The 72089-nt window shown below is 37.3% G+C and overlaps 2 protein-coding genes across 5 annotated transcripts; one reads left to right on the top strand and one right to left on the bottom strand.

Annotated features, from left to right (window-relative positions):
* Positions 1-14859: 14859 nt before the first annotated feature.
* Positions 14860-21266, top strand: LOC147502931 (methyltetrahydroprotoberberine 14-monooxygenase-like). The gene is made up of 2 exons (XM_086607749.1): positions 14860-15932; positions 20554-21266. Exons 1-2 carry the CDS (start codon positions 14952-14954, stop codon positions 21175-21177), a joined length of 1605 nt encoding a protein of 534 aa, XP_086463875.1. The 5' UTR covers positions 14860-14951; the 3' UTR covers positions 21178-21266.
* A 38077-nt stretch (positions 21267-59343) lies between these two features.
* LOC147502930 (DNA (cytosine-5)-methyltransferase DRM2-like) lies at positions 59344-62559 on the bottom strand. Of its 4 annotated transcripts, none has more exons than XR_015220080.1 (4): positions 61159-61375; positions 60934-61046; positions 59966-60754; positions 59344-59610 (listed from the first exon to the last, which is right to left on the bottom strand). XR_015220080.1 is itself a non-coding variant. In XM_086603926.1 (4 exons), exons 1-4 carry the CDS (start codon positions 61426-61428, stop codon positions 59543-59545), a joined length of 609 nt encoding a protein of 202 aa, XP_086460052.1. In that variant the 5' UTR covers positions 61429-62559; the 3' UTR covers positions 59344-59542. The 4 variants fall into 4 exon arrangements, 2 of the variants coding, with proteins under 2 accessions (XP_086460052.1, XP_086460051.1); XR_015220079.1 differs by having other exon boundaries at positions 59980-60754; XM_086603926.1 differs by lacking the exon at positions 61159-61375 and adding an exon at positions 61383-62559 and having other exon boundaries at positions 60373-60754.
* Between the last annotated feature and the right edge of the window lie 9530 nt (positions 62560-72089).

Here is a 72089-nt window from a genome sequence, read left to right as displayed (position 1 = left end):
AAAAATGGATGGTTATGGAAGATATGGTGAATATGGATGAGTTTTAGAAGTAAGGAATGGAAAATTTGAGAATGTGGGTTTAGCATAAAACTCACTTGTGGTATGGGTTGGTATTATCACACATCTGAAAATGAAAATATCGGGTGGCACTTTAGGTAATAGTTTTTTTACTATGAGAGTTTAGAAAATCATGAAGCACAGGAGAAACAAGAGGGTCAAGTGCAAACTCGAGGTTTCTTTGAAAAGATGGAGTGCAGGGAACATTGATGGAAGGTGAATGAGTGACAGGATAATGTGAGGTGGGTGAATGGTGCTCAACTAGAGCTCTAAGGTCTATATCATCAGAAGCTTTTAGATATGCAAGACATTCTTCAATAGGTGGGTTAGAAGAATCACTGGGATATTGGGTGAAAAATTTTTCTTCTGTCATGGAGTCAATGTTGGAACTTTCGAAGGAAAGAAATTAGGGCATCTGATTATCAGGAATTGTGTTGTCGAAATAATCTTGAGCTAAACTCTCGATCATGCTAACCTCTCCATTGACAGTCGTATTTGGGAAATGTTGCATCGGTATAAAAACATTTACCTCAATAGAAAGATGGCCAAAGGACAAGGACATCGAACCATCGTGGCAGTTTATGAGCGCGTTGGTTGTAGCCAAGAAGGGATGCCCTAGAATGATAGGAACAGAGTCGTTAGCGACTTCTGTGTCGAGGATAACAAAATAAGCCGGATAGTAGAAATCCTGAACCTTAACAAGCACGTTTTCAACCACACCCTTAGGATGCTTAATAGACCGATCAGCTAATTGCAACGTTATTTTAGTAGGTTGCATCTCCTGTAGACCTATTTGTTTATATAAATAATAAGGGAGTAAGTTAACACTCGCCCCCAGGTCTAATAGCGCGGTCGTCATATGGGTATCCCTTAAGGTGCATTATACAGTAGGACGACCAGGGTCCTTGTACTTAACAATTCCATTATGTTCGAATAAAGTTGGAAACTGTTCAGTTAAAAAGGCGTCTTTAGGAATATTTGTTTTATGCCTAGTAGTGCACAACTCTTTTATAAACTTAGCATGTTGTGGTAACTTTTTAATAGCTTCCAGAAAAGGTAGGTTTATCGTTAGATTTTTAAAAACTTCCCTAATCTCATCAAAATTTGTATCTTTGTTTAACATGGCTAATTTATGGGGAAACGGTGGTTTCTTTCAATATTTAGCATATGGATCAACATGATGTTTAACCTTGGCCTTTTGTTTCTTAGGTTGTTGTTTAACTGGTACCTCTATAGGGGTAGGATCTTCAGTTTCTAATTCAGTATCTCGTAAGTTTTCATTTGTTATGACCACTGGTGGTGTAACAACGGGCATAATTACGGCGTTTTCAACCACTTTGCCATAATGGAGAGTGGTGATGGCATTTAACTCACCTACGTTTTCCATTTTCATTACTAGTATTACCGTTTACCTCAAAGGCTGTGTTTGGTATTTTAGGATTAGGTATCGCTTGACCTGGAAACACACCTTTTGGTTGTACTTTCTCTTGGGTTAACTGCTGTAAGAAATGTTGGATGGACTGTAAAATATGTTATTGGGTTTGCATGAAAGCGTCGAAACGATCCGGTTGTGGATGTGTAGTTGTTACAGGTGGTGTGACAGGAACTATCTCACGTTGATTATTAACAGGTAGGTTGTGATAATTATTATTTACCGGAACGATACCTCTATTAGCATTATAATTATTATTGTTATAATTATTATAATTACCTTGTCTTTGTCCTTGTCGTGGTGGAGCTTGGTTGTAATTGTTTGCTGGCCTAACATTTTGATTATTATAACCTGGAAGTGTAACTTGTTGATTATTTCTCCAACTGAAGTTGGGATTTTTGTCTCCTAGGGGCATTAGGTTTGCTATTAATGGAACAAACATTGTCTGGCTGTGCGGATGGATTTTCATAGACAAGAGGACAATAGGAATCGGGATGCGCAGGACTCAAACAGAAATTACATGGAATAGAGTTAACATTCATGATAGGGGTAGGCTTTTGTTGAACAGAAATAGCTTCTACCTTTTTAGTGAGAGATTCAATTAGAGTTTTAAGCTCAGGAACAGATTTAACCTCAAACATATTGGTAGCTTTAACTGTTGAAGAAGAACTAGTAGAACGGGGATATCATCACTACCCCATTATTATTATTACGCTTTGTTTGATCTTCTAAAAACCTATAAGTGATAACAATGATTTTACGTATTCTAACTATCTATGCGTAAACACAAATAATCAATTTACGTAAATACGTGTTTATATCAATATTCCTACTCTCAATAACGGCAATATATTAGAGTCGATTTAGCTCCACTCTTAAACCCTCAAGACTTAATTAGAATTCAACTACTCACACAAGGAACAATGGTGAGAGTAATGGGTGATGTGAAATTTCTAATATCATTATACTATCATTTCTATATGAAATTGAATACAACATAATCTAAAGATTCTAACTTTATGAAATTTAACTAAACAATATAATCCAACCCAACATCAATAACTACGAAATGACTAACAACCAAGAAATGAAATTAGATCTAAGCAATAGATAAATGACAAAATCAAATTTGATCAATAATAAACTACTTAATTTATCTAATGAAGCAATAACAATATTTTAATACTTTAAATTAAAACAAGGGAAATGAAAACTAATTAAAATGGAGATTTAATTCTAGATCTAAAAATTATTCTAACCCTAAACTCCATTAACATTAGCTTCCTACCCTAACTTATTTTCTAACCTAACTATCTACCATTAACAAAGAGCTAAACTTTTGTTTTTATATTTTCAGATCCAAAAATCGTGCATGGGCTTGGAGCCATGTTTTGGGCCAGAGAATCAGGCCCAAAACCCAATTCTTTTAGTCCAAAAAGGCCTCTTCAACTGCAGTTGACTTCGACAGACTTTTTGTCCACTTCTGCTCTTCTGATTGGGCCAAGGCTTGGACCATTTGAAAGCTCTTTCCAAGCCGGTCGTTTTGACATAAGGTAGGCCCAATTCCGAGGTCTGAGTCCAAAGATATGGTGTTCGAAAGTTCTGTTGACTTTGTGCACTGTTTCTGCCCGTGTGGACTTTGAATTTTCATCTTTTGACCGAGCTTTACAGAGGCTTTGTCTTCTTGAAAATTGGCCTTTAATCACAGAACTCCTTAGCAACCGACCTTTGCTCCTTTATCTTGCTAAACTGGCACATTTCTGCACATAATGGACTTTGAAGCCCGAAATGCATAAAACACGTGTCGATATTAACTCTTACTTATTATTCACATAATTGGTCTAAAAGTACGATTGTTAAGGGGTTAAAACTACAGTTTTGGGCTCTTATCAAACCACCCCCAAACAGTATTTTGCTTGTTCTCAAGCAAATATGAGAAATTAGAATAAGTGACCAAAAATGGAGTTCTAACTACTCGATTCATCGAAAGTAATGCGATTGCATTGACCATATGCAACAAGGCCTTAAACCACTAGGAATTCCCTAGTGGACAAGTTATAGCCTCGTGAGAGTTTTCCAGTGAAGGTACTCACAAACTTCATCTATACTACAACGACTAAGAAATAAAACTATTGTTTCCTCATTCATGTCTCAACTATCTATACATCTCACTAGCAATTGAATAAGAATAACCAAGTCAAAAACCTAAACTAATATATGCATAATAATCAATCATCTATGATACAAATATATATACTATGAGTAATACTATGAAATGCCTAGCAGGTTCGTTTCTGAAAACTCGGAATAGCGTCCTTAAGTAGGTCCTCACATAAATGTCAAGACGAAAACCACTCTGATTTTTCCGCTCAAGTTTCGCTACTCCAGTGTGCAGTGGGTACACTTTAACTTACAATCTCAATGACAAACAAGGAAGCCAGAGTCAATCAAACACATCTGCCACTTACTATCACACTAACTTATTCCTAATTGAGCTAGAGGTCTTTATTAGGTGTTGTGGGGATTAGGAGATGGTTTAAAAAAGAAGGAAATGGATATTCAAAAGGACAAGTCTGAGATAATAGAGTCTTCATATTATGTAACTTAGAGAAAACCTTGTTATTTTCTTTTGCTTCTATACTTTGTTTCCATCCTTAGCCATATTTTTCTTTTTCTTTTCTTTGGCTTTTGACTCCCTTTTATTCTATTTTTGGAGTTTTTATTTATTTCTATTTTTTTTTTCTTTTCCTTGGATGGAAACTTCTTTTCTTTTCCTCAAGCAACCAACTAATTTTTGTTTACCATGGGTTTTCTCTTCTTCTTTCTTCACTCATTCTATTCTATTCGGACTTATTCTAGATTCGTAAGTTGAATTTTTATTTTGTTTTGTTTTTGTAACAGGTAAAAGAATTGTGGTTTATGGAAGGCTCAAGAAAGGCTCGGAGGGGCTTACTAGCGGAAAATAATTCATAGGTTTGAATTTAAGCTATATCGATCCAAAGAGGGCCTAAATTCTCGCTTAGGATATGGCATAGTGATCAAGCAAGTGGACGTGTGATTTCTCTATCCGGATTTTACTTCTCCCTTGTGTCATTTCTCAAATGTTTCGCTCATATAAGGCTTTAGGCTATATTCTCACAGGATTTGTAGAATAAGTACTCTAGCCTAGATTTCATAAACTTACTGCTAACAATCATAGATACTCATGTAATATATTTATAGATAGATGCAAAGATTATTACCTACATATTAACCTAAGTTTCTAACAATTATTCTGATGCAAAAGCTACGTGAGACTTCTAGATTGTTAAGAGCATAGAGAAAGAAAACAATACCAATATTCCTAAGTGTATAGCATAAACTTATTTATTTATATTTTTGAAATTTTTAACTTGGGGCATATTATACATATCTATATCCTAACAGATGCCTTAATTACACGTGTTTCTATGCCCCCCCCCCCAAACAAGAAGCATGCTTTGTCCTCAAAGCATTTAAATAAAGAGGGTAGAAAAATACCATGGAAACGCGTGAAATTCTGGAACATCTGCAAAACAAGGTTAGAACATACTAATATAGGAAATAAAAAAACTGACGTAACTCTATAAGAGTTCCACCCATTATGGGGTAACAGAATTAAATTGCTTGGGACATAAGCAGACACTAACTGAAACTAAAAACTTACCTCCACTCCAGCGTTTACTCGTCATCTTCCTCTTCTATAAAGAAGTGAGGTTCCTTCGCATCCTGCCATGCCATTATAATTTGCCAAGCTTGCCGCCATTTATCATCTATGGATGCTAACCTGTTAAGCGCTACTTGGTCGGATGGGGTGTAAGGTGCAACCTGATGAGGTTGTATCCTCTACCCTTGCCAAGTCATTGCACGGAAAGATCGGATAATACAATTGGTAGGTCTCACAATTTCGACCCCAACCCAATCCGTGAAACGGGCACAAAAAATAGGGAAGAAACATAGCATAATACGGCAAACTAAAACAGGCATAAGAAGATATTTATGCCTCATGCTATGGGCTCATGCTAAACTAGACATCAAGGTTCTGGGAAGGTCATGGCACATACGCCTCGTGGCTAAAGCAAGGAAGGAAACGGCTGCAAGTGGCATCATTCACGAAGAAAAACGCCATTCCCCAAAATGTTTAGCATGATCCAAAACATAACAGTTCCTATGTTCATGGACAAAGCTACCAAGGAGACGTTATATTAGCGCCTTTGGTCCTCAATACAGAAAATGCCCCCCTAAGCCTCATGCAAAAGTCATAAGTGTAGACATGCCTATTATCTACCCAATAGCATCATGGGTCTTGTATTTCATTGGGCATGGCAAGTCCAAGAACAAATGCTAGCAAGAACCATAAAAGCGTTCCCGGCCTACGTGTGTGATCACCTCAAAACCAAGCACCATAAGTAGTGCTTTGAACAAATCTTCGAAAAGACTGTTCGGTATTATTGTAGGAGATGTCATCTCAAAACTACGCTCTAGAACAGTTGCAAATCACCCGGAACAACCCACGAGAAACCGGAATTTTCCGTGTTCACGAAGGCAGAGCGAAAAGCGCTTCACTTGCGCTGGTCGCCTTTGAGGTTTTGGAGTTACAGTGTTTGTTTGCGAAGTCGCGTTCAACTTGGCGAAAAGTGCCTCTGTACAAAATTTCGATAAATGTGTAAAGCGCTGAGTCGCTCCTCAAAGCGCAGGCCCCTCGAGGTGCTGATTTGTGAAAATGGTGAATAACAACGGGAAACGTGGGAGTGAAAGATGAGAGATGGAAGTTAGGTGTAGTGTGGGTTGTGAGTGTAGAATGAATGAAGTTTTTATAGGTTTTGAATTGTTAAAACGAATCGGTAGGTTGCCAAAAAGCTTTAAGGCAATTTCCGGAAACAATAAAATTTCCGAACCCGAAAATAGAAACAACTCATATTTTTTATTTTATAACAACCCTGGTATCTTTTATACTGGATTTAGAATAATAACTTCTAAACTCTCTTAGATTTCATCCTACCACCACATCTAATCATAGGTATGCCAATTACGACAATATTCTCAACCTTCACTCCAAAACAAACTCTAAAATGGAGGATCTTCCACAAATCATGATAGAATAAATAATACCACCCCCAAACAATTTGAGAATGTGGGATTAACAATAAAATCCATGCACAATTTGAAAAGAACAACATTATATTAAAATTGAAATTCAAACAACATTTAACTACCAAATTCAAAGTTAACTACGAAATTTAAGAACGTAACATCCTATCTACTAAAAATAATAAAAAAAAAACATCAAAACAACAAACAAGGAGAAATCTAGCTACTCTTAAAGGGAGCGAGGTGGGGATAAGAATAGGAAGTTTAGTGATCAAGCATGGAAAAACCAAACACCCCATTCCCCAAACAAATTTTTGAAAACAGGTTTGTAAAAATTTGTTTTAAAACGTGGTCTTTTAAAGTCGGATTCCTAGACTTAAAGTGATATATATGTATTTACATGCAGTTTCCCATATATCAATAATCTAAACAATTGTGGATCTTTCCATAAATAGTTAACATGGAATGCACCACCAAACAGAATCAAGCTCCAAAACTTTCTACGACGCAACTTAGTTGAATAAGAAGGTGTCCAAGTGAATGATCGTGAGTAAATGAATGGTTTTGGAAAATACTTGGAATGTGGATAAGTGTTAGAAGAAAAGGGTGGGAAGAATGATTGGATTTTATGAGGGATTAACTCAGGTGGATGTTGGTAGGGTGGTGCTCTAGGTAGTGCTTGAGAAGGTGGATCATCACAGGATCTTAGAAACTCGTCGAATTCCTCATCTAGGTTGTTCGCATCCATATAATTATGGTATTCATCTCCATCTTTGAGGAATTCATCTATCTCGTCTATTGTGAGGTTTAGTCCATCTCTTCTATGGTCGAAAGGCGGGGTTGAAAATTCTTTCTCTAGTTCAGTTATGTTCAAAGAGTCAAAATTGTGATCTTTGTCTTCTTCCATAAGAGGGATATGTACTAGTGTAGGGACGACATCGTCGGAAGCACTAATGTGATATACAAAACTCTCAATAGACTTAACTTCACCTTCTACAGAAAATCTAGTTGTTCATGCAGTGTTTTATCCTTATACCTAATATGAGGGGAACATATTTGTTAACCGTTGCTTTATCTTTTATCACTTTCCAACTAGGTTTCCATATTGGAACCTCTACAGTGTAAGTCTTCAATTTCTATGACAAGATTTGGTATGGTATCATTTATAGTTTCTTGGGTGATCTTTAGGCATAGTCACTTGGTTATCAACTACTCTCCCTGAACGAAAGGTAGTGACTGCCTGCAGGTCCCCTTGGTTTATATTACCATTACACTGAATACTTTTTATTTCGAAGGCGGTATTTGTTAACTTAGGATTAGGCACTGCTTGACTTGGAAACACGCCGGTTTGGTTATTATTTTGGTTAGAAGACATGTCAATAACCTTTTGGCACAAATATTGCATCATTTGCATCGTTTGTTTCATCATATTAGAGTTTTGATCATGCTGATCTTTCATCAAGTTGGAGTTTTGTTGCATAATTTGATTTTGTTTCTCTAACAAGGTCACTACTACTTTGTCTGTAGATGGTTGTATTGGAATTAAAGCTTGTTGAGCGTTCATGTCTTAATGTTGATAGTTCTGGGTTATGGGTACTAAACCTCTATTCTGGTCACCTAAGTTCCCTTGTCCTTGATGTTGAGTTAATTGGTTGAAGTGTGATGGTTGTGGTGGTGTTTGTGCATAGACAAGAGGACAATAGAAGTCGGAATGCTCAAGACTACAACAAACATTACAACGAGTAGAGTTAATGTTCATGACTGGAGTGGGTTGTTGTTTAATAGAGATGGGATCTACCTTTTTAGTGAGGGCATCGATAAGAGTTTTAAGCTCGGGATCATGTTTAACCTCAAGAGAAGAAGGAGAGGAGTGGGAGGAATCCTTTCCTCCCCAATTGTTATTCTTCTTAGATTGATCTTCTAAGAATTTATAAGCCTCCAAGGCTCCTTTACTAAGAAAACTACCCCCAGTCATGATATCTAGAACCTCCTTATGATAATGTGAAAGCCCCTTGAAGAAAGCACGAACAAGCGTGTCTTTCGCAAGATTATGATGCGGGCATTCAATGAGAAGATCAGTGAAATGATTCCAGGCCTCTGAAAAGGATTCATGAAGATTCTGGCTGAAGAAATGAATTTTGTGAAGCATTTCATCTGTTTTTAGTGGTGGGTAAAATTGTTCCATGAACAATTGAACAAGTTGAGCCCATGAGTCCACAGAGTTTGGCGTTTGGGCAGTTAACCAAGACGCCGCCTTGTCGGCTAGGGTGAAAGGAAACACCCTAAGTTTAACTTGATCTAGACTTACGCTAGGATGATGGAATGTAGTGAGAACTTGGTCTATCCTACGCATGTGCTGGTAAGGCTTCTCGTGGTCTAAACCATGAAAAACCGGTAACAAGTTAAATATATTAGGGGATTCAAAATCCCCACTAGGTCGCAAAAGAACGATGCACGACTTAGGGCCATCGTTTAGGGGGGCTATAAAAAAATCGAGAGAGGGAGTCTCTTGTTCTTTAGCCATTGATGCAAGTGTAGTGTGTGAAATTCTAGATAGGCGTGTTGTATTTATTTCTACAAAAAACAAGCCTGATTATACTAGAATTAAAACTCCTCTGACAGAAGAGGAGAGGAGTGGAAGAAGGAGTACCTGAATGCCTCCTTGCTATGCGTTTGAATAGCGTCTTGTATACGCAATCTCAGTGTATTTAACAAGTTAGAAACACTGAATAACTTGAAGAAATAAAAATTTGCATTTACCTATGAAAATTGGGCTGTTCACGCTGAATTTTCCTTCGAGGGCGCGGGTGCCCTCTGTTTTGTCGAATGTCCAGGGTTTTGGGCGCGGTCGCGCTCGGTTTGGGCGCGGGTCGCGCTCCAAGGTTTTCAAGTTTTAGGCCTTTTATCGTACTCCAAAAAATTTGAAATTTTTACAGTAATTTGCTAAGACGTCTATCAAGTAGCCTGTAAAATTTCAGATCAATCGGACTTATGAAAGTCCCTCTACTGCCCTGAAAAGTTTGCGAAACGGTTTTCGGACACAATACAAACAACCGAATGGTTAACCCATCAAAACAAATCCAAAAATTGCCAAATTTTTACTGGAGACTCCTGACAGATTCTACTTGTTCTTGTAAAAAATTTAGAGCAATTGAAGTTCTACAACCTCTCCTTATTGGCTGGTGTTCCAGATATTAAGTGTTTGCAACACTGCAGAAATACACTAGAAACACTCTACTATTTAGGAGGTCAAAACAAATCAAAAACTCGTCAAATTTTTACTACAAACTCCTGACTTAGGATAGATACTGCTGTAAAAATTATAGAATTTTTAGAACTCCCTAAGTAACCTTACTTGTCTGTTTTTCAAGAACATACGGTGTGGAAACTGAAATGCAGCACTGTAAAGATCGTATTTTTTTCACAAGGTAAACCAACTTTGAAAAATCTGAAAATATTCCAGTAAATCAACAACACATTAAATATTATGTATGGAAATTTTCAGAATTTTCGAAAATTTAGAAATACCTTCACCGCAGTGTTTTTCTCTGTGAATCCGCAGCCCTTATGCCTGAAACAGTGAACAGTTCCGAAAATTCAAGAAATAAGAATGAAAAATTAAAAGGGTGGGTGGGTAGAGAATGGGGGATTGCCCCTTGGATTTAAGTAATTGAATTCTTATCTTGAACGAAATTAAGATGGCAGCGGTGCCATTTGATAACAATGATTTTACGTATTCTAACTATCTATGCGGAAACACAAATAATCAATTTACGTAAATACGTGTTTATATCAATATTCCTACTCTCAATAACGAAGTAATATATTAGAGTCAGGATTCGTTCCACTCTTAAACCCTCAAGACTTAATTAGAATTCAACTGCTCGACACAAGGAACAATGGTGAGAGTAATGAGTGATGTGAAATTTCTAATATCATTTCTATATGAAATTGAATACAACATAATCTAAAGATTCTAACTTTATGAAATTTAACTAAACAATAATCCAACCCAACATCAATAACTACGAAATGACTAACAACCAAGAAATGAAATTAGATCTAAGCAATAGATAAATGACAAAATCGAATTTGATCAATAATAAACTAATTAATTTATCTAATAAAGCAATAACAATATTTTAATACTTTAAATTAAAACAAGGGAAATGAAAACTAATTAAAATGGAGATTTAATTCTAGATCTAAAAATTATTCTAACCCTAAACTCCATTAACATTAGCTTCCTAACCTAACTTATTTTCTAACCTAACTATCTACCATTAACAAAGAGCTAGCTTTTTGCTTTTATATTTTCAGATCCAAAAATCGTGCATGGGCTTGGAGCCATGTTTTGGGCCAGAGAATCAGGCCCAAAACCCAATTCTTCGAAATCAAAAAGGCCTCTTCAACTGCAGTTGACTTCGACAGACTTTTTGTCCACTTCTGCTCTTCTGATTGGGCCAAGGCTTGGACCATTTGAAAGCTCTTTCCGAGCCGGTCGTTTTGACGTAAGGTAGGCCCAATTCCGAGGTCTGAGTCCAAAGATATGGTCTTCGGAAGTTCTGTTGACTTTGTGCACTGTTTCTGCCTACGTGGACTTTGATTTTTCATCTTTTGACCGGGCTTTACAGAGGCTTTGTCTTCTTGAAAATTGGCCTTTAATCACAGAACTCCTTAGCAACCGACCTTTGCTCCTTTATCTCGCTAAAGTGGCACATTTCTACACATAATGGACTTTGAAGCCTGAAATGCATAAAAACACGTAATCAGTATTAACTCTTACTTATTATTCACATAATTGGTCTAAAAGTACGATTGTTAAGGGGTTAAAACTATAATTTTGGGCTCTTATCAATAAGCCTCTGAGGCTCCTTTACTGAGGAAACTACCCCATTCATTATGTCAAGAACCTCTTTATGATAGTGTACAACCCCCTTGAAAAAGGCACGAACTAACGTGTCTTTCGCAAGGTTATGGTGTGGACACTCTATAAGAAGATCAGTGAAACATTTCAAGGCCTCTGAAAAGAATTCATGAGGATTCTGGCAAAAAAAATGAATCTTGTAAAGCATTTCATCTGTCTTCAGTGGTGGGTAAAACTGTTCCATAAACAATTGAACAAGTTTGGCCCATGAGTTCACAGAATTAGGCGCTTGGGCAGTTAACCAAGATGCCGCTTTATCAGCTAGGGTGAAAGGAAACACCCTCAGTTTAATTTGTTCCACACCTACCGTAGGATGATACAATGTGGTAAGAACTTGTTCAATCTTACGCATATACTGATAAGGCTTCTCATGGTCTAACTCATGAAAAAATGGTAACAAATTAAATATATTCAGGGGGATTCGGAAATCCCCCATTGGGTCTATAAGAACGATGCAAGATTTTAGGCTACCGTTCAGGGCTTTGTAAAAGTCAAAGAGAGTCTCTCTTTCTTCAGCCATTGATTCAGGTGTAATGTGTGGTATACTAGATAGGTGTGTGCATTGACGTTCACGATAGATCACGTTAGTTGTTTTTTCCTTACTTAACCTTAATCTCATGCAAGGCTAAGTCCAAAGTTAAAGAAAACGCGACAACAGTCAAAACAACCTTGATATGCTAGAATAAATCCTCTAATAGAAGAGGTGAGGAGTGGAAGAAGGAGTACATGAATGTCTCCTTGCTACGCGTTTGAATAGCGTCTTGTATATGTGATTTCAGTGTATTCAAGCAGATAGCAACACAGAATAACTTAAACAAATGAAAGTTTGAACTAACCTGTGAAATCAGGCTTATTCAGAAGAGGGCGCGGGACTCGCTTGGAATTAGCCTAAACAGGGTGCGGGGCGTGCTCTTGCGTTGGATGATGTCCAGGCACTTTAGCACAGGGCGCGCTTAGAATTTGGCTAAGAAAGGCGCGTGGTGCACTCTTTGTATTCCTGCAAAAAAAATAGTTTCTGAGCCAAACAAACATAGTTAGAACCAAACAAGGGTGGGTGGGTTTAATGGGATTATGGTAGGATTGACAATACTAAAGGAAATGAATTTAAACAAAACTAAGATGGCAGGAACGCCATTTGATAAACGTAAAAAGTATAGTTTTACCTAGACTTAACTAATTAAACTCAAGAATAAGTAAAACGATTTAATTTTACTCTAATGTGTCAAATTTCTACTCTTGTTATCAATGCAATATGTGGAGTAGAGAATTCATTCCACTCCTAGTTCATTTAAACGTAAGATTTCCTAGTTCATTAATTCTAACAAAAACGATGAGAGTAATGGATTGAAATTATACTAATGCGGTGATTGAATACTAATATAAATGATGTAAATTATACTATGACAATTCAAAACTACGATGTGAATATGGGAAGGAAATAGGGGAATTTGATTCCACCTTGATTCGACTTAATAAACTAGCATGGAATTTGTTGTAATCCTAATCTTTACGTTTTCACGTAAAGATTGGGTATTTCTAATCCCTAATTATTCATGACAATCTCTACCAACTAATAATTAGCATGTGAAGCAATTAAACCCATTCTCATGGTGAACTAATTACTTTATAGAGTGGAATAGATTATCACAACTATATCTACACTAACACAATCAAGTCTTCATCAAAGCTTCCTCAAAACCCTCTAATGGAGGTTTTAGCTTTGATTCATCAAACTGTCATTCATAGAATAAGAACAATAAGAACAAGATATTATTGAAAGAATAATAATTGCTTTATTAATCTAATTGAAAGAGTCTAAGAATTCGAAGTGTATTAAAACTGAATTAAAACTAACTTAAACCTAAGTTTATGAATAACTAACTATATTATGGATCTAGTCTATATTATCTATCTAATCTAGGATTTCCTAAGAGTTTGGCCTTAGTCCTTTTTATATAGAAGAGGCTAGGTTTACAAAATCATGCATGGGCTTTGGAGCCATGTTTTGGGCCATAAAATCGAGCCCAAAACCTCATTACTTCAGTCCACAAAGGGGTTTTCTGCTGGAAATGGCTTCAACAGCCTTTTCGTCCAGTTCTACTCGTCTGATCAGATTAAGGCTTAGACCATTCGAAAGCTTGTTTCGAGCCGGTCGTTTTGACATATGGTAGACCTAATTCCAAGGTCTGAGTCCAAAGATACGGCCTGCGAAAGTTCTATTGACTTTTGTGCATTATTTATGCTCGCGTTGACTTTGACTTTTCAGCTTTGATCGGGCTTTAAAAAGACTTTTTCTCCTTGAATTTTGGCCTTTACTCATAGAACTTTTTAGCAACCAACCTTTGCTCCTTTATCTCGCAAAAGGGACACATTTCTTCACATATTCGACTCCAATGCCTGAAATACACCAGAGCACGATAACAGTACTAACTCTTATTTATTAATCACACAATTGGTCTAAAAGTAATATTGTGAAAGGGTTAAAACTACAGTTTTTTGCTCTTATGGAACAGGGTAAGAGAGCACTATGGAGGTCACTTTAGGACGAGATCGTCCATTCGACTCGAGTCACTTGGAAGTGAGGTTGTATGGTGAGTGTATGAGGTCGTTAGGTGAAGTGAGTTTGCTGGTTATGTGAAGCGATTTGTCATGAGTTCGTGGGGGGTGGGTTGTCTTCTGATAGTATCAGTTCGTGATGGAGAGAGTTTGGTTCGCTATAAAACGAGCTGTTATAAGAGAGAGTACTCTCTTGATGAATTGTGATGGACACGTGTATAATATACATTAATTGTGTATATTAGCCCCTCACATTAAGGTTAGACTTTGGCTAGCCCCAACGAGACGCAACCCGCCCAATTTATGCATTTATAATTCTCAGACTTGAGCTGGCTCGTCCGGCACTAAGTTGTAATGCAAAACTTAGAATTCTCAACTTCACACAGTCCAAACCCAATTTACAGCCCAAATATAGCCGTCTTTCAAATTAAAAGAGCGTACCCCACATGATTCTCGTGTTCCACGCCTTGGTCAGTAAGGTCATAGCCTTTAGTCATGATTCCTGAGCAAATTCGTAAAAGAGTTAGTGGGTATGCATGGCCTATATTCTAGTTTCTAGTGCTACTTAATAATTAAGGTGCATATACGGTAAAAGAGTTAGTGGGTATGCCTGGGCCTCCAATGGGCCTACATTCTAATTTCTAGTGCTATTTTATAATAAGGTGCATGCATATGCATGGATACGAAAAAATATCTGCAGATAAAGAATTAGTACGTGAACATCATGTGGACCAAGAGACCTCTATAATTGAGTTTTTCTAGATTACTTACGCAGAAACAGTATATATAATCTTTCACTCTGACTCACTCATTGATTCCTTTTCATTCCCCACTCTAAGTCACGTATATGCAAAATCCCAATCCTCACCAATGCACAATCCCACTCTTAAGCAATGGATACGAACTTCAACACTTCCGGCGCCTATCATTGTTAGTTTCATCGTTATCCTTCTCTTCTATTTCTTTAAGAAGAGAAGCAGTAACATGATCAGGACCAAGAAGGCGCCTGAGGTAGTGGGTGCATGGCCTGTAATTGGACATCTCAATTTATTTAGTGTTCCTAAACCTGCTTATATAGTGTTGGGCGAACTAGCTGATCAATATGGTCCCGCATTTAGTATCCAATTTGGTTATCATCCAACACTGGTGGTAAGTAGTTGGGAGCTGGTGAAGGCCTGTTTGACTACAAATGACAAATTCTTTTCCAGCCGTCTAGTTAACAAAGCCATCAAATACATGTTCTATGATCAGAAGACTATTTCATTTGCACCACACGGGCCCTACTGGCGTGAGCTTCGTAAGATGATAACTCTTAATCTTTTATCCAATGAACGCCTCAAAATGCTCAAGCACCAAAGGATTTCAGAGATGGGTGCTTGTTTAAAAAAGCTGTACGAATTGTCAACGAAAAGAAAAAACGAGAACGCAGGGGTATTGGTGGATATGAGTAAATGGTTTGGCGATATTTCCTTTAATGTGGTTACCAGAATTGTAGCGGGAAAGCATATTTTTGGGCCCAAAACTGAAAGGTACAAGAACGTGATGGAAGAGGCGCGCCGTCTTATGGACGTCATGGTTTTTTCCGATGTAATACCATATTTAGGATGGTTGGATAGGTTGCGAGGAGTGGACAGCGAAATAAAGCGGACGGCCAAAGAATTGGATTCTGTTCTTGAGAGCTGGGTGGACGAACATCGTCAAAAGAGGGTGTCAATCTCAGCTGGAATCGGAGGCATTGTAAACATAACAGAAGAGGAGGAAATAGATTTTATAGACATTATGTTGTCAATTATAGCGAAGAACAAACTACTAGGTGACGATCCTGGTACTTTAATAAAGGCTATTGTCCAGGTATGTGAATCAAACTCTGATCGATCAGATTACTCAAAATTTTAGTGATGTACAAGCCGTGCACACACCAATTAACACACATAATTTCCTATCTTCCAAAAAGAAGTACCATGGACAGATAAAGTATCTATGTCGCGGTCCCGTCTCACTACTGTGTTAACTAAATTAAATGCAAGTGATCTAAGAGGAGAAGTATATATATATATATATATATAGCCGATCTTAGAAGTACATATTTATTTTAAGTTAAAATAAGTACGTAAGTAAAACTTCACTTAGACAATGAATTCAAATGTAATATTTTGTAGATATGATATATTCACCATAAAGATCATCACTACAAAATTTCAGGTTTTGCAATCATATTTTATCGAGGTTAGAAATTTCCAAATGAGCTAAAATTTTGTGGAGATAATCTTTATAGCGAGTATATCATATTCACAAAAAATTACGTTCAAATTCATTGTCTAAGTAAAGTTTTACTTGCGCACTTACTTTTAACTTAAAATAAATATGCACTTCTAAAATTGGTATATATATATATGTGTGTGTGTGTGTGTGTGTGTGTGTGTGTGTGTGTGTGTGTCAAGAGCTGCCCACCATGTCTATTGGCTCGAACACCCCTGTTATTATCGGTCATTTAGTTTTCTTTCCTTATTTTATAAAAGTTACGGGTTTAGGCTAACTGGAACTTCTATTAATCTACTAAAAGATTACATCTCCTCATAAAGGTTCACAAAATAAAAGTGTTGAACGACAACCTAGAACCTAAAATCGAAACAAGAAAATTACAACCACCACATACCGTGGCGGGGTGAGGAATTTGGATGAGGGTTAGCCACACCAAAAATAAAATAAAAATAAAAATAATTAAATAATAATTAAATTTGCTGAAGTGTTGTTTTCATTAGTATTATGAATCTTATTGTATGTAAATCTTCAAATCACAAAAAAAACATATAGACTAGCTAGATTACTTAAGTGAAGAGAAATCACATGGACACACAAGCTAAATGCTTTAGGAACATTGTAAAATTTCCAAATAAATAATAAAAAATGAGAAACTTTGGACATGCAAGCTAAATGCTTTAGGAACACTGTAAATTTTCCAAATAAATAATAAAAAATGAGAAACTTTAGACAACAAGTCATGGGGTATTTGGAAAAGGGTACCCTTGGAAAAAGAAAATTAAATTAATTTTTGTCACCATTCAATTGAAAATAAAAATTTTACAATGCCCAAAATTTAGCTTTTTTTTTTTTTTTTTTTTTTTTTTTTTTTTTTCCATTGAATCCATTCTACAATTCAAAAGCTAAATTCATTAATAAACATTCCAAAACAAAAAACTAGAAAAAAAGAAATTAAAAACCAATTAATCTAATATTATCATGGATTCAATAGATCAATAGAATTAATACGCAACATAATTTTTAAGGGTATTGTATAAAATGTACGTTGGATTAATTAGACTGAACCCCCTAAAGTATATACCAGTTTAGATTAAACTCTCTATTGTTTGTAAAAATACATTTACATATAGTCGGGAAATTTTCAATCCCAAAAGGGTAAAAAAGAAAATAAGATAAAATGGGAAATAAAAACAGACCAGATTTTATCTCTTTTTTGGAAAATAGGAATGTTATTTAACGAGACCAAAATAATAGGGAGGTTATGTGATATGGGTCGATGGGAGGGAGTTTATACTCAACCGAGTTAGAACCAAGGGGCTGAGCCTCATTTCTTGGTCTTTAAAGTCATTGCTAGAAATGGGTTTAAAGAAGCTGGAAATGGGGTTAAGAGTGAGAAAGAATAATTGGTGGGGTGGGGAGGAATTCAAAATGTGTGATTATTGAGTAAGTATTTTGAATGGAGAATCTATTCAAAAAGTTGGTGGGAAGATTTTAAGGAACAAAAATAGAAGTGGGCTATCTTGAAAGGGAAGACTTTAATTTTTAATCAAAACTCACTCAATCCAATTTGTTTTGGACTAATAATAAGAGGAATTGAGTATTTGGAGGCAGAATTTGAGTATCATATCATTGGGTTTACTTTAGGTTGGGTTGGGGTTATGGGATTTGGGTTGTAATTGATTATATTATGGAATCAAGTTGGGGAGGATGAGTGATCAGGCAAAAAGATGGAAGGGTCAGATATAATAGGGGTACGTAGTTATGGATTTAAGTGAAATAACAACTGGGTATGTATTTAAGTCTAATGATTTAAACAATATGAGGTTTAATCTAAACACGTACATACTTTGGGGGGTTTAGTCTAATTAACCCCAAAATGTTATATAAAAAGTTTTTTAAATAGAACCTACCCCTATCGAGGGATTGGAAAGTTATTAACAATTTAGAAAACTTGCCAACGAAAAGTGGAAAAACTTCTCTAATAAATTAGATTGGAAACTTGCCAATAAGTATTGATAGAGTTATGAAAATAAATGTAGAATATGTTTTTAAATAAAAAGATTTCAAATATTAGAATATGTCTCTAAATACATCAAGAAGAATATGTTGGACACTAAAAAAATTGGAACTTTAAGTAAGGGGCGAGGGTTTTTGTTTTTGGATTTTGGTAAGATAAGTTACCAACTAGGTCACAAAATCATCTTTTGTGTATACATAAAGGGTTTTCATAAAGACACCACTTATTTTACCAAGGGCTGCCTACACCCAAAACAAAACCAAACATATCGTAAGACCAAATGGGCACCATTTGAAAATTGAATAGACATTACTTAAGATATATATATATATATATATATATATATACGACCACACTTTTTATACCATAATTTATACCACACCACTCAACGAGATGAGTCAAGTGCTAATAATTTGTATATATGATCTACTAACCATAGATAACATCTCCACAAAAATTCATCTCATTTGGAAATCTCTAACCTAGTTAAAAATCGTTCTCAATTTTTTATTTTTTTTTAAATGGCTAAGATTTTTTGATTTTGTAATCATCTTTTGTCATAGTTAAACATTATCAAATGAGTTGAAATTTAGTAGAGGTGATCTTCATGGTTAGTTGAACACATCCACAAAAAATTAGATTATAATTTACGTTGTACGTAAAGTTGTAGGGCATGGTATAAACTATGGTATAAAAAGTGTGATAAACGGAACCTGCTCGTTTAATTTTGTTTAATTGTTTAATTTTGATTAGTTTGGTTTAATTTTATGTTCCATTGAATCAATGTGCCTTTTATTTTCAATGTTAACAAAATTTAAAATTTTAATCATCTTCCGTAAAATTGAACGAATGGGTATATTCAAATGCGTGATTGAATAATCTCATTAAAAGTTTTGCTTTAATTTCGATTGTAATAATGTAGAGAAAAGAATATGGATTTGATTCGAAAATTATTATGAGACAACTTATTTGTTTTCGTGTTGGGGTTCTTTCAAACTTTGATAAATTTTATAATTCAATCATTTTGTTTTAAATAAAATAAATAAATCAATGAGTATCTTCAATTAGCGATAAATTTTATAAATAATTATTGTTTGATTTTGAATATTAGAAAATTTCATAAAAGAAAATTTGTGTTTTGATTATTAATAAACTATTTTAAAATATTATTCTTTTCAGTCCTAATTCTATGACCCGTTTGTTTTGTAGTTAGTGTGTGGTGCCTTTGGTAAAATCAGTGGTGTCTATATGAAAACCTATATATAACTTGGAGGTCCTGCAAATCCCAATGAAGTGGTGCAACTCCTGGCGAATCCTAGTGATCTACAGTCCAATACCAAAATAAACAAGCCCATGGTTTGCTTCATAGTTTAATTTTCGTACTCTATGATCTTTTAAAAGAATTTTTAAAAATTGTGCAGTTATTGCAAAATGAATGCTAATTAGTAGTTTTATCTACCATAATAATAGGGTCGCGGTATTGACACCCCACTTTATTGAATTGACACCCCTTTGACCAATTAAAAAGTACTTGCACCCCTCCATTAATCACATAAAAAACACTCACGGCAAGAAGCTGTCGCAAGATTGCACAATCCACGACATCGGGTTGCCACGGGATCCCATATCCCTTGAAAGGTGGTTGCCGTGGATCTTTTTTTCTTTTAAATGTTTTTTTAATGGCCATCGTAAAAAAAAGTTAGTTACCACGAGATTATTGTGTTTACTAAAATGTAGTCTTTGCTTGTGTTAATTATTAAAATTCTTTTTCATTAATTTGATCACAAGTTTTTCTTATAACATATGAAAATATTTGCCGCGAGATAGTAAAATTATGTCTCGATTGTACATTTTTTTTGTCATGATTTTAGTGTTGTTCTTGGAGTGTATAAAGAAGCTTTAAAGAAGAAAATGAAGTATTCATATGTCGTGTGTGTTCAATATGCAAAATTTGAAGTGAAAAAAAACAAAAAAAAATATTCCGCGGCAACTGCCTGCCGTGGGATATGGGATCTCGCGGCAACCCGATACCGTTGAACTATTAGGCATGTGGGGTGTAAAAGGACATATAAGAAATAACCATTATTGTTTTACTTTTTCCCATAAAGTGAGGTGCCAATACCGCGCCCCTAATAATAAACAATCTTAGACATGTATGGATCTCAAAAATTTCCTATATGTGTATGGTGGTAGGAAATGTATCTTGCTGCGTGGGACAACACAACGGTGACTCTTACATGGGCCTTGTGTTTGCTACTAAACAATAAGCAGGTGCTGAAAAGAGCTCAATGTGAATTAGACGCACAAGTTGGGAAGGAGAGACAAGTAGAAGATTCGGACATTAATACTCTTCCCTATATCCAAGCCATTGTTAAAGAATCAATGAGATTATACCCACCAGGACCAATAATCGAACGGGAGACTACTGAGGATTGTGACGTTGGTGACTTCCGCATCCCAGCAGGTACACGACTATGGATCAACTTATGGAAGTTACAACGAGACCCAAATGTATGGCCTAACGACCCCCAAGAATTTCAACCGGAAAGATTTCTCAATGGCCATGCAGACATTGATATGAAGGGTCAGCATTTTGAATTAATTCCATTTGGATCGGGTAGGCGTATGTGTCCCGGTGTCTCATTTTCTCTTCAAGTCATGCATTTGGTGCTTGCTCGAATTATTCATGGATTTGAGTTGAAGACCCCAACAGATGCAGATATCGATATGTCTACAACACTAGGAATGATAAGCTGGAAAGCAACACCACTCGAAGTACTCCTGACTCCACGCTTCCCACCTGTGTTTTATATGTGAAGTGCCCCAAATTAGCAGATATATAATCTCAGTGGAAAGTACTTGGGGTTAGGTGGTTAACCACAAAATAAAAGTATTTTCCCCTCTTCTACCACAGTCCCTTACCAATGTCTTCTTCATCCTCTCCACTACCACCATTAGCCATGCTAACTAAAATGGCGCTCCTGTCATAATCTTCTCTCTCTCTCTTCTACCTTTTTCTTCATTTTTTTTTTAATTTTCTCTTCCTACCTTTTTTTTTTGTTTTTTTTAAGTGGAAATTTTATTGATACTAATAACGAATTTTACAAATAATTAGGACAAACGTGCAACAAGCTGCGCCACAAGTCATTTCTGAATAGCAAATCCTATCCTTCTAAAAACAAACTCGTTAGAACCAGCTGTCATAACGTTACTGTCCATAACTTTCTGAAGTCTCTTGAGGAGCTCAACAGACTGTTGTTCCAAGAAATCGAAAGTGTTGAAATTAAACGGAATGAAACAATGCCAGTTAGCCTTGCAAGCTTTCTCATGCTTCTCCATCTTTCTTGTCGCTGCTCTCTTAGTTGCTTCTCCCAGGCCATCTCAAAGTCACTATTCCCCAACCCTACCAACGGAGAGACTCCAGTTACATCAACACATGCATGTTTTCCCTCAGACCAACTGTAAATCAAGACATCTGCAGGCCGAAGTGTCGATCTGCCCTAATTCGGATCAGTGAGAAAGTTAACAGGAGCTTCTTTCTTCACTTGTACTCCAGCCCTCCAAAATGCATCAAACAAAATGTCTCTAACATGATCATGTCGGTATTTAAAACCCGAAAAATATCTACAATGTGCTGCATGGTCCCCATAAGCATCTAATCTACTCTTTTTGCATACAGGGCAAAGACCACCATCAGAGTACAGAGGAATCATAAGACGGTACTGGAGAATGACACGATACTCCACATGTGATATACGCTGTCCAAGTCCCTCCATCGGAATAGCAAGTAGAAATTTTTTGCATGTTCCGACTACAAGCATCCCATGACTGCTTTCTGACGAGCAGATAACTCGAACTCCCTCTTAAGACTAATAACAATCTTACAGTAGAAAGCTTCAGCCAAAACTTTTTGTGGTTTTGAGGGGACAGTAGCATTCACAGTAAGAGAATCAAGGTCAAAATCGAGAAGACAGAGACGCAATGCACTGGTAGCATCATCAAAGATCTCACCCATAGGCATTGAACCAAAACTCGTAAGAATGTAGTTTTGAAACTTTTTGTGGTTTTGAGGGGATAGTAGCATTCACAGTAAGAAAATCAAGGTCAAAATCGAGAAGACAGAGACGCAATGCACTGGTAGCATCATCAAAGATCTCACCCATAGGCATTGAACCAAAACTCCTAAGAATGTAGTTTTGAAGCTCTAAAGTCTGAAAACGGGAGGCCACAAAAGCAAAAGCAGAGACATCAAATGCATAATAGATACCTAACCCGCCAAGGCGTAATGGAAGAGTCACTAAACGCCACTGCAAATCTCCGAAGCCAGGACCATCAGAAACTATAATACCCTACAGAACCATGCGAAGGTGCTGATCAAAAAGTCTTAGCTACATCCCTAAAAAATGATGGTGGAGAAGTACTAATAGCAAATACCAACTTGGAGAGCCCAACACAAGCTCGTAAGAGTGCTAACTCACACTGTGGATCCTCCAATACAGCTAAACGGTCTATCAAAGTGATAACCTTTTCAACAAGCTTGTGAGCAAGGCTCATGACAGAAGAAGAATCAGTGTTGACTGCCCCTCTAAGCAACCTGACCCCCATCTGAGGACGGGATAAACCTAAAGGAAAGAGACCGGGAGTAGAACGACGTGGATCTAGTGATGGCCAAAATATCTCAGTCTTAGCCACATTAAAAACCAACCCATAAGAAGGTCTTTCTTCTTGAATCATACGCAGAGCTGTCGCCACCTATTCTGTATCTCCAATCAGAGTCCCATCATCTAAGTACCAAACCTGAAGCAATAACTAACATCTGTATTAGATCCATAGGATCAGAGGATGCAACACAAGTGCAAAGAGAAGGGGACCCAAAGGGTCACCTTGCTGAACCCCAGAAGCAGACCATATGTAATCATCCCCTAAGTATAATCTCGCAGGCTGACAATACAAATACTTGACACAAGGAGCAATAGCGGGGCAACGAATGCGAACTCCTCTCAACATAGTAGTCCGATCAACCATGTTAAAGGCATTATGAAAATCTACTAGCAATATAGAAAGAGATGTACTGTCACTGTTAGCATATACCATGCGATTGACAGCATGTAAAATCGCCTCTGTTCCACCAGGGACACCGACCCCATACTGAAAATCCTGCAAGTACCCCACCACATCTTTGGAAACTCTTTTCATTGCAATCTTGGAAATAAGACGTCGCCAAACCATACCCACGGCTATCGGACGAATGTTATTATCCGGCTTAAGGAGTGGGGTAAGCGAAGCACTCGCTACAAATTCTGCTAACGGCTGTGGACATCGTCCTTGTAACCAAAGATTCATCACATGAGTCAAGGCATCTAACAGGTCAGACGATATAGGTGCTGCAGCACCACTCATGACATCTAACAAGTGCTGAGCCCGAAGACCATCACGACCACAAGAAGTGCCTTTTGGAAACGACTTAATGCATGACAATAATGTGTCTCTCTCTACCAATAAAGGGGGCTCAACAAGAGGAACAGTTGGTCTCACAGGTAGTTGTCGCATCGGGTGTTTCTCCTTTAATGCATCTACAGTTTCCGCAGTATTGGAGGCAACCCCTGATGATGAAAACACTTTTACGCTACAGCAAAATGTCCATCAACAACTTTTTGTAAGCATCGACGCACATTCTGAGTGGGGACGGATTTCCTGGTTGACTGGATTGAAGGAGGCTCTATTACAGATTCTAAGAGACGAAACACCCCACACTTTTTTTTTTCTCTTTCATAATCATATGGTCTCTTGACACCCACCGCTCTCCTTACCACCACTACCCAAAAGTTTGGGTTTTGGGTCTTAAAGGAAGAATGTTAATTACATGGGGGCCTTCAATTATGGGGCATTTGATAACAATGAAAAAATGTTTAAATTTTGATTTCGGTGTAAATTTGTTTTAATTTGTTTTAGTTTTGGGTATTAAAATTATTATTTTGGTTGTATTCTGGGTTAGGATGGGGAAAACAAATAAAAAAGCTAAGAGAAAGAGAGATAAGTCATAAGAGTGTGATGGTGGCTGAAACACGAAGAAGAAGGTGGTTCTTTCACTTTTTTTTTAAAATATTTTGTTTGGTATCCGCTACGGGCACCTTCCATTTTGTGTTGGGCAGACCCCTATATATATATATATATATCGGGCAGGCTACATTGACATACATAAATGACATACGGAATTGACATACACAATCCTACCTACCTACACAATGAATTAAAAACAGATTTTATGGGGATGTGATCTCCACAAAAAATCAGCTCCTTTGAACATATTTAACCCTACCAAAAGTTGAGTTCAAATTAGAAATTTATCTGACGATCTAGAATTTTAACACTCTTTTGACAAGAGTAGACACATCCGATTGAGTTGATTTTCTGTAGAGATACTATCCATGGTAGGGAGAAAATATCTACCAAAAATCAGCCCTTAGAGCAATGTCTAAGTCCGCTTTTGGATTGCGTATGTCAATTCTATGTCATTTTTGTATGTCGACTTAGCCAGCCCGTATACATATATGTGAGGGACATATATTATCATCAATATATTTGCGACATGGGTCATTTCCATTAATCATATCTTGAGACTAACTTATTGGATCATTTCAATTGGTCATCTCAAGAGTCATGAGTTACCAAATGGTTAGAAAATAAACATGAATACATGGATAGCTATCAATACAATACTAAAAATCATTAATGAATGGAGCACCAAAAGTGGATCTCATTCAATTGATATGAATGGAGCACCAAGGGGGGAGAGAATTGTATATATTTCCTCTCCACTCTCTAACAAAGAGAGGAGGATTCTATGCTTCTTCTCCACTCTCAATCTTCTTCATGTGAGATGCTCCATCTCTAATTCAATCACTCAATATGAACTACAAACTGACTAGATTCCAGTTCTCTGGAGAACTGGATATGTAGGCAGTTCGATCATTCAAACTCAGTCACAACATCATTCTCCCTAAATTTCCTACACATGTAAGGTACGCCCAACTATTACCTTTACATTGGCGCCGTCTGCGGGTCGAAAATCTTGAGAAAAACTACATTTTTCACTCGTCTTTCTCAAGCCCACGGCTGGTTGAAAGCATGCAAATGAGCTACTCAATTTTTGATGTGTTGCTGGAAATAACAAGTTCATTATCAAATTACACTGAACTTCATGAGTTTTCATCTTTCCGATCTAACATGCTAGTCTGATAAGTTTCTTCAACTCTTTTTATTTTCTATTTCATATTTGTTCAAAATGTATTAAGGACTAAACTGGACCAATCTGTATAAAGAAAAGTTATGGGCCCTTGATATAAGAGATTAGAACATGTCGATAGTAGGAACTCAGGATCTGTGTTTTCCCGACCTGGGATTAAAGGACAAATTTTGTTCTTCTTTGATACCAATATATATCTATCATGGCAACCTGATCAACAGACCTTGAGGTTGTTTAATATACTATATCTGGAAAAGTTGAAGTTGTCATTAAACTTATGATACGGTGTAGTTACAAATCTAAATGGTGGTATGCATAGATATGATGAATGCTTTGACATCTATTTTTAACAAACAAGCTTCGTGGTTATGTATACATGAACGATATTTCCATTTGAAGCACCAGATCTTTCATATATAATATTTCTATGTTACTTTCTGCTACTTTCTTTGACTTGACATTTAATTGGCGACTTGACAGAAACCACATTCATTTCCCTCTATCTGCCATTACACTAGTCAAAACTCTTATCTACAATTCTTAGTTTCTTTTTTGAAATAAGAATTGATACTACATGATGTTATTAGCCATCCTGGGACTACACACCACAGGAAAGGCTTGATCCATCTTGATCAGATTTCAATCATTAGTTCAATCAACCTCAACATGTCGTCATATATGCTCGATCAATCTCAATTGGCTATGCACCTTTTTCTGGACCACTATCGATTTCAACACAACAGTTAAATCTAACATCATGAAGACTCACATACACTACCACACATTACCAAGTTATTCAGACTCTTATTAAAGTCAGCTCAAACACTTTGGTATGCATCATGGACATTTAATTATTTTATTAATCCAGACACTAACATTTTTGAAAGTGTTTCCACGCTACCAGCAACCTTAACCGAAGGTAGACATGCACTTATAACATTTTAGTTTATAGAAGCAACATACCACTGAGGGTTGCTACCAAATTGATTAAAGAATTGATCGATCTGGTCGATTCTCCATCCAGTGTGAACTTGAAAATTCGTGATAGTTACTGTCTTTTTGTCTTGTGTAGCTTGTTACAGGTTTATTACACTCCAAATTGGAGGTTATTATGCACTGACGGCCTAACTCCATACGTATACCATTGCAAATATTATATTGAACTATCAATTTTGAGAAACAACCTCTTCAGCGCGCGCATTGATCACATTCTGACAGGGGCTACCAAACGTGTGTTTCACAAATTCTTACGGGGTAGGTTAAAATGTAACAACAAGTTATAGTAAGGGAACCACCAATTCCAGAGGAGCACCTATTTGCGTGTTACTTACACTACGTACTATGCAAAAGCCAATTGATTTCTTATTTTAAATGTGCAAGTGTTTGGTTAAATTATCGACCTTGATTCGATTGTACTACTAATTTCTATGTCTATAGCTCGATCTATAATAGGTCAATTACACTCCAAACTGGAATTAGCTACAACCAACTTACAGTTCGCAACAATAAAAAAGGTAGTGTCCTAAAGAGAGTCACTTTGGGCAGGTCGCCTGTACTAGGAATTGTGAACTACCGAATTAAGAGGTTACTCAAATTACAAACCAGGAGCTCACAACAGCCATATGCGTAATTTGATCTAGTGCAGGTCGATCAAGCTCTAAACTATGGGCTAGCCACAACCATCTCCGGACTGAGGCTTATTGTTGCCATCTAAACATGTTCAGTTCTGTTCATATGCTCTATGCATCTCCAGAATTACTACTATTAGTTCGTACTAATTCTTTGGTGCTAGCTCGCATTTTTTACAGGTCAATCAAGCTCCAAAATTGGGGCTAGCTACAATCACGCCAATTCAAGGCTAACTGTCAACCATAGTAACGGATCAAGTTTGGTTCAACTATAGTCACGCCAATTCAAGGCTAACTATCAATGGTGATCTCCAAATCACACTCTCCATTGAGCTCAAATGCTACATAGCACCACCACTTCTCACTAGTTAGGGACCTATACTTCTAGGACCGACTAAGTGCAGAACGCTCTCTAAGGGCAAAACATTCAAACGAACTTAAATGCTCTCCAAAGCTCAAATGTTTTGAAAGACAAAATGTGCACTCGAGCTCAAAGCTATATAGCTTACAGGCTACTTAGCCTTCACATTGCTCGTTAGTTGGAGACCTATACTTCTAGGGTCAACTAAGTGCAGAATGCTTTCTAAGGGCAAAACATTCAAACGAACTTAAACGTTTTCCAAAACTCAAATGTTATGAATGACAAAATGCTCACTCGAGCTCAGAGCTACATAGCTCATAGGCTGCTTAGCCTTCACACTGCTCATTAGTTGGAGACTTATACTTCTAGGGTTAACTAGGTGTAGAATACCCTCTAAGAGTAAAACATTCAAACGAACATAAATGCTCTCCAAAGCTCAAATGTTCTGAATGACAAAATGCTCACTTGAGCTCAGGGCTACATAGCTCACAACCTACTTAGCCTTCACACTGCTCGTTAGTTAGAGACCTATACTTCTAGGGTTAACTAAGTGTAGAATGCTCTCTAAGTGCAAAACATTCAAACAAATTTAAATGCTCTCCAAAGGTCAACGTTCTGAATGACAAAACGCTCACTCGAAGCTTAGGGCTACATAGCTCACAAGCTACTTAGGCTTCACACTGCTCGTTAGTTGGGGATCTATACTTCTAAGGTTAACTACGTGCAGAATGCTCTCTAAGAGCAAAACATTCAAACGAACTTAAACGCTCTCCAAAGCTCAAACGTTCTAACTGACTAAACTTAACGCTCACTCGAGCTCAAGGCCATATAGCTCACACACCTCTAACTAGTTTAAAACCTACATTACTGGGATTAACTTAGTGAAGATTTCTCTCTAAGCGCAACACACTTACTTGAGCAAAACGCTCACCCGAGCTTGAATGCTACTAGAGTAGAACGCTTACATAAGCGCTAAAAGGTCCCTTGACCTACTGGAGCAAAACACTTACATAGGCGCTAAAAGGTCCCTTGACCTACTAGAGCAAAACACTTACATAAGGGCTAAATGGTCCATTGACCTACACTCACTCGAGCAGAATGCTTACTTAAGTACTAATGGTCCTAGACCTACGCTCACTAGAGCAGAACGTTCACACGAGCTCAAACACGCTCACTGTTCCACTTGGACACGTGTCAAATTATTTCTCTCGTCAGATTGGTCTTATGAAAGCACGACCTAACGAGAAGGGGCTGTGTGAGGGACATATATTGTCATCAATATATTTGTGACACGTGTCATTGCCTTTAATCATATCTGGAGACTAACTTATTGGATCATTTCAATTGGTCATCTCAAGAGTCATGAGTTACCAAATGATTAGAAAATGAACATGAATACATGCATAGCTATCAATGCAATACTAAAGATCATCAATGAATGGAGCACAAAAAGTGGATCTCATTCAATTGATATGAATGAAGCACCAAAGGGGGGAAGGAATTCTATATATTTCCTCTCCACTCTCTAACAAAGAGAGGAGGATTCTATGCTTCTTCTTCACTCTCAATCTTCTCCATGTGAGATGCTCCATCTCTAATTCAATCACTCAATATAAACTACGAACTAACTTGATTCCAGTTCTCTAGAGAACTGGATACGTAGGCAGTTCGATCAATCGAACTCAGTCACAACATCATTCTCCCTAAATTTCCTACACATGTAAGGTACGCCCAATTATTACCTTTACTATATATATATATATAGGGCTGGCTACCTTGACAGCTTATCTTGACATCCACAACTTACACAATGAACTAAGAGTTGATTTTTTTGGAATATGTTCTCCATACAATAGAGATCATCTCCATAATTTATCAAGACATTTGAACATGTCTAACCTTGTCAAAAGTTGTGTTTAAGTTCAATATTTATCTAACGGTCCACAATTTTAGCACTCTTTTTAATAAAGCTAGACATATCCAATTCAGACGAGTTTTGGTGGAGATTCTATCCAAGATAGGAAGATCTTCTCTACCAAAAATCACCCCTTAGTTTAATGTACAAATTCATTTTTAGGTTTTGGATGTCAAGATAAGCTGTCAACGTAGCCTGACCATATATATATACAAATGTTTTATTACCCTAAAAATATTGTTTTGTGTTGGGCACCCCCCATCTACATCAATGGTAACCTATTGCAACTTCCTATTGCCCTTACCTTTAAAGACCTCATTTCTTTGTCTTTTATTTTTTTTTCCGCTAAAAGGTAATTGATTAAAAGAATAAAAGGTTATAAGGAAAAAGAATAAGAAGTGTTAAGAACTGTATAGTATGGGTATCATCAGTTGTGTACCCACCTATTACATCATACATTTAGCTTATGAAACGGAAGTAACTAGTAAAGTGGAACTCCAGATTTCTCACAAAAGGAGGTTTGTTGTCTCACCATTTACTTTCTCCATTTTGCAATGCTACTCCATGTCTCGCATAGCTATCCGTACCTGAGTTTGTCTCCCTCCATGTAGTTGTAACATTGATCCATGCTGCTTTCTCCCTGAGTTGCTTCCATTTTGTTCTAACCCTCCAATGCACTGTGTCTTCCTGAAAGGCTTTGACTACCGATGGAGAGTCGGATTCCATCCAAATATATCTCCAGTCTCGATCCAGTGCCTTCTAAATCCCTTCTATAATAGCATAAGTTTCTGTTATATAGTTGGTAGCTACCCCAATGCCTCTTGCTGCTGCCCCCAAAATGTTACCCGTGTCATCCCTGAGAATCACTCCCCAACCAGCCCTACCTGGGTTCCCACGAGAACTTCCATCCACATTAATTTTTATGATGCCAGGAGGAGGTAGAAGCCAAGAACATTCCAGAATTTTGGGTGCTCTTCTTAGTTTGTGTTGGAGATTAAAGATGTGAAGAATTTTCATATCGATCACTGTGTTGTTCATGGTACCTGTTGATTTCTGGTATGCTCTGATGACGGCTCTTCTAGTCAGAAAGAAAATGTTAGAAAAAATGGAGATTTTCTGATCATAGAGCACCTGATTTCTATTCTTCCATATGCTTACCAAACTTGTCAGCAAGCAAGCTTTCCACATATCCAGAATCAAAGAGCTATGGTGTTTGGTCTGTTGCATGATGTCATTGAAGGAATCAATGTGTGAAGTAATGCTGAAGATATTTCTAGCATGATCCCAAACTCACTTGGCCAATTCACAGTGATAGAGAATGTGCTCAAGGTTTTCTGTTTCCTACTTACATATACAACATCGAGAGGACAGCTGAGTCTTCTGTTTTTGTAACATATCATCTATTCTGGATGCCCCCTGAATCAGTTTCCATGTTATACCTTGTGTATTTGGAAGAACTTTCGAGCTCCAAATGAACTTGCATCCTTTTTGCTTCGGTGCTTTCGTCCGAATATCCTCATGTGCTGCTGAAACTGTAAACTTCCCCTTAACATCTGAGAGCCAGACTCTCTCATCTCCCTTTGAATTGTCAGGTTGCTGCAGATGAGAAGTTCCAAAGGTTGCCTTGAATGAATTCATTGAGTCCGCCTTGGAGCTTCCTGATATCTTTACATTATTCTTGGAAAAATTCACAAATCGGTTTTTGATGGATCCAATTCTCCCTCCAAACATTAATTGATGCCCCATTTCCTACCACCCAGCCATGCAGGTGATTCATTTCTTTGAGAGCCCATCCAATACCCTTTTAGACTGTCGAGGTCTTATAGTCAGTCCATGCACCCGACCTGTTTGTGTATTTGCCTCACATGAAGGCAGACCAATCATTTTCCTCAGTGAGCAAGCCCCAGGCTTGTTTCATTAGCATTGAGAGGTTGATATCCTTGAGTCACCTGATGCCCAGTCCTCCCTCTAGAGGTTTACATGTTTTTTCCCATGACACCGTAAAAGATTTCCTTTTCGCAGGGTTACCACTCCAGATGAAATTTCAAATTATGCTCTCACATTCTTTTATCACTAATTTTGGCCATTTGTAGATTGCCATGTTGTGAACTGGTATGCTATTAAGAACATGTCTTGCTAATACTACTCTTCCTTGGAAGGAGAGCATTTTGCCAGCCCAACCTACAGCTCTGTTCCTGATCTTGTCCACTAGAGGTGCTAACGCCGCTTTTGTCACTCTGCCCATGATCAGTGGAACCCCAAGATACTTTTAAAGTAACATGCCTTCTTTTATACCCATAACCTCCTAAATCAAAAAAATTCTCCTGTTATTCATTAGGCTCAGAAAGATCTTACACTTCTCTTTATTTATGAGTTGACCAAAGGTATCCTGATATATGTTAAGAAGTTTGACAAGCTGCTTGATGCCCCTTATGTTAGCATTGCAGAAAAGGAAAATGTCATCCGCAAACAATAAGTGAGGACTGGAATATTTGGAATTCACCACCATGTGCTGAATTTTCTTATCAAGAACCAATCTGCTGATGCTTCTACTTAGACAGTCTTCTGCCAAAGCAAAGAGCATCGGGGAGAGAGGATCCCCTTGTTTCAATCCTCTTCCTGCTAAAAAATATTGTTGGGGACCTCCATTGATCATGATTGACATTGTATTACTCTGAAAGATTTCTTGCAACCATCTGATCCATCTTTCATTGAATCCCACATGCTGCAGCACTGCCCAAAGAAAGTTCCAGTTCATAGTATCAAAAGCTTGAGAGATGTCCAGTTTGATTCCAATACTTCCACCATGTCGGGGTGTTTGCAATTCATTCATTAACTCCGAGGCTAGACCAATGGCTAGTTAGGAGTTTCTGTTAGGAATGAAGCCATATTATTCCTTACTGATAATTCTTTCCGCAATTGGACACAACCTTTTGGCTAGAATCTTGGTGATAACCTTGAAAATGAAGTTAGAGAGGCATATTAGAGGAAACTTGCCCAGCTGATTAACATTTTTCTCTTTCTAGATAAGAACAATGAAGTTGGAGTTAAAACCGAGGGGTAATCTAGATTTAATAAAGAAGTAGATGATGGCTCGTACTAGATCATGCCCGACAATATCCCAACAATGATGAAAGAAAAATCCAAAGAATCCATCTAGTCCCAGAGAGTTGTCTGGATTCAAGTGAAAAACTGCCACTTTCACTTCCTCTGTTGATGGAATAGTGGTGAGAAAGTCATTATCCTCCGATTGCAGGTCTTGAGGCATGTGGTGAATGAGTTCCCTGTCCATGATGTGATCTACCTTCCTGAATTTGTCAGTATAGTGTCTGACAATATTGCCAAACTAGTTACTCACAAAATTGCTACTCCATATCACCCAAAGACGAGTGGCCAAGTGGAAGTCTCCAATAGAGAGATAAAGTCTATTCTAGAGAAAACTATCAATCCATCAAGAAAAGACTGGTCTCTCCGCTTATCAGATGCCATGTGGGCATACCGAACAGCATTTAAGACACCTATAAGGATGTCTCCTTACCGCATTGTTTTTCGAAAACCTTGTCATCTGCCAGTTGAACTTGAGCATCGTGCCCTTTGGGCCATCAAAAGCCTCAATTACAATATCAATGAGGCAGGCGAGAAGCGAAAATTGTAATTAAATGATCTTGAGGAGATTCGGAGTGATGCTTATGATCTCTCAAAATCCTACAAAGCTAATATGAAAAGAGTGCACGACAAGCACATTTTGCGTAAGGATTTTAAAATTGGCCAAAAGGTTTTACTGTACTACTCCAGATTACACATTTTTCCTGATAAATTGAAAACACGATGGTTTGGTCCTTTCATTGTGTAAGCTGTGACACATTATGGGGCAATCTTTTTGCTTAATCCACAAGATAACAGCGAATTTCAAGTCAATGGACAACGCCTAAAACATTACCACGAATTACGCTCCCCAGATGTTGAACAGACTCTTCTTCAGGATCCGGTCTACATAGATTAGATGTTTCATTTGGTGTACTCAATCTTGTTTCTATAGAGGGTACGCCATTTTGGTAGCCAGGTGATAATTGATAATTGAATAGTTTACCTACGTAATGAACGATGAACTCAAAACGTAAGTAAACTAAACTATGTTATGAGTCTATATTTATCAAAGTTTCTACTCTCAATTCTATCGAAATAAAGTGGAGTAACAAGTTCGTTCCACTCCTAGTTCTCTAGCATGGAATATTTTATAGTCTAATTTGTCGGTCTTAAGTATAATGAGAGATTTACGAAGGGTGTTATACTACGATACAATATGAAATTGATTATGTTGAATTTAAAATACTTAATGCTATGGAAATATGATTGTTTTGAATCTAGATAAAGGATTAGAGGGAATTGAATCCACCTCGAATCCAACTTAATAACCTAGCATAAATTCTTGTATCTCGATTCTTATGTTCTTACGGCAAGAATTTCGAAGTTCTAATCCCTAATGTTCATGGCATTTCTACCAAATACTAACTAGCATGTGAGATCGCTCTACCCATTCTCATGGCTTAATCACGACCTTCTAGAGTGGAATAGATTCTACAATGTTTCTACACTATACCACTAAGTTTTCATCAAAGCTTCATCAACCTCTCTAATGGAGGTTTTAGCCTTGAGTCATCAAACCATCATTTCCCATTGAATTATAACTACTCATCATATTAAAATTCTAACTTGACTAAATTAACTAACAATGTTTCAATCTACTTAAACTACGTAATGATAATCAACAAAAATTAAAACTAGATCTATAAATTGAGATGACAAAAATCGAAATTGACAAAATAACTATTTTATTTATCTAATCAATCAAGAACAATGATTCAAAGACTTAATCTAAAACAAGAATTGAAAATGGAACTAAAACTTAATTAATCTATTGAAAACTAGATCTAGAATTATTTATATGGTTTTAGGTCTAACTAGCTACCATTAACAAAGAGCTAAGCTTTTGTTTTTATATCTCCAGATCCAAAAATCGTGCATGGGCTTGGAGCCATGTTTTGGGCCAGAGAATCAGGCCCAAAACCCAATTCTTTCAGTCCAAAAAGGCCTCTTCAGCTGCAGTTATCTTTAACAGACTTTTCGTCCACTTCTGCTCCTATGATTGGATCAAAGCTTAGACCATTGGAAAGCTCTTTCCGAGCCGGTCGTTTTGACATAATGTAGGCCCTATTCTGAGGTCTGAGTCCAAAGATACGCCTTCGTAAATTCTCACGACTTGTGTAAAAGCTTCAGCCCGTCCGACTTTTCAGCTTTTGGCCCGGCTTTAGAAAGGCTTTTCTTCTTGAATCTTGGCCTTTAATCACGGAACTCCTTAGTAACTGACCTTAGCTCCTTTATCTCGCTAAAGTGGCACATTTCTGCACATAATGGACTTTGAAACCTGAAATGCATAGAAACACGTAATCAGTGTTAACTCTTAATTATTACTCACATAATTGGTCTAAAAGTATGCCTCATTACGGGGGTTAAAACTACAGTTTTGGGCTCTTATCAAACCACCCCCAAACAACATTTTGCTTGTCCTCAAGCAAAGATGAGAAATTAGAATAAGTGACCAAAAATGGAGTTCTAACTACTCTCGTTTCGCTGAGTGCGATTGCATTGACCATATACAACAAGGCCTTAAACCACTAGGAATTCCCTAGTGGACGAGTTATAGCCTCGTGAGAGTTTTCCAGTGAAGGTACTCACAAACTTCAACTATACTACAATGACTAAGAAATAAAACTATTGTTTCCTCATTTATGTCCCAACTATCTATATATCTCACTAGCAAATGAATAAGAATAACCAAGTCAAAAACCTAAGCTAATATATGCATAATAATCAATCATTTACGATACAAATATAAATACTATGAGTAATACTATGAAATGCCTAGCAGGTTCGTTTCTGAAAACTCGGAATAACGTCCTTAAGTAGGTCCTCACATAAATGTCAAGACGAAAACCACTCTGATTTTTCCGCTCAAGTTTCGCTACTCCAGTGTGCAGTGGGCACATTTTACCTTGCAATCTCAATGACAACAAGGAAGCCCGAGTCGATCAAACACATCTGCAACTTACTATCACACTAACCTATTCCTAATTGAGCTAGAGGTCTTTATTAGGTGTTGCGGGGATTAGGAGATGGTTTAAGAAGGAAAGAAATGGATATTCAAAAGGACAAGTCTGAGATATTCAAAAGGAAGCCCGAGTCGATCAAACACATCTGCCACTTACTATCACACTAACCTATTCCTAATTGAGCTAGAGGTCTTTATTAGGTGTTGCGGGGATTAAGAGATGGTTTAAGAAGGAAAGAAATGGATATTCAAAAGGACAAGTCTGAGATAGTAGACTCTTTATATTATGTAACTTAGAGAAAACCTTGTTATTTACTTTTGCTTCTACACTTTGTTTCCATCCTTAGCCATATTTTTTTTTTTTTTCTTTGGCTTTTAACTTCTTTTATTCTATTTTTTCGGAGTTTTTATTTTATTTCTATTTTTATTTTTTTCTTTTCTTTGGATAGAAACTTATTTTCTTTATTTTCTGAAGCAATTAACTAACTTTTGTTTACACCTGTTTTTCTCTTCTTCTTTCTTCCTCATTCTATTCTCAGACTTATTCTAGATTGGGTAGGTTGATTTTATTTTTATTTTGTTTTGTTTTTGTAACAGGGTAAAGGATTTGTGGGTTTTGAAAGGCTAAAGAAAGGCTCGAGGGGCTTACTTAGCGGAAAATAATTCATAGGTTTGAATTTCTGCTATATCGATCCAAAGAGGGCCTAAATTCTTGCTTAGGATATGGCATAGTGATCAAGCAAGTGGACGGTGTGATTTCTCTATCCGATTTTACTTCTCCCTTGTGTCATTTCTCAAATGTTTTTCATATAAGGCTTTAGGCTATATTCTCACAGATTTGTAGAATAAGTACTCTAGCCTAGCTTTCAGAAACTTACTGCTAACAATCATAGATACTCATGTAATATATTTATAGATAGATGCAAAGATTATTACCTACATATTAACCTAAGTTTCTAACAATTATTCTGATGCAAAAGCTACGTGAGACTTCTAGATTGTTAAGAGCATAGAGAAAGAACACAATACCAATATTCCTAAGTGTATAGCATAAACTTATTTATTTATGTTTTTGAAAATTTTTAACTTGAAAACAAATGCATATTATACATTTCTATATCCTAACAGATGCCTTAATTACACGTGTTTCTATGCCCCCCAAACAAGAAACATGCTTTGTCCTCAAAGCATTTAAATAAAGAGGGTAGAAAAATACCATGGAAACGCGTGAAATTCTGGGACATCTGCAAAACAAGGTTAGAACATACTAATATAGGAAATAAAAATACTGACGCAACTCTATAAGAGTTCCACCCATTATGGGGTTAACAGAATTAAATTTGCTTGGGACATAAGCAGACAATAACAAAACTAAAAACTTACCTTATCTCCCGCTTAAGCATCCTCCTCCTCCTTAAAGAGATGAGGTTCATTCGCATCCTGCCAGTCCATTATAACTTGCCAAGCTTGCCGCCATTTATCATCTACTCATGCTAACCTTTGTTAAGTGTTATTATGTTTGATGGGATGTACGGGCGACCAAATTAGGTCGACCGCCATCCCGCCAAGTCATTATTCGCAATGAGCCGAACCACCCAATTGGTGGGTCTCATGACTTCAACCCTTTTCCAATCTATGAATTGTGCACGTATCACGTAAAACAACTACGATGATGATGCGACTTATCAACACAGGCATAAGAAGATACTTACGCCTTATGGTTTAGGCTCTCTTAAGACTAGCGACTAAAACTTCGGGGAATGTCATATCGGCGACGCCCCTCATTCGCGAGGAAAATGTCACCAGCAGCATCGTTTGCGAAATGAACCGCCATTCCCCAAAATATTCATCGATGAATAACATGGTGGTGCCTACGCTTAGGGAAAGGCTACCAAGGGCAATGCTATATAAGCCCCGGTCCATTACTCGAAATACCCTCCCCCATAATACTCATGTAAATATGTATAATCATAAAGATATGCATTATCGGTCATATATGCCCATGTGTGAAACAGGATCGTATTGGTAATCCACGAAACTAAAGCGACCACATGTTTATTGAATTTATGTGTCGTGTCATCGACTACGACAGAGAATTCTTGTTCTCCATCCTGATTACAATAGAATTTAACGTGGTCGTAGAAATAAGCAGTAAGCTTTGGTGAATATGAATCGTCATCACTTACCAGTAGATGACGCCATCCTAACTGCAGGATCCTGTGTCGGAACCAATGTCCATAGGTCTCAGTTCCCAATACGTCTTCGAAAGACTGTTCAGGTATGACTATAGGAGATGTCATCTCAACGACTCCTTGAATAGTTCCAAAAATCCTGGAAAGACCCACAAAAAATTGGAACTTCCGTGTTCACAGATGGCAGGGCGCGGGTGCGCTCGCTATGGGTGCGGGTCGCGCTCGGGGGTTTTTAAAATTACAGTGTTTGGGTGCGGGTCGCGCTCAAGGAGGGCGCGGGTCACGCTCTGACTAAACTGAGTGAAATTGTACAGGTGCAAGGCGCGCTCGTAAGTGCTGAAACAGGAGTTTAGAGGAAAAAGAAGGAAAAGCTTGGAGTGAAAGGTGTGGGATGATGGTGGGGTGTAGTGTGGTTTGTTAGTGTAGAATGAAGGGAGTTTAAATAGGTTCTGAGCTTCCAAAACGAATCGGCAAGTTCCCAAATTATTTTAAGGCAATTTCCGGAAATAGAAAAATTCCAAATCGAAAACGGAAACAACCCATCTTCTTGATTTTCTAAAAATCCTGGTATCTTTTATACTGGATTTAGAATAGTAACTTCTAAACTCTCCTAGATTTCATGCTACCACCACACAAATCATAGATATGCCAATATCGGCCAAATTCTCAACCTTTCCTCCAAGACAACTTTACCGCAGATGATCATATAACGAATTATGCTCGGTATAAATATTACCACCCCCAAACAAGTCGGGAAGGTGGGATTAATGATAAAAATAGCAGTACTCGAAATTAACCAATTATATTCAAAATAAAATTTAAATCCAAACAACATAAAACAAACACATTAATATTTAAATTTAACTACTTAATTAAAATCCAACTAATAAAACAATCAAAACCATGAAATAACAGCGAACACAATTGATGGTGAACACCTTGTTATGTGATGAAGATGGACCCTGAGATGGAGATTGGTCCTGGCATGGAGAATGGCGTGAACCATCTGTCCTTTGGCGACGACGCTCATACCTGTCGGACTCGGCTGAAACAGAGTCCTCCATGGGTGGCATGCGTCGTAGCATCTCTATTCGGAACAAGCGCTGTGCTTCCATCTCAGTCCTGATAACTGCATACTGGGCTTGTTGATGCTGGCGGATAGTCTCCATGTTAGACAAGATATCGTCCTGAACCCCTTCGAGCATTTCAAATCTCGTCTGAAGGTTCGTTTGCTTCTTTCGAACTACAATCTGTCTATCTTGGATATCTTCACAAATACCATAGACACAACGCAAGGCAGTTTGCAACACTTGCATGCGTTCTAAATTAGAACTACATTTATCTAACGCATCGTCATCCAGACATGTCATATCCTCCCTTTCATCCTCCGACTCAACCATTTTTTCTTTAGACAACGGCCAAGTCTCTTGGATGCAATCCGTATAGATACTTACATTAGAATGCAATTTGATCTTAATAGGAGCAGATCTTGCGACAGCTCTAAAGGAGAGCATGATCTTTGTGATCAATACGGGAAGAGGCGCCAAGCTCTTCCCCACTCCTCGAATCACATTAAACATTAAATCGAGGATGCAGAAATTATACTTATTTGTTTGCAAAATCCAGAGAACGTGCGACATTGCGGGCCGATATCACTGACTTTGTCTTTCCCGGGCGTTCGCCCTACCAATCCACCGAGCTACTGACCGGTTGATTGGTTCTCGTGGTTGATCATGGACGAATGAGATGTCGGATTGTATTCACCCTCCACGACGGTATCCTTTTCATCAAAGCGGGAACTCCAAAGATATCTTGATTCCTGAATTGTCGCTACCGTGTTGCTTTCAAAGCGTAATTCCTAACAGTTCAATGACAACAACCGCCTCGTTACTTTTCCTCCTTGTTCCTGCTACCTTTATAAAAATCCTATCCCCTCCATTCTCTTTTTTTAAAAAACTGTTCTACCAAATCATAGTGATAGAACTCCTCGGTCGAGTACCACAGTCCGTTCCAATGCCTCCTAATCATCTCCCCGTCTTAAAATGGCGCGAAGCTGTCGGAAGCAAACGCGTGCTCCGGCAAAATTCTTCGTCGTAGCGCCATTGAAGTTTCTGTGACAACTAATGGTTTTGTAGACTGTGGGGGAGGCGAGTTTGAAGAAAAACTACTAAAAACAACGGTGGTGGCGGTGGTTACTTGAATTGGTGGTTGTTTTTCGGAGTTAGGTTGGTGGTGGTAATGGTTTGGAGAAGATTTTAGTTGGATTTGAATTTCTTGGCGTGGGTGTAGTTAGGTTTTCTTTTCTCTCTCTTTTTTTATTTTTTTATTTTTATTTTTTTTTTTTTTTATTTTGGTGTTTAAGGTTTGTTTTAAACCTTAGTAATCGGCGGGTTGAAAAGGAAAGAAGAGTGCGTTTTGGAAAGGAAGGAGACACACAGACGTGCGTCCGGTTTGGGCCCAAGCCCAACTTGAATTCCGAAATTTTCCGAGTTTTCGCGCAATTTCAAATTGATTTTGCCGCTTCGTTACTGGCCCGATTTTGGCGAATGAGTTATGGAAATGATCAGTAGAGAATTTCCAATCCAATGATCTATAAAACACTCAATTCCAACCATGGGTGACATATAAGAAGGTAGAAAAATACCTCGAAGTGTGTGTGTGACGTAAGTTATGCGAACGAAGGAAATCTAAGTTTTAGATAACGTCAACCCAATTGAACTACAAGTAATGGGCCTAAGCAACACAAATGGAAAGTTCAAACAATCCAGATGGAAAGACCGACTGCCCACCCCCAAACAAATTTTTAAACACAACATTTGTTCTAACGTGGGTCGTTTAAAGTTAGATTCCCTAGACTTGTTGGATTGCTATTTCTACGATTTAGAATTTTTTATTTTTATTATTTTTTATTTATTAGTTTATTATAAGAAAAACGAAAAACAATAAATACATAATTCACCCCATAGAGGAACATGACTCAAAAACCGAGAAAACATGCAAAAGTGGAAAATGTGAATTATGTTAACTGTAGACTTAGGATCCGGTACTTATAGCCACACACTCCATAGGGAGGGCCCGGTTACCTGAATGGTGCACTTATCACTATATGGAAGTGAAAGGAAGTACACCAATGACAAAGGTCAATCCTCATAGACAGGGTCCTGTAAAAGGACTTCCTCTACATCAGGGGACAGAAGTTCGTGAAAATGTTTTAACCGTTGACCATTAACTTGAAAGGTACTATTGTCATTGGGATTTACCAAGGTGATTGCCCCATAAGGGGTGACTTCAAGAACTGCGAAAAGGACCGCACCAACGGGTTTTAGTTTCCACGGAAAATATGTAGGCGGGGAGTTGTAAAGCAAGACCTTTTGACCGACCACAAACTCTTTTTGCGCCAAGATTTGCTTATCATGAATACGTTTCATGTTAGCTTTATAATCCTTCACGAGATCGTAAGAATCGCCACGGATTTCTTCAAGCTCATTTAATTGCAACTTCGTTTGACACCTGCCTCATCAATATTGAAGTTAAGGCTTTTTATAGCCCACGAGCCACGGTGCTCTAATTCAACGGGCAAATGACATGGTTTCCCAAATACAAGTCTAAAGGGAGACATACCTATAGGAGTTTTGAAAGCAGTTCTATACTTCATAAGGCATCCGATAGACGCCTCGACCAATCTTTCCTATCGGGGTTTACATTGTTTCTAATATCTTTTGATTTCCCATTAGAAACTTCTACTTGTCCGCTAGTTTGTGGATGATAAGGAGTTGCTACTTTGTGTGTAACTCCATACTTTTCACTAGGGATGCAACAACTCTGTTGCAAAATGTGTTCCACCATCACTAATGATGGCTTTAGGAATGCCAAACCGACGAAAATATATTCTTTAATAAAAATACAACGGTCTTATGGTCATTGCTACGGCAAGCTAGGGCCTCTATCCATTTAGACACGTAGTCTATGGCAACTAGAATATAAATGAAACCGTGGGAAATAGGGAAAGGACCCATGAAATCAATGCCCCAAACGTCAAAAATTTCTACTATCAAGATTGGATTTAATGGCATCATATTACGTTTATGGATTCGCCCAAGTTGTTGGCAACGAATACACGCCTTGCAATGCACTTGGGCATCCTTAAAAGGGTAGGCCAATAAAATCCACATTGAAGAACTTTAGCGGCTGTTTTCATCCCACTAAAATGGCCACCACACTCTTTGTCATGGCAGAATGATAGGACTTCATTATATTCCCACCGGGAATACAATGACGAATAATCTGATCCGCACAATATACTTAAAAGGTATGGCTCATCCCAAAGAGTATAACTTAACTCGGCCAAGAACTTCTTCACGCTCATTTCTTGACCAATTATAAGGTATAACATCGGCCGCTAAATAATTTACAATGTCGAAGATACCATGGTGCTTGAAAAATCGCATACGATGCTCATCGGGGAAAAAAGTCCGGTATGGACTCGTAATCACTTTGATCGCCATTTGTGAGTCTAGATAAGTGGTCGGCAACTACGTTTTCGACCCTCTTTTGTCTTTTATTTCTAATGTGAACTCTTGCGGAGAGAAGGATCCATCGATTAATCTCGCTAGCATCCTTCTTTGCAAGAAGGTACTTAAGGGTCGCATGGTCCGTGTAAACTAAAGTTTTAGAACCAACCAAATAAGGACTAAAACTTATCTAAAGCATAAATGACAGCTAAGAATTCTTTTCGATAGTTGAATAATTCCGTTGAGCATCGTTTAAGGTTTTACTAGCATAATAAATGACAGTGGACTTATTATCTAGTTTTTGTCCCAAGACCGCACCAACCGCATAGTCACTAGCATCACACATGAGTTCGAAGGTTTAGACCAATCGAGGTCAGTATAATTGGTGCAGAGGTTAGGCTTTTTTAAAGTTTCAAAAGCCTGCGTGACAGATTAAAATTAAAATCAAAGATTGCATCTTTCAAAAGCAGATTAGTTAAGGGCCTAGCTATTTTCGAGAAGTCTTTAATAAACCGCCTATAAAAACCTGCATGGCCTAGAAAGGCTCTAATGTCACGGACAGTCCATGGTTTAGGTAGGGTCGCTATCTTATCTAGTTTGGCTTTATCTACTTCGATGCCATCGCTAGATACGATGTGACCTAGTACTATGCCCTTTTTCACCATGAAATGACACTTTTCCCAGTTTAAAACGAGGCTCTTTTCTTCACACCGTGTCAAAACCTTAGATAGGTTAGACAAACAGTCTGTGAAGGAGTCTCCATAGATAGAAAAATCATCCATGAAAACTTCCATAAAGCTCTACCATGTCACTAAATATATGAAGCATACACCGCTGGAAGGTACCAGGAGCATTACAAAGGCCAAAAGGCATTCGTTTATAGGCATACGTTCCAAAGGGACATGTGAAGGTAGTCTTTTCTTGGTCATCAATATCAATAATAATCTGAAAATAGCCTGAGTAGCCATCCAGAAAACAATAAAAAGCATGACCAGCTAGGCGTTCGAGCATTTGATCTATAAAAGATAAAGGAAAGTGATCCTTTCGTGTCATAGCATTTAATCGTCTGTAATCAATACAAATCCTCCATTTCATAGGGCCTTGTGTGACAACATAGTCACCCTTTCCGTTACGAACCATGGTAACGTACTCCCGATTTCTTAGGAACTACATGAATGGGGCTTACCCATTCGCTATCAGAGATTGGGTATATGATACCCGCATCGAGTAAGCGTAAGACTTCTTCCCTAACCACCTCTTTCATGGCAGGGTTCAAGCGACGCTGAGGTTCGCGAGAAGTCTTCGCGTTATCCTCCAAATGGATACGATGAGTGCAAACATTAGGGTCAATTCCCTTAATGTCTACTAGGGACCAACCAATCGCAGACCGATGTTCCCTAATCACCCGGATTAAACGTGTCTCTTCATTCTTAGATAACAGAGAAGATATAATTACCGAATGACTACCATCCGGATCAAGTTGAATATATTTTAATTATGGGGGAAGAGGTTTAAGCACTGGGGTGGAAGGAAAATCAATAGATGTTTCGTCGGGGTCTTCATTTTGCATAATGAATACTTGCTTAGGTAGCAAGTCTTCATACTCAATATGTGGAGCAACCGAAGGGTCTACAATTGGTGTGGACTCAAGGATGGTGTTGACTTCCTCTAAGTAGGAGTCATTTATAAAATCTGAAGTTCCAAAAGAAAGGAATTTGTACATATTGTTTTCAGGAAACGTGTTGTTAAAATAATCTTGAGCTAAGCTCTCGATCATGCTAACCTCCCCATCTATAGACGAATCTGGTAATTGTTTCATCATTTTAAAAACATTTACCTCAACTGTAAGATGGCCAAAAGATAAAGACATCTTACCATCGCGGCAATTTATAAGTGCGTTGGCAGTTGCTAAGAAGGGGTGCCCTAAGATGATTGGTACAGAGTCGTTAGTGACTTCTGTATCGAGGATAACAAAATCAGCAGGATAGTAGAAATCCTGAACCTTAACAAACACGTTTTCCACTACACTCTTAGGATACTTAATTGACCTGTCCGCTAATTGCAACGTTATTTTTGTAGGTTGCATTTCCTGTAGACCTATTTGTTTATACAAATAATATGGGAGTAAGTTAACACTCGCCCCCAGGTCTAATAACGCGGTCATCGTGTGGGAATCTCCTAAGGTGCATTTTACAATGAGGATCTACGGGGTCCTTGTACTTAACAATTCCATTATTTTTAGGATAAAGTTGGGAATTGTTCGGTTAGAAAGGCGCGTCTTTAGGTATGTTGGTCTTCGCCTAGTAGTGCACAACTTTTAAGAAACTTAAGCGTGATTAGGTAGCTTTTAATAGCTTCGAGAAAAGAAAGGTTTATCATTAGATTTTTGAAACGCGTTCCTAATCTCCTCAAAGTTGGTATCCCTGGTTAGCATGGCTAATTTTTGAGGGAACGGTGGTTTCGCTCTATATTTCGCGTATGGCTCGACTTGATGTGTAACCTTGGCTTTCTGTTTCTTAGTTTGTTGTTTAACTGGTACCTCTCTAGTGGGAGGCTCTTCAGTTTCTATTTCGGTATCTAGTTCGATATCCGGTGTAGGGAGTACTGATGGGGTAACTATAGGCATAGTTACTTTGTTATCAACCACTCTTCCAGAACGGAGAGTGGTGATGGCATTTAGATCACCTACAATTGTAGTTTCCGTGCTAGTATTTCCGTTTACCTCAAAGGCTGTGTTTGCTGTTTTAGGGTTTGGTATAGCTTATCCTGGAAACACACCTTTTGGTTGGGCTCTCTCTTGGGCTAACTGTTGTATGCCCTGATTTATGGATTGTAAGATCTGTTGGTTTGATTGAGTCATTGATTGGAAAAGTTGTTGGGTAACCTGTATAAAGGCGTCTATACGATCCGGATGTGATTGTGTAGTAGTCATAGGTGGTGCGACTGGAACTATCTCACGTTGATTATTTATGGGTGGGTTGTCATAGTTACTAATGTTAACCGGAACGATACCTCTATTGGTATTATAACTATTATAATTACCCTGACCTTATGTTAAACCTTGTCGTGGTTGCGCTTGGTTGTTATAATTATTATAATTTCCCTAACTTTGTCCCTGTCCTTGCCTAGGTGGAGCTTGATTATAGTTGTTCGCTTGCCTAACATTTTGGTTATTAACCCTTGGAGGTGAAACTTGTTGGTTGTTTCGCCAACTAAAGTTGGGATGTTGTCTCCATGGGGCATTAGGAATTGGATAGCTATTAATGGAGCAAACATTGTCTTGCTCTAATTGTTGTTGTTCATAGGCGAGAGGATAATAGGATTCAGGGTGCTCATGACTCAAACAGACATTACATGGGTTGGAGTTAACATTCATGACGGGGATAGGCTTTTGTTGCACGAAATAGCCTCAACCTTTTAGTTAGAGATTCGATTAAATTTTTTAGTTCTAGATCGGGTTTCATCTCAAACATACCGGCGGCCTTAATTGTTGAAGAAGAACTAACCGCGCGGGGGATATCATTATTATGTTTAGTTTGATCTTCTAAAAATTTGTAAGCCTCCGAGGCTCCTTTACTTAGGAAACTACCCCCATTCATTATGTCAAGGACTTCTTTATGGTGATGTTGAAGTCCTTTGAAAAGGCACGCATAACGTGTCTTTTGCTAGGTTATGGTGTGGACACTCTATAAGCAGATTGGTGAAATGATTCCAAGCCTCCGAAAATGATTCATGAGGATTTTGTCGGAAAAAATGAATCTTGGAAAGCATCTCATCCGTCTTTAGGGGTGGGTAAAATGTTCCATAAACAAATTTGAACAAGTTTAGCCCACGAGTCCATGAGTTAGGCTTTGGCGCTAACCAAGACGCCGCCTTTATCGGGCTAAGGTGAAGGGAAATACCCTCGGTTTAATTTGTTCCGCACCAACCGTAGGATGATGGAATGTTGTAAGGACTTGTTCAATCCTACGCGTGTGTTGATAAGGTTTTTCATGATCTAAACCATGGAAAACGGGTAACAAATTAAATATGTTTGGGGAATTCAAAATCCCCAATCGGGTCTACTAGAACGATGCAAGATTTAGGGCTATCGCCAAGGCTTTGTAAAAAGTCCGAGAGAGGAGTCTCTCTTTCTTCACCATTATGTCGGTGTGGTTGGTGGAATAGTAGCTAGAGGTGTAGTGATTGGTATACTCGATAGATTTGTTTGTTGACGGCCGGTTAATTACGTTACGTGTTTTCCCACCGCACCTTAATCTCATGCAAGTCTAAGTCTAAAACACGACAACACTCCAAACAATCTTGATATTTTAGTATAAACCTCTAACCGGAGATCACGAGGTATGGAAGAAAGGAATACCTGATAAGCGTCCTTGCTTCGCTTATGAATAGCGTCTTGTTTACGCGTGTTCGATGTAAATAACAAGTTAGAACACCGAACTTAAAAATCGAAGTTCGAAAAAAAACCTAGAAATCCAAAAATTTGGCTTAGGCGCAGTGCGCGCTCGCAGAGAAGCCTGTCGCTCCGTGTAACTTGAAATTCCAGTGTTTTTAGGGCGGTCGCTCAAGATGGGGGCGGTCGCGTGTTCAGTATAGGGCGGTTAAGCTCCTTATAAGCGCGATCGCTACTTCGATGTAATTTTGTTGCGGAATTTTTCAACGCTGAAACGGATAACCACAGTATGAATCAAACAAGGGTGGGTTGGTTTAATGGGACTTAAAAATGACTTATTCAACTATGAAAACAATGCTAAAGTGCAACTAAGATGGCAACGGCGCCATTTGATAATTGATAATTGAATAGTTTACCTACGAAATGAACGATGAACTCAAAACGTAAGTAAACTAAACTATGTTATGAGTCTATATTTATCAAAGTTTCTACTCTCAATTCTATTGAAATAAAGTGGAGTAACAAGTTCGTTCCACTCCTAGTTCTCTAGCATGAAATGTTTTATAGTTTAATTTGTCGGTCTTAAGTCTAATGAGAGATTTACGAAGGGTGTTATACTACGATACAATATGAAATTGATTATGTTGAATTTAAACTACGAATGCTATGGAAATATGATTGTTTTTGAATCTAGATAAATGATTAGAGGGGAATTGAATCCACCTCGAATCCAACTTAATAACCTAGCATAGATTCTTGTATCTCGATTCTTACGTTCTTACGGCAAGAATTTCGAGTTCTAATCCCTAATGTTCATGGCATTTCTACCAAATACTAACTAGCATGTGAGATCGTCTACCCATTCTCATGGCGAATCACGACCTTCTAGAGTGGAATAGATTCTACAATGTTTCTACACTATACCACTAAGTTTTCATCAAAGCTTCATCAACCTCTCTAATGGAGGTTTTAGCCTTGAGTCATCAAACCATCATTTCCCATTGAATTATAACTACTCATCATATTAAAATTCTAACTTGACTAAATTAACTAACAATGTTTCAATCTACTTAAACTACATAATGATAATCAACAAGAATTAAAACTAGATCTATAAATTGAGATGACAAAAATCGAAATTGACAAAATAACTATTTTATTTATCTAATCAATCAAGAACAATGATTCAAAGACTTAATCTAAAACAAGAATTGAAAATGGAACTAAAACTTAATTAATCTACTGAAAACTAAATCTAGAATTATCTATATGGTTTTAGGTCTAACTAGCTACCATTAACAAAGAGCTAAGCTTTTGTTTTTATATCTCCAGATCCAAAAATCGTGCATGGGCTTGGAGCCATGTTTTGGGCCAGAGAATCAGGCCCAAAACCCAATTCTTTCAGTCTAAAAAGGCCTCTTCAGCTGCAGTTGGCTTCAACAGACTTTTCGTCCACTCTTGCTCCTCTGATTGGATCAAGGCTTAGACCATTGGAAAGCTCTTTCCGAACTGGTCGTTTTGACATAAGGTAGGCCCCATTCCGAGGTCTGAGTCCAAAGATATGGCCTTCAGAAGTTCTGCTGACTTGTGTGCTGTTTTAGCCCGCGTCGACTTTTCAGCTTTTGACCGGGCTTTAGAAAGGTTTTGTCTTCTTGAATCTTGGCCTTTAATCATGGAACTCCTTAGTAACCGACCTTAGCTCCTTTATCTCGCTAAAGTGGCACATTTATGCACATAATGGACTTTGAAACCTGAAATGCATAGAAACATGTAATCCGTGTTAACTCTTAATTATTACTCACATAATTGGTCTAAAAGTATGCCTGTTACAGGGTTAAAACTATAGTTTTGGGCTCTTATCACCGGGCCATCTTCTATTTTATGATCTCAAAAGTTCTTTGAAGTGTGTGGTTGCAAGTGCTAGAACCTTAGTCCACGAAAACTCTATTTCGAAATGAGTATAAATGTTTTCTACAACACGAGCAAACGTGCCTGTCGGTAAACGATGGGTGCCTAAAATTTCACTTCCTTCCTTCTCTTCCCTTTTATATTCTCTTCCTCGCGAACTTTAGTTAATCATTTGGTGTAAGTCTCACTCATCAGGAATAGTGAATGGTCGTAGTACTTTTGCTCGTAAACGACGCGCGTGAAGAAAAGGGTGGTGTATGCATTGCCAAACACCCTTCTGTCAAGGTCTTGACTTCCTATCCGATATTAGCCAGTTTAAGGTATGCTTTTGTCTAACACCAGCTGCACAGGATAATCTTCGCCACCGCACCGTTTCTCCCACGGGTTGGGAATCGTCTTGAGAATCTGACATTAAAAGACTCACACACGTCTTGAGAATCTGACATTAAAAGACTCGATTCGTCTTAAGGATCTAACGTTAAAAGACTCACCTTGTAGATATGTATATATTGTTGCCTTTTATAAACCAATTCCCCGTGCATTAAGTTGTGCACATAGATATTCATGTTCAACCTCGGATGTTACATACTTGGAACACAAATGGGCAATGGATTCGACCAGACCAACCCCTAGAATTGGTTACTTTAAGTTCTCTTTGGGGCGGTTTGAGGATAGCCTTATGTAATAAGGGCAATATTATTAGATCGTAGCGCGCACGGTCCAGGATGGTACCATCTTGCCTCTAACCCCATAATACATAGAGGTAAAGCTACAGTCTAGCTGGATTGGATTCACTTCAGAGCTGACATGACAGTTGCCTATGAATTTAGATGGTGACTCTTCTGGACATCTAGTGTTTTTCACGTAATCTCCCTTGTATATAAATAAAACATTTGTTTATAAATAAAACACCCCTCCTTTCTTTTCAAAACTCTTGTGACCTTTGAGAATGACTCATACAATTGGATAGCATTTTTTGTGCCGATCATTTCGATATCTCATTCATCCAATTCGAGACCAAATGAGTCGTGGGTGAGCGTTTAGATTTTTTTAGGCTTAAATCGGGTTTTAGGCTTGATTTGGGCTTGGGAAATTTTTTTGGCCCAACCAAATCTCGAAATCTTGGGCCCTTTAAACCCGACAAACCCGACCACATGCGTCACCATCACACACTTCGTCTTCCCAAATTTCCGGATTTTGTCCCCTCTCGATTAAGTCTCGCACGAGACAGACCCACGATTATAACCAGGTCTCGCGCAAGACTCCTACAACTCCGACCCCAATTCCTTTCCGTTAGCAAGTCCCATTTCTCCCCCTCATCATAAATTAATAGCTAGTCTCTCCCTAAGACCAGTGATGGCTGGAAATAGGCGAATTTGTGTGGAGAATTTTTTTGGAAATTTGTTCGAAAATGGGATGTTTGCTCCATTCTTTGATAATGAAATTCACTCTAGAGGATGGGAGTACTTGTTATATGCTAATGGAGGGCTTTATTCTAAGGATTTGGTGATTAAATTCTACGACAATGGGAGCTTTAATGGCGACCATTTTTGGGTTACCTTCGAGGGTGTGCGCCACGAAGTCACACCTGTTTTGATCTCCGGGATCACGGGCATTCCTCTGGTCGACCACGTACTGACTCAGCAGCAGTTCGTGTACCCACAGACTTACGACTTAATGCTTGACATGCTAATCGAGGGAGAGTACAACATAGATGGGAAATGCGCGTATCAGCGCTTGGTGTGACGGAACGAGTTGGCAGTGACTCAATGGCTGGGACTGAACGTCATTGGCACCTCAAAGCCCTCGGACATCAACAAGACCTTCCTCCACCTTCTCTGGATCCTCCAGGAGCGAAAGGGTAACTTATGCATAGTTACCTTTCTTTTTGATATTATTACATATGCCACTTTTAGGTCAGCCCCTCTTGCCATTCTTGTAATGCAAGTTATGATTAATTTGGGTTTTCTGTCCGCTACCCCACTACTCCCCATACCACAATATGAGAATATGCTTGTCTTCAAGAAATGCATATTGACCCCTTGGGAACCCACAACACCAATGGCTGCTGAGCACACTAACGTAGGCCCATCTCACCCACCCTATTTTGATGAGACTGCTATGAGTAAGATGAGTCACCCTATGGACGCCTTGCGTGCTATGAACAGTGGCATGAGAGACATGTACACTCGCCAGGTATCGATGAAACATGCCTTGGGCGAGTTAAGGACGGATATGACCACTCGCCACGGGGCACTGACAGACAGCATGGGTGAATTTCAGCAGGAAATGCGAGCTTCCATGAATGCATTTCAAGACCAGATGACTACTCGCCAGAACAAGTTCCAACGAATGTTCATGGCAAACCAAAGATCGATTTTTGGCCCGGTGTTGGATACTTTGGGTGATATCCAGGAGCAGTTAGCCTCCACAGGAGCTCGTCCTGCACGACGTCACAGGACTCCTAGTTCTTCTTCTGCAGCCCCTGAGGATTCTCCTACAGCCCCCGAGGATTCTCAGTAGACAGTTTATTTTCACCGTTCTTGTATATTAATTATGTCGGATATTTTATTTACATGTTTGCATTTTTATTTTTGAACTTAGGATGTCTGTCAATTCCTGCATTCTCCAAAAATTTCTGCCTTGTTAAATAGTATATTAGTTATCTCCAATATTATATTATATAGGTAGAACCATATATAATAATATTAGTAATAATAATTTATATAGATTTATATATATATATATTAGACATCACACTTAACATCAAATTTTACTGTAAACTAACGTTTTACAAAACGGTCAGAAAATGGTCATGAAAACGCACTAAAAACGGTCATGAAATCGCTTCTAAAAACGGTCAGAAAATGGTCAGAAAATGGCTCATTTTTCTTTCTATAAATAAGATCAACACATACTTCACATTCACTCATTTCATATTCTTCCCTCTACACTTCTTATTCTAAAAATCGTTTTTAGTCCGCTCGAAATTTCAAGCTTCATGGATGCACTAGAAAAGTTTGAGCAGTGGCAAATTGAATATGTCACTCAAGTCTTCATGCTTGTTTGTTTTATTATAGTAATGTTGTTAATGTGGCATATAGTTCTATCTAATATTTAGGTTTGTATTTTAGTTCACGTATTCTTATGATGTGTTTCCAATCCTCTGTACGTTCTTACATCTTATTGTAATAATATATTTATATATTCCTTTGCCTTCTACTTACGCTATTTCTTTTCCAAAAAAAAAACTTCTTGTAGTCACATGCCCCATTCTTCTCATCCACACTTTGCGCCATATTTTAGAAAATATACGTGGTCTAACTACCCTGTGACACCTCGATCCGTATTTTCTATATCTTTGGATTGATGCCTATTTATAACAAGGATAGACACCCTACATACCAACTTCCTTTTTTCCACTAAAAATTTTCTTTACTCCTCCATCTTTAATGGCCCTCACTCGAATTTTCGTGCCCGAGCAAAATTTTATAAAAAAATTCCAAAACGGTTTTTTTCATCCATTTTTTGACACAGAAATTTTACGTCGAGGATGGTACCCTCTTTTACTTCATAAACAGGCGTTTTTTTTCCAGAGAATTGGTCCTGTTGTTCTATAAACACGGTTATTTCCAAAACGGGTAAATTCTTTGTTCGTGCAAACGGATGCGAGCGTGAATTGACTATGGATATTATCTCCGAGGTACTTCAAATTCCCATGACAAACCAAGGGATACATCTTCAAGATTCACCATTCGACAATATCATACATCTGATGTTTGCAACTATCCTTCACGGTGAATACAACCGGAAAAACCGTGTTGTTTATCAGTGATCCTTACAAAAGAACCAATTATCTGTGATCCAATGGCTGGCTCATAATGTGCTCGGCACATCTAAGACTTCCAAAATAACAAAGCCCCTCCTCCATCTACTATGGGTCTTGCAGACTAACTGCAATGATTTTTGCATTATTAAATTTATCTTGAACGCTATCGCACGTGCCAAGAAAAAGGCAGCTCCTTTGCCAACCATTGTGACACTTATCATAATACGTTGGGGTTTTTCTAGTAGTTCTCCTAATACACCTCTCAGAACAGCTAACATTCTTACCATTCACTCAGTTTGCAGGAACGATTTCTAGAATCCTGATGTTGAAAAAAACCATGTCAGTACAGAAGCCGAAGAAGCTTGTTCTGCTGATAACATCTTCACTGAAAATGCATTAAGCAATGTATTTAATCCTATGGAAGGCCTTCGTTTAATTCAACAAGGATTGATGACATTATACAAACGTCAAAACATTATCATCACTAGTCTCCTTGAATTTCACGACCTGCGGACAATACAGGAAGAGGAACAAGCACAATTCTTGCACAGTCACAACCTGTTCTCGGCAAATCACACTCTCATAATGGAGAACCACGCCGAGATTTACCAGACACAGAGTGACATTATGTAACTAGCTATTGCCAGAATTGACGGCATCGAAGATCTTATAAATGGATCCCTTTCACAAAAGGATCCTTGCCGTTACTTGGGCCCATGACACAATTTACATTTTGCAATTTTATGTTCTTTGTCATTTGTTTTTTTAGTTTTTTAAATATAGTGCAATTTCCCTATGGTAATTTGTTTTTTTTTCTTAATTATTCTCATCATATTCTAATATTTGTTTATCTTTGTCTAACAGGTAGCATCTTCCTTCACACATCTTCTACAATGGAAGCTCCAAAGATGATTCCAGAACAATCTTTCCATTCGTTGCTAAATTCTCATACATATGGACATCTTTTTAGAGACTACATCACTCGAGTTGGTTGGAACTCTCTTATTCTACACCCAGAGCAGACATACTCCCCAGGTTTGGCAACTTATTTTTACGATCATATGGAAGATCTACCTGCTGTACAGGTTTCCCTTTCAACGAATTTATAATCCGTATTGGTAACACCCGACACTCTTTTTATGAGCCAATAGTTGCTATGGCTCTAGACCTTCCTCCCTTTCAGCCAGACATCCCCATCCAATACATGTTAGAAAACAACTTTAAAGACTATTCTTGGGAAAAATTTGCCGCCCGTTATGGCGATGGCCTTGCCCAGGTCAGGGAATGTCCCGTAGATGGCCGATGGCCAGACTTTACTATTCCACTTGCCAGTATGACCATGAATGTTGGAACTTCCATGTTATTTATTCTTCTGAACATCATGGGGGATTGGCATTTTTCCAATGCATCAAAGTCAGCTTGTAAGACGTTCCATGCACTAGCCCAGCAACATACTGCCTTCGACATCCCAGACCTAGTAATTGAGAACCTAAAAAAGGCTCGGTCTTTTCGGCAACACTATATCACCTTGCCAATCACAACATGCAGGATAGTGAGGATGTACTTCCCATAGTTTGCGGCCACCTTTCAGGACTGGGTAAAGGTCGACTCTATGTGTCCAACCAACAAGATCATTCGTTTCTTGTGATTTCAGACATGGCGACGCCCTGCAAGGTAGCTAAAGAAAGTGCGTTCCTTCCCTAATGATGATAAAATGATAGCTCATCCGACACTGCAAAGAAGAGGAAGTGGAGCGAAGTCTGGATAGCTATGATAGATTGGCGTGATGTAAAGGAATAACATTTCTACAGGGACGAGGCAAGGATGGACTATCCCCCAGTTCAAGGTTGGGGCAATGTGAGTTGATGCATGTACATATTTGTTTTATGTTTTGATGTGAGATAAATAAATAACCTAACAGTGTGCCAATCTAACAGTGTGCTTTCACTTTTATGATGTATAATATATAGTGTGTTACAATAAATTTCTGTGGAAGATGTCAGCTATATTTTTGCTCAAAGCCTCTCAGGTATACTCTTTCTTCCTCTTAACACTTTGAGGACACAGTGTCCGACAGTTTGGGGGTGGTGAGAACCTTTAGCAAAAATTAAGCATGCATAGTTGTATATAGTTTACTTTATGTCTAAATAAACGTATTTAGTGACAAATTCTCGTTTCCTTTTCTGTGATGAAAAATATTTAGAAATCTTACCCTAGCATCGTATTAGGACTTGTTCTCTAAAACTTAATTTACTACGATGCAATAGTTTTTACATCTTTTCATGAGCATTCATGCACCGACTATCATTAAATATACACAAGATAAGTTTAAGGACCCACGGTTAGACAACTTAGTTTCCATATCCTGTAAGAATCTAACCAAAAGGCCTCAAAATGTGTGATATGTGAGTAATGACACAGAGGAGTAGTTTTTCCGAATAGAGAAGTTCACACGTCTACTTACTTGATCACTACCCAAATCCTAGGCGAGAATTTACACCTTCTTTGGATCGATATAGCCAAAAATTCACACCTATAAAAAATTTTACCGCTAGTCTCCCCACTGAATCTTTCATTAACCCTTTCTATTTCACCAAAAATTCATTACCCATCTATTAACCACAAATAAATAAGCCTACCTAGATGATGAGTATGAGAAATAGGATGAAGCGCAGAAGAATGAAGAGAAAAACCTTGTGTCAAATCAAAATTAGTTACCTGTTTTAGAAGAAAAGAAAAAGAAAAATAGAAATATGTTTCCAAAAAATCAAAAGAAATATCAAAGTTAGAATTCCCCCCAAAAAATCAAATCAAAAGGGAATACAAAAGCTTGAAAAATCCAAGTATGGAAACCCATGTTAGAAGCAGGAAAGAAAATAAGGATTTCTCTAGTATAAATATCTCGAAGACCTTATTCTCTCATACTTAACATTTTTTGAATTTTCTATTCTATTTTCTTCTACACTACCTCCTAAGCCCTATAACACCTAATAAAAACCTTTAACTCAATTAGGAGTAGGATAGTGTGATAATAAGTAGTAGTTGTGACTTCTCGACCTCGACTCCTCTGATCGTCATTGAGTATGTGAGGAAATGTGTGCCCACTGCACACTGGAGATAGCAAACTTGAGTGGAAAAATAAGAGAGAAATTGTATTTCAACACATACCTGTGAGAACCTACTTAAGGACGCTCTCCGAAGGATCAAGAAATGGCCCTGCTCGTACATTTCATTATAAGATCACTGCATACGTACTCATACGTAGATGTTTTGATTATTGTATATATATTAACTTGAATTTCAAAAGAATTAAATCCTTGTTTCCCCCACTAGTGAGATGTCTAGATACCCGAGATTATTTCAGGAAATAGGCCTTTGTTATTGAGTCGTTGTAGTATAAACGAAGTTTGTGAGTATCTTTTATGGAAAACTTTCACGAGGCTATAACTTGTCTACTAGGGAATTCCTAGTGGTTCAAGGCCTTGTTGCATATGGTCAATGCAACCGCACTCTGCGAAAAAAGATTTAGCTTAGGACAACACATTTTTGACCACTTATCATTTTAATGTCTCTTCTTTGCTTGAGGACAAGCAAAGTGCTGTTTGGGGGTGGTGTGATAAGCACCCAAAATTGTAATATTAAACCCCGAGAGACATAATATTTTGATCAATTATGTGTTTAATAATCATGTAATAATTATAATTTCATACTTTTGCAGGTTTCTACAGTTAACAAGAATATAATGATAAAACATGCATCGAAGTACGGGAATATTAGAATATTTGAAATTTCCCACTCAACCCCAGTGAAGCCTAACAAAGCCTGACTAGAGCCGAAGTTTCCAAAAGAACAAAACCAGTGCAGAGCGGGTCCACATATAAAGAAGCAGCAAACTTCCGAAGCTCACATCTGATAAATTTAGATGCCGACGTTGGCTAGTGAACTGCCAGAGCGACCAGGGCGACCAACTCTACGCAAAGACAAAAAGTTGTAAAAATGCCAATATCAGCGCCGCCACTGGACACACTAAGTGGACCCACTTTGCAGGCCCAAAAGGCATGACGAGTCAGCATAGGCAGGTGGCAAGTGATGGTCACAAATTTGTGCCACCATGCAATGGGAAAGACACGTACCAATTCAATGTTTGAATTGAATTAGGCTAAAAGACAAAACCAAAACATAAAAAGACAAAACCTTAATAAGTAAAAGACAAACCAAATTAAACAAAGTAAAAACAAAATTTTGAATATCAAAGTTTTGAACGTCTCAATTTGAGAAACGAACAAAGCACAATTAATCCTTCTCCAGCCCTCCAGCCTATATATATGAGGGGGGGGGGGGGGTTCTTCAGATATTCTCCTTCAGTATTTTCATGCTTTAGCCTCCGCTTAGCAGTCAGTTAGTTTTATTTTAGCACTTAAATTCTATCCCTTTTATTTCAGCAGCTTAATACTGTAAGTCATTTTCTTCTTAATGAAAGCCATTTCTTTTCAAGTTTAATTTCTGTCCTGTATTTATTTATTTAATGTATACAACAAGTTTAATTATTCCTTTAATGACCATGAGCTAATCCCCCCCCCCCCTCAAGGGGAGGGTTATGCTGCTCGTGTGAAAATCCAGATTGACTCTTTAATATTCTAGAATCACTACTTAGGAATTAGGTGTAGATTAGACATCCGGTCCCAAAATGATCGAGATCAGACAAATTTGGAGTCTTTGATACCCCGCAACAGGTCTCGCGAGAGACTCAAAATGTCTCGTGCGCGACTATTTTGTGTCCAATAGCTCTCCAATTTGTCCAGCTGATGTAGATTCGAGCCAGGAGCTGAAATGATATTCAAGAAATGAAATATTAGTTCAACTTCTTATGCTAGTGCGATGCGACTCTGAGATGTGCATGTTTCGCTAGGGATCAATACTCGACGTCGTCTCGGGTTTGTCTATGAACTCGAGTGATGTGGTAATATAAACTGTTAAAAAATGATTCTTGCATGAACATGACTAACCCTCTCCCTGTTTCTCTATCTTTGTTTATTTGCATCGAAAGCACCGTTAGTAATTTACATTATTTACATTTCCGTTAAATTAATTAAACCAACTAAAAAAACCTAAAATCCTACTCACTAAAAGTTGTAATTCCAGTTGTGAACCTTGCCGAGCCCTAAGGTTTGGACGATCCCTTACTCGACCTATCCTACCAAACCCACGTGAGTAAGGTAACTTAACTAAACGAACGACTATATGGACTTTGGACTTTGGTCTTCGGAATTTGGACTGTGAACTTCGGACTTAAGTAAAAGTAACTAAAACCAATAATGTGGATTTAACGTTTTATCACTAGGCAACTTCATTAAATAACTGCAGTCTGAATTTAACCATAATACCCAATCTCTGTAACAGTTGTTGCATCGGCATAGATTCTACCATCTCTTTTAGCTGAGCCTGTAAGTAGAATTTCATATCCTTAAGAAGTCTTTCTTTGATCATAGTAACTGGACATGAATTGTTTCTAAACCTTCTGTTATTCTGTTCAGTCGAAATATAGTTGACAGCAGCCACTACTAAAAATAGGGCTTTTTATGACAATTTTTAGCAGTCATGAAATACATATCATAACACTTTCTGATTGAAGAACTAGTTGTCATTACTAAGGGTGTCATAAAAAGTCAACCAAAACCGTCATTAAATTTATGACGGTTCATAGAAGGACGTCTTAAAAGGTCCTCTCATTATGACATATATTAGTTTTTAAAACATCATAGTAGGTAAATTTTATTATGACACCTCATATGTAACCGTCAAGAAATTAACAATATTTTCTAACAGTTCACATCAAAACCGTCATGAAATGCCAATTGACTACTGTGGAACCATCATGAAATGCCCATTGACTACTGTAGAACCGTCATGAAATGCTTATTAACTACTATAGAACCGTCATTTTATGGAAAAAAAAAATACGTCAACAAATAGTTTACATTGTGACAGTTCTTCTACAACCGTCATCTATTTTTTTTTTAAAAATTTTATATTATATGTATTATTATTATATTTTTCCAGCAAAAAATACTCCATAATAACCTGTAATTCAATTCCTAACCAGTAAACTTATTTCACCAATAAAATAGCTATAAAATTCTCAAAAATAAAATCAGAACATCCACAGTAACTTCAACCCATATATTTTCAAACCATTCGAAAATACTTATTCCTTACATCAATTTATCATTTATCCAACATCACTGAAAAATGCTAGATACATTTATTTGATAGCACATTCAACCAAACTAAAAATCATTCTAATCAACTCCATCATCAACAAATTAAGCATTATCCCTCAATCGATCGAACGTTGTCAAACCTAAGAAACAAATAAAGTTACACTACTAAAAAAATCACTTATAATGACAGCTAAAAGCTGTCATAAAATAGGTTTAATGACGTTTTTTCATTAAATAAATAACCGTCATTATAGAGCCCGTCATAAAAGTTTACAAAAACCATCATTAGTTTGATGACGGTTCTCGAGAAGTTGACATAAGAACTCCTACTTATATGACATAAATTCAGTTCCAAATGTCATAACTTGGTCTGTTTCAATGACAACTTTTACTCAACTGTCATAATTTTACTAGGAAAAACGTCAAGAAGTAATTCGGATTATGATAGTTTTAAGGAAAGCGTCAAGAACTAAACACTAAAAAATGTCAAGAACTAGCATGCGTACGACAGTTCTTTGAAAACAGTCATAATCTTGTCTCCTTTTTATTTTTATTTTCCGCACCCGTAGTGCATATATCCTGCAAATGTTTTTGCACCACAAATTTTCCTACAAATCTGGAGATACCCAATAAACCCATGCATACATACACCCTAACAAATCAAACTCCATTACAGAAACTAGAATCATATATACTTTTATTACCAACATAAATCACGTACTCCAACAACTTGTTCATATTACATGATATATTCACAAAGAAAATAATAAATAACTCGAACAAAGTCGCATAATCCTAATAATTCAATTTACATAACTCATCCAACAAAATACAAAACAACTGATGATACTGATCCACCTCAAACAAACTTAAGCGAGATACCAAGCTAGTGTTTCCTTATAACTCTTTCCTTTCTCGAACGCCACTGATTCATAACCTAAAAAACAATGTGAAGAAGAATTATTAAACTAAAAATATAATTATATGTTAGCTTGTTTAATAAGTATACTAAAAATGTAATTATATAAGAATCCAAAAAGAATGCTAGCTAAAACAACAGTCATTGCCGTCCGATATTTCTACAGAAACAACAGTCTTCAATAATATACCGAGTCTATGTAGCGCATCTTCCGCACCTCCAATCCCAGAAAAAAGAGATAATAACGTGATTCCATTGGGGGAAACACTTTTTAAAATAGAGAAATGGTACGCCACTGTGTCAACCTACATTTGTTTTATGCCCAAGTGAATATAAAATCTTAGGACATGATAAAAGCTAAATAGGAAGAGACCTTTAAGCACAAACCTAAAATGCATTCGCAAGGGCTTTATATCTATCAGTCTGACTAATGCCAGCACCCCTAGTGTGGTTCTCTAGATATCCCATAATCATCTCTAACTCGTTGGGCTCAAGCGGTGCTGCCTTATTCTTCCCTATCCACACCAAATTCCATTTCCTACATTCGTAAAGAACATACTTTTGAGTCTTAAAGGGCGATCATCATCCCAACATTCAAGCGCATCTTTAATTCATTGTGTTGTTTTTGCACTTTCAATGCAAGTACGCAAGCAGTTAAACTTTTGTCTACAGTCCCATGATGGCCACCATTTCTTAGTTACTGGTAACGCTTCCTAAATTGTAAGTGGAGGAATAGGTTGGAGAGGGTATCTGTTGTGGATTGGAAGGTTGTGAACATACCTCTTTTCCGTGCAGCTGCACTAAAATGCATCGAGTCAACAAATTCAGGTTCAATCTCATATAGGAAGCGAGAAATTGTACTGCAAATCCGTTTCAAAGTACATGCCACATTTTCAAAATAAAAGTAAGGAGGTCCAATGGCTGCATCTGGGAGCTTCCTCTGGAACATTGGCCTTGGCTCATTTGGGACTCCAAATCCGATAATGAACTTCGGTATGTGAATTGCATTCTCCTCTTCTAGGCATACTCTTTTATAATTCCTGGATTCCCTTGCTTTCCTTATTCTAATTTGTATTTTTCTCTCTAATCTGTCCTCTGCATCAAAGAGATTTTTCCTCTTCTCAACTGTAGCAGAACATCCACTGTAATATACAGGTCGGGTCTATAAAAAAAAAAAAAAAAAGTTGTTATGAAGAACAAGAACAAGGTCTACTAGGTACTACTTGCACCTTTCAACCAAAAGAATAATATTGATTATATTCGGCTTTCGCTAATGAAAAAATTCAGTGCACCAAGGAAAAATTAGAATATCAAACACAAGTGGATGTCTACCAAGCGCACCTCAACATCATCTTGAATTTGACGAGGTGGTTCTCGTATAGGAGAATCAGCTGCATTTTGCACTCGAGCAGCATATATAAAATCTAGCAGATCTGTAACTAAGGTATCGGGACCTGCAAATATATAAACTTATTATGGAATCAAAACAGAGAAGGAAATAGCTATAAAAAGTAAATATTTTTGACAGTACAAAAGGAATTCATACAAGTAAGAATAAGTAAATACATTTGGAGCCTCTAGAAGCCGTTTGTGAGGCAGCTGATAACCAATTAGCCATGACAAACACTTATACACATGTTATATCCTTCCACAATGGTCTAAAGAAATCAGAAATAACTCGCTCCTTTTCTTTTACTAGGTAATATAATAAAACACTAAGACCATCTAAAATCTTATGCATACAAGTTCTGAAAACATAAAGATTAACATTGTAACTGCTAGATACACACCACATGCATCAATAGCTGAAGAAGACTCGTCTATTGAGAAATCCATATCAATCAAGTGTAACAATTTCTTCTCATTGTCTGGCAGATGTCCAACATCCTCCTGGCACAAATAGTCACTTAATATGGAGAAGAATAAATTGTTTTATGAAGATTTAACTATAATATATAGCTACAAGTCTCTGTGTTTCACTGTAAAGGGCTTAAGCAGATAGAGAAACACATACAGACAACAAATATAAAACCAAAAAGTAGTTCCTTTAAGCTTACATACCGGACTGCTGACGAGCATAATATATACTTTATTGTCTATGGTTTACATTGTGTCTGAAGTAAATGAGATCATGGAAGTAGAGGTCTGGAAAGACTAATATAAAAGAGGTTATATGAGGCAGCAACTCTGTGCTCACCAAGTGCAATAACAAAAGATACTAGACTTAAATTAGTAAGATATAGATGACCAATGTCATGCTTAACTATTAGCCTTCAACTTAGATGCCTAAGCAGACATGTAGTATGTCAGGGCAAAAACTGTAAGCTACAGATTTACCAAGACGCTCTTGTGAAAGGTACGGTACTGAGTGTACCAATAGAACAAAGGAGTAATGGATTCACATATATAGAATAACTAATGGATCCACCTAGAGTAACCCTTGCATTTCTAAGATGAGTGTATGACTATGAAATGAAGACAGTAAGGACAAGGCCTACTAAGCTCCAAGTTATACAATGCTAGCAAATTCCAATTGCAGCTAATGCCCAGTAACTGTTAATAATACAACACTCACCATATCAACTGTTAATCATGACAATAATAATACAACACTCCCCATATCAATAGAATACATGCATTGATGCATACAATCTACATTTTTTACTATAGGTAGTTGAACAGATAATGTGCCCCTTTCATATTAACGTCACTGAAAAAATTCATCTCTAAACCGCATGCCATTAAGAATTATTTGTAAAAAATAAAAATAGTGCATCACTTTCTCTAATTTCTATATATCTGATAAGTGCTCAAAAAGTGCTATTTAACCCTCGATTATGCCTCTTGTTTAGCCATCTTAGTGGACTAATAGTGTTTATAAGTTGTGTTTTAAGATTCTACAGGTGAAAAAGAGAGTTTTGTAGAATATTAGAGAAAATGGGGTAAAACGAAGCAATTCGGAGCATTAATGATCACATGGGAGGTCCGTGAACAATCATGGAGAAGGCCAAGGAATTGGAGCTATTAAATATGCGACTTGGACCTATTTTAAAGTCTATTTGGAAGCCCAAGGCCAAAGGATTCGTTGCTTGGACCAAAGCCATAAAAGGGATAGAAGGATAGAGCGAAGAAAAATGGAAACTTATCGTGCGGGGCGATGGATCGAAAGGTCCGACGCGCGTGACTGCATCTGGGATGCATAGATCGAAAGTCCCGTGACGCATTGATTAAGTCCGGGGCGCATGGATAATCGCGCCCGCACGCATGAATCGACTCTTGTAGCCAATTCCTTCTCAGTTTTGAAGACGAAGTCGGACTTTGAAAGAAACCTATTTGTATTAGGAAACAAATGACGGTTTTGAATGCTTCTAGAACTCATTGTAACCCCTATAAATAGAGGACCTAAGTGCCTCATGTAATTGGCCAATTCACTTATATTCTTGTCTCTAGAACTTGAGGCAGAGAGAGATTAATAATAAAAGATCGGTTTTAACTAGTGAATCTTAATAAATTAGTCTTTCTAGTCTTATGTTCTTCAACTCTTCTTCTTCTCTGGATTCTTCGTGTTCTTCCTTCTATATGGAAGGCTAATCTTCTCCTTCAAGGGAGGAGATGAAGCCCGATGCTTAAGGTTTAATGATTCTTCCGGTTCATGGTGTTCTTCAATCGGGTTAGTTCTTTATGTTTGTAGTTATTAGTTCCATTGCCCACACCGGGGATGGAAGTATAGAATAGGGTTTATGTTTTGCAATATTAATATCATGCTAGTGTTCTTTACTTACTTTCTTCTAGTAGTGTAATTCTTTAGAGTTAGGGAAGTATTCTTTGTGTTGCCTTAGAAGGGGTAGCTCAGGGAGTGGCTGCCTAGGGGAAGTATTCTTTGTGTTTGCCTTAAGTGGTGATTCATTGAATGGCTGCCCTATTAGGAAGTACTCCTTGATGTTGCTCTTGGTAATACATTGAATGGCTGCCCGAGCTTACATAAAAGGAAAGAAGATATTAATAGCATAAACATAAGAACAACCTTAAGTAGAGTTAATTGTTAACGATGTTTCATCCAAAAGGGCATCGGCACTCGCTCGATTGCCTAATTGTAGTCTACTTGTAAGAACAACCATGAAGCAGAAGGTCATAGATTAAAAGTATTGGTGGATTCTAATCTCTTGAATTCTCTCTCTTATAAATTCTCAATAGTTTAGTTAGTTTAGCTTAGTTTAGCATTAGAATCTACAATCTACACAACATTAGTTTTAATCCCTCAAACCCCCTTTCCAGTCCTATTCTTCACATAACATACACTTAAAAGTGGAACGATACCCTACTCATCCTTTACTTAGTGAGGGATAATTAGGTTTTGATACGCTTCTCTTTTGTTCAACGATCATCATCTATCTATATCATCCATACACCATCTAAACACACAAAAAGAGGTTGGTCAATATCATCTAAAACAATCTTTAAGACTAAAGAAATTTAATGAAATAAAAAACATCAAATAACAAACAAGCACAGAAAAAGGGTGAGATTTCAGTTGGGGTTTCGCGGTGGGTACCTTAGCATTTAGGGAGTAATTATGAAAGCAACAATTAGCTTGAAGTTGAGATCTTTTTGGCTTTTGATTATTCTCTGCATCTTTACCTCTCGTTTTTCTATTTTCCACTCCTATGCTTGAAAACCCCTTCAGGCAAAAACCGAGTCGTTCTTCTCAAAATTGCCTCTTCCCATTTTAAGTTCGAGTGCAAATCCCCTTCTTCTCGATTGTTTCAAGACAAGTGTGATTTAGATAGAGAGAGAGCTTAGCTAGGGTTTCAAGTAACAAAGGAGGTGGTTTTGTTGTTACGGAGGTGGAGTCGGGGGTTGGAGGGTTGGGCTTCTTCTCAATCCCTTTTAATCTCAAGAAGAAGGCGGCGAATAATTAAGGGCTTTCTCTGATTTTCTGTTTGGCTTGGTTTTTATTGATTAAAGGTTTTCTTCTAAGGACTCGAGCCTTGAGTTGTTGATGCTTCGATTAAACGCACCGGCAACTAGTAAGTTTTTCACTTTTTCTTCTTTGGTATTTCTCAGGACTATAAAATAGAAACACTAATTTAAGGGTCCCTGAATAAAATGTTAACCAGCCAAATGTTTGACGGTTTAGGAATTATGGGGGTTATCAGTTGTGCTAGAACCGCCAAAATAATTCTTGATGGGCCTATCTTACTTTCGTCAGAAATTGAACTATATCAGCTGATGGTTTTGCCAAGTAAGTCATAAATTATAATGACACCTGTGTTGGTTATGTCAAAATTGGACAAAACCGTCAAGAAATTTTTAAGTACTTTGGTTTATTATATTTCTAACTTGACTGTTTTAGGACACTCGTCATCAAATTATCAAATTTTATTGATGCTTGTGTTAGACGCGACATAATGTTGCAACAACCGTCATAAAACCATCATATTTTCTTGACGTTTGTGTTATACGCGACATAATGTTATAACAGCCGTCATAAAACCATCATATTTGTTTGACGCTTGTGTTATACCTGACATAATGTTGCAACAGCCGTCATAAAATTTTTACCAAAATACCTATCTTGTCGGTTTTCAATAAAACAGTCAAAATAGATGAAAAACATGCGTCATAATATGACTTTTTTTTAGTAGTGTTAAGAAACATTATTAGTAAATTTGCTACCAAAAGCTCAAGCCACTGACCAAAAACATACTATAATTATTAGTAAATTTGCTACCAAAAGCTCAAGCCACTGACCAAAAACAGACTATTTTATATAGGCATGAGGATAACAATGCGATGGGACCTAGTTCTCACAATGGAAGAAAAAATAAATGAAAATACGTACAATGCAAATGGGTTGTGGTTCAAGATATACACTACTACATTTAAAGTCATCCCATACCTCAAAGTAGCAAACAAAATAAAAACAAAATACTATTTACATACACATACCTTGGCTTGGTGAGATAAATCGTTCGATAAAGTCAATTAACTCTATACAAATTTCAATAAGCTTAGCAGTGGTATAGGTGATAGTGTTGGCCAACTCCATTAACTAAACGAGTACGTCAAGTCAACAAAGAATTTAGTATATATGATATATGTTTAGAAGAAAGAATTACATAGATATTTTAGAATATATTAACAAGAAAGACTTGCTAACCTTTGTCTTAATTGATTGACTAGGATCCATCATAAAATGTCTCATGAAATTCAAGACATAATATCCACACTCGTATCCCCTTGGTTGAATTGGGCACTACACGAAAACATAAACAAATTATCAAAACACATTCAATACACTAAGTAAATCTTTCACATTCAAGTACCTTGACATAGTCCCACTCTGGTTCCACTCTTTTTCCTTTACTTAATGCTAATGTTTTCATCCCACTAAAAAAAAGAACTTTACAATTAAGTGACAAGTTGTTTGCATATATGGCATACAAAATAAAAATAAGATTCATCAACTCACGTGTTCACCATGCATCTTAGCTTTATATCAGGGACACCTCCAGTTGAATCAAGAAAATATACTTTTTTTGCACTTACGTCAATAATTACCAAAACCCAATGAATCCTACACAACCATATATAGGAGTTAAGAAAGTACAGAAAATAAAAATAAAATGAGAATGCATATATGTTAAAGAACATGACCAACAAGCATACCCCAAATTGTACGGAAGAAAAATAACTTGGTCTCTTTGTCTTGCCATTAATCTATTTAAGACTAGATGATTCATCTCTTTTTTGTTTGCATATAAGTTGAAATCACCTAGATAACAGAATCTAAACCTTTGTCAAAAACTTTCGTATTTCTCATACAAATATCTAAAAGAAAAGCATACTACCATTAGTATGACATGTACACATAAATTAAACAACTCATCTCTTAAAAAAAAATCCAAGATTCCACTCACCTGATATATACTACAATGCAATTGGCATTCAACATTTGCTTATGACAAATATCCATTATTTCATCTTTTGCAATATAAAACTGTAGTTCACTCTAAAAAATCCTCGTGTCCATTTCACTTATATGATTTCTCTTCATTATATTGCCCACCAAAACCGCAAATTCTTCAAATATAATTTCGTCATGCTCATCACATTCAACCTCATTTTTCTATAAAAATAAATAAATAAACAATGAATAATAAATACAAATAGGTGCTAATTTATATAAATATTGGTAGAAAAATATAATAGAATACGTTTTACCTTATTATCAAGTATGACAAAGTCACGAGACCAAGCCACGTGGTACCTGACTGCACCACCTACCCTGGTAATGTCATCATCAGGAATTGGTCTTGGTAGAAGGGCAATCACTGAAATTGCATGTATTATTTGTACACGCACATAACCTTCACCCATTCTATCATTATGGATCTTGTCATCCGGTCCAAACCCCTCAATTATACAAGCATCAGCAACAACATTGCTTTTGGACCCCAAATCAAGTTTACACTTTAAAACAACCACAAACATTAAAATATTTGTAAATTTAAAATTCTAGTGAGTACCATGATTAATGATTTTAGAAATTAGAGATTTTACCTTCTCATTTCCTGATTTAGGTTTAGAGATTGGCATAACACTTTTGGCTTTATTAGCACCATTATCATTGCCTTTTGATCTGGCTTTAGCACCATTATCATTGTCTTTTGATCCCACAGCCCAACAAACATTATAAGGACAATTTCAATAGATATTTCTAAACTATAACTATCACTTTTAGTTGATATCAAAATGACAAGTACCTGCTTGTTTCCTAACATAGGTTTTGAGATAGTCAAATTGTCAAATACCACAAAGTCACTTGGGCAAGCCACGTGGTAGCCAACTGCACCTCCTACGGTGGTAATATCATCATCCGAATCGGTCTTGGCAGAAGAGAATTTGCCAAAATTGCACGTACGATTTATACACGTGCATAGCCTTCCCCCATTTTAACATTATGGATATTGTCATCCAGTCCGAACCCCTCAATTAGACTAGCATCCGCAACAATATTGCTTTTGGACCCCAAAGCTAGCTTACACTTTTGAAACAACAGAACAATTGAGCATAACATTATTGGTAGGTTTAAAAGTTTTAAAAATTAAAAAACATTTACCTTCTTATTTCTTGATGATGGAATAGATATTGGCATATCACTTTTGAGTTTATCACCATTGTAAAAACATTTACCTTCCTATGCCTCTCTAACTCATTAGTAAAAAAAAAAAAAATATTACCTGCTTGCTGCCCGACTTATATTGAAAGACTGCCACTTTGCTATTAAGTTTAGCAACACTACTGTTCTTCAAGTCCACATCCTAAGAGACATAACAGTGAATTTAAAATCAACAATCTTGTAAGTAACATTTAAAGATTGCATGTTAAATAACATATACCTGCTCATTTCCTAATTTTAGTTTAGAGAATGCCTCGTCACTTTTGGATTTAGCACCACTAATTGCCTATGCACATATTGAACAAGTTAATTCAAAACTGAAAAAGTATTTACATTGTGTAGCCATTTATTTAAAGTAATACCTTTCTCGACTTCTTTCTCGAATTCACACCCAATGCTCTCTCAAGACATTTATTAATTGTCTTGTTGTTAGTGCCAGAAGATAATATATTATCATTTGGACTTTCCATTCTCTTTTTACTATTATTCTTGGAACCATTGGAGGCAACTTTCTCTATGTGTTGCAAGCTAATCACTCCTTGTAAGGTTTCCAACTCTCTCACACTTTCCTTTAATGCCTGGTTTTCTTCTTCTTTCTTACGGATCGTGGACTCCATCTCTGCTCTATGTGCTTTTGATCCCCTTTTAGGGAGATTAAAGTAAGTAGTTGGAGTGACATATTTCCCTCCTGCTCTAACCCTGCCACAATGTTCTGGAGTCCCCAATGCCTTCGTAAGAACATCATCGCTTCCTTGGGTTACTAACTTCCCTTCAGCCTTTTCCTTTTTTAGTTAGTCCTGCAAAAACATTCTCTCTTCTTAAGCTAGATAGATCATACTTTTACTGAGAAAGAAAATATCAACCCATCATTCTCAATGTGTGTTTTCTTAGTGAGTGTAGCTAACTGGTGGACTTGCCATGCCTGATTGGGACTGTTGACGGCTTGTCATGGGCTGACTGGTGGACTGCCAGTGCTTTTTGGACCTATCAAGTATTGCGGGTGGACATGAATGGTATGGACATGGTCTGTTAAGCTTGATATTGATTTGTAAAGGATTGAACAGGGTCTGACATGGGCTGGAAGACTGAACAAGGTTTGACATGGGCTGGAACAGGCCTGTGGGGTGCTGAACATAGCCTGAAAGTGCCTGAAATTGGCATAGAGAGGGAAATGAAGAACCCTTGTTATTAAGCAGATAGAGGTAATTTCAGTAACGGGATTTTAATCTAGTTGCACAATATCATGAACATTGAACACTACACAATATCTATGGAATCTCTATAAATGAAGACAATGAACCACACCTTGACTTGATTTTGGTCTGGTCAGACTCGGTTAAGTAGGCAATTCCTTCCAAGAAGTGTAGCCAATTCTTTCTCAAACTCACATCTAGTTCATATAAAGTGATATGAATCGACTCACACCTCTATAATGGATAACAGAATTGAAACTCTTTTAAAGTTCATTTCTACAACATACAATGATTGAAACCTCCAAAATTCCTACATAGCACCAACTGTTTGTACCTCCATAATGATCACAAGAATTGGTAAGTTCAATGCTCTGATCATAAACACAAGGATCTGTTCCTCTAGACATGCTCTAATTCGTCTAAACTTGATAACTAAACTAGGGGTTTGCTGTTTCATCAAGCTCGATTAACCATTTCTTGTCGGGCCGTTTTCAATCAAAACGACCCTAATGAAAAGGAGCTGTTTAAGGAGATTATACTAATCACCAATCCAAACACAATACATGCTATCTCCAAATCTCACCTAACACGCTTACGCAACCTACACACTAACGACTTGTACTCAGGTGACCTATTGTCTTACACACTAAGGACTTGTTGTCAAGGGACCTAGAAGACATCCAAAGACACTAGCAATAAATGTAATAATGAATTAAAGCAAAGCTCATAACAGTCAAGCATTCCAATATATAGCCAACATGGTCTTCATTATCCTTACAGTTGCACTATCCACTTGATATGGAATAGTACCTTGTCCTACATTAGGAGATGACCTACAATTGACATGTTATAGATTGAGCGAGTCGACATGGCACAAATTGGCTTGTGGGATCTTGAACCGTATGATATTTTTAGACTTCAGTGGATTTGTAACATTAGTACTTTACTCTATTACCCGTTCTAGCATAGCTCAAAACTTACAATTTTTTCTGCCACCTTCCTTGTATCATCGTTAAAGTATTCTCCATTCTTGTTCTGCCGAGCTAAAAGCCGCAAGCTAGCTTTATCATCGTTATCAAATGATTCTCCCAACTCTTCTTGCTATAATGAGATATACAAAAAAAAAAAAAAAAATCAATTTAGTTATGAAGTATTTGATATGGTTTACTATATACATTAAGATTTAAAAAAGTTGTACAAGTCCTTACCAGCTTATCTATCAAGCCAGCATATCTAAGCCTACTAACTCGGTGATTATACTTACCCTTTGCCCTTCGTGCAGATTGTAACTTACTCTTCTCCTAATGGATAAAAAAGAAGTTATTAATTTAAATAGAACAATATACCTATTTAAATGTCTCACACATACCTTGAACTCTTCTATTAATCTCGATTTCACAAATGTAACCCAGTCAGCTTTTTTAATTAGCTTATACTTTGCAGGTGGTTTTGAAAGTGCCTCGAGATCATCTTTAAATGGCATAATATATTTGACAGTCAGCATATTCTTGAAGGTCCTCATCCATCTAACTCCAAACGATTTCAAAAATGACTTCCTATACTTTATATCTATATCAAATCTTATCTGGGTCACGAATAAATAAACTGAATCCAAGTTACAAGCAAGATAAGAAACAACAAGAAAATAAAAATTCAAAATTCAAAATAAATTACCAGTATTGTCACACCCCAAATTTCCAGAAAAATTTAAAACTGATATTCAATCATCTGGAAACCCAGGGTGAAACAAAACCCACTAACATATTATCAACCACAATATTTAAAATCTAAGATCAAATTAAAACGGAAAGAACAACGCTTCATTTACAAATAAAATTTTTACTAACCAACTCTATTACCTTTGTTTCAATTCAAAACTATACACTTTCGAAAAAACTTAAACCGAAGACTCCAAGAGCAAATCCAAGTCACGTGTCTTCATCCATATGCACTCCACCATCTATGTTCCCCAAATAACACACCCACGTTACCAAAACAAAGCAAACATGGGTTGACCAAATTGAATTTCTTTGGTATGAAAATAACTAACAACAAAATATATATAATAATCTTTCAAATGAATAATATAACATTACAAACAATTTCAACTTGGAAGACAATATAGTTCCGTTTTTCCAAAAGCGGCTTGTAGTTTCTTCCCAAGTAAGATTTCACCCCAACATACAAATTCCAAGAATCTCATATAATAGTACTTTCGTCATTCCCACTTTCCAAAATAACTCACAATACAATACCACTTACATTTCATTTTATTAACTACACATATGATAACCTAATTAAATATGAGTTGGGTATACCTTACCTTTAAACCAACACGTCGTCTTAGGGTAGGATATTTACGTCCCCTCAGAAAAAGATTAATAGATCCTACCCTCCCCAAAAAACGAGTTAGACATCACAATAAATTGATTTATCTCGGCCGATCAAAATTCTATTCATGACCCAACCTCATTTAAGACATTGAAGTCTAATTGATATAACTTTGGTTAGATCCAGATCTTTGAGGAATACCACTTATCATAATACCTATATCAATGATAGTCATTCATATGACATCATTCATTACGTCATAAAGTTTACTCGTGCATAACCATAGATCTCGGACTATCACAAGTCATTAATATTTTCTAAGTAATAACATATCAAGTTATAGTCATTTCCGCGGTCCATAGAAATTACAATCATTTACTAACATTATTCACCGTTACACTTCATATCCATAACATCACACAATTCATATACTTTTACTTTAGTATCACTTTCGTCTACTTATGAGAGCGAGGAAAAGTCACAACCAAAGGAGTACATTCATCCCTTGTGAGTATCAACTCATACAAACCACGTAAACATTTATCATAAGAAATCATATACATCATAGGCAATAACTCCATCACACGTAAAATCAATATTTTACTTTGCTTATTACTTATCTCATTGAGCTCATTTATTCAAAGACCATGCCAACCTTTTAGTTCCTACTCCACGATTTGCACTACACACATTTTCCAAATCACAATATATCCGAAAAACTCACCGAAAGTACCACTACAAGACATACGTCCCAAGGGATATAAGCCTCAAACATACTTTCATCTTGTAAA

Source organism: Coptis chinensis, chromosome 4 (genome assembly GCF_015680905.1).
Source record: "Coptis chinensis isolate HL-2020 chromosome 4, ASM1568090v1, whole genome shotgun sequence".
Classification (NCBI taxonomy): Eukaryota; Viridiplantae; Streptophyta; class Magnoliopsida; order Ranunculales; family Ranunculaceae; genus Coptis; species Coptis chinensis.
The sequence above is the reverse complement of the archived record's forward strand: the minus strand, read 5'-3'. Positions and strand labels throughout refer to the sequence as shown.

Excerpts from the sequence above, each read along its gene's own strand:
- LOC147502931 (XM_086607749.1), top strand. The coding sequence starts at position 14,952 with ATGCACAATCCCACTCTTAAGCAATGGATACGAACTTCAACACTTCCG. Across the intron at positions 15,933-20,553 it reads TAATAAAGGCTATTGTCCAG|GAAATGTATCTTGCTGCGTG; the intron begins GTATGTGAATCA and ends GTATGGTGGTAG.
- LOC147502930 (XM_086603925.1), bottom strand. The coding sequence starts at position 61,210 with ATGGCTAATTGGTTATCAGCTGCCTCACAAACGGCTTCTAGAGGCTCC. Across the intron at positions 60,755-60,933 it reads AAATTCAAGATGATGTTGAG|ACCCGACCTGTATATTACAG; the intron begins GTGCGCTTGGTA and ends TTTTTTTTATAG. Across the intron at positions 59,611-60,372 it reads TGCAGCTGCACGGAAAAGAG|GTTATGAATCAGTGGCGTTC; the intron begins GTATGTTCACAA and ends ATTGTTTTTTAG.